Genomic DNA, 72,089 nt, shown 5'->3' on the forward strand with positions numbered 1-72,089 from the left:
ATTGAGAGTGACGGACTGCCATGTGAGACGTCTGAGCATGGACATGATAGTGGGGCATGCAGATCGCTTTTTATTAATGATAGCCACCACTGCTTCGTTATCGCAAAACATGGTGATACGTTTACGCCGCCATGCTTGGCCCCACAGAACGCTAGCTGCCACAATAGGGTAGAGCTTGAACAACGCAGACGACTCTGACCCGAGGGCGAATGTGCGGAATTCGACCGGCCATCTCCCAGCGAACCATTGCCCTTGGAAGAAACCCCCAAACCCGACCGAGGGGGCCGCATCGGTGAATAGTTCGAGAGAATCAGATGATTCAGGCGTGTCGTTATAGAAGAAGGAAATTCCGTTCCAGTTAGCGATGAGGAACGACCAGAATTTGAGATCGGACCTGCAGCCTTCGTTGAGGTGTATCACGTCGTTCAGTTTTGGGGTCGAATGTGCCAGATCTAGGAGGCGAGAGATGAACGAGCGCCCTTGTGGTATAATACGCATAGCGAAATTGAGGTGGCCTAGGAGTGAGAGCATTTCACGTTTAGTGACTCCAGCAGACGTTATAAACGCATCGAGAAACGATCTGATCCTCTGTAGTTTCTCGTCCGGGAGGGATGCTTGCATCCTATCCGAGTCTAAGCGAATCCCTAGAAATTCGATTGCGGTAACTGGCCCCTCTGTTTTCTCTTCAGTTAAGGGAACTCCGATCTCGCTGAACACTCTCTTTAGAGTATCCAGGACGCTGGTTTGGTTGGATGGAAAGTCAATAAGCAAAAAATCGTCCAGCAGATGTAGAACGAATGGCAACCTACATATGTTTAGCATAATCCAGCATAGAGCCTCAGATACTAAATTGAAGAGGTGGGGGCTGCTCCTACACCCGAATGTTAGTCTAACTGCGAAATAGAATTTAGACTGCCATTTCACACCGAACAACGGCCAATCGGACCGATGAATGGGCATTATTTTAAAAGCATCTGTAATGTCGGCTTTAGCGAGCCAGGCTCCCTGGCCTGCGATTTTTATCAACGCGATGGCGTGGTCGATAGTGGCATAGTACAACGAGAATGGTTCTGGTGGGATACATTCGTTAACGCTAGCGATAGAGTCAGAGTGAGGAGAAGACATGTCAAAAATAAGACGTTTTTTCCCTGAATATCTCCGGGTAGCGACGCCGAGAGAATTTATTCTAAAGAAAGAAAAGGGGGGAGAACTAAATGGGCCGATAACATAATTTTTGAGAAGCTCTTTAGCCAGAAGAGCAGACACTATTTCTGGTTCTGCCAGAGCTGACTGGAGATTTTGCCACATATTTAGTGGACAATGGAGAAAGGACTCCCACCCGGAACCCTTGTGAAAGGCCCGTGATGAGATGGTCTACGAAACCGGAGTCGGGGTGCGATGAGAGGAATGATGAAAGAGAAGCAATGTTAATTTGGGTAGATGGGTGAGATTTTAAAATCTCTTGGAGGGATGGCCCCTCCCTTGAATTGCCGGCCTTTGGCGGCGGGGGCAGGTGGATTTCGGGTGCGGGTCCCTGCAAAAGCTGCAGATGTGGGAGAATTTACATTGATGGTAAGAACAGGCAGATTCATTAAAATTATTACAGATGGGCCTCCCATTGAAAGAAACGATAGCCCGTCCGAGACGATCGCACGGTTGTCTTACGTTAATGTCACTATGGACGAGTGGCGTTTTAGAGGCATAGACGGGGGCAGTAGTAGCGGTCTTGGGACATAGCACCGTTGTGTGCCCGTGGGAACTGCAGATTGCACAGGAAATTGACTGATGGCCACCGAAGTGGTGGAGCAGAAGCTCGGTGTCCGTAGTGGACCAATCAATCCTCACGTTAAGCATGGCGATCCATTGGGCCGACTTGGCAGAAAATGCTTTATGATATTCATAGAATAACGTTCCGCCGTAGCGTTGGTTGAGGTCGGCGATAATAGCGAGGTAAGCGTCAAGTTCTGCCCTCCTATCCGGATAAACTTGGCACATAATGTCTCTGTAAATCCCGAATGTAATGACGAACTCACCAAAAGAGAGATTGCGCGTAATTCTAGGATCTGACGTTTTCAAAAGAACGGACAAGTCACCGCAATCAACCCATTGACGCTCTATGGCGGGGGAGGGTAACAGTAAGGCCGAGAGATTAACGTCTCTGCCCTGGAGTATATTATTTTTTGTGGTCTGAGAGACCGTAGCCGCGGCGGGCGTAATAAAGCTCCTACCCTGGAGCTGGACTGGTAGAGCAGTAGCGAGAGAATACGCGAAAGGGGCTACCGTGGGGGCTGCAGTAGCCGTGGTACCCGAGCACGTGCCAGGTGCATAGCCTGTGGAGGTGGAGGGAGCCGAGCCGGATGGTTGCTGGAAAGAAAAAGGCGCTGTGGCGATGAACGACGGCGGGTTGTGGGCCTGGACCCGTCCGGGAATGCGGCCTGGTGTTTCGACAGCATCCATCCTGGCGCCGAGGCTTTGCACCGACTCGGCGAGGGTGTGTAGAACCTGGCGAAGGTCCGCGTCGGGGACTTGTTGGGGGTGGTGATGAGGATCCCGTGGACCGAAATTACCGGCTTTCCGCGCTCGCTTGCCCGGGCCGGAGGTAGTAGGCCAACCAGCGCGCTTTTTGCCGGGTTTTGTAGTCGTCGCAGCAGCGGAGCCAGCGGCGGCGGCATCCGGAGTGAACGTTGGAGAGAGTGGAGCGTGGAGATATTCCCCCAGCGCTGTGTCGGCAAGCTGCAGGGCATCCGCCCGAGACAAGCCGACTTCCACTGGGACGCCTTCTTGGGTCAGGAGTTCCAGCAGTTTTTTGGTTGGCCAAGACGCCCAAGAAGCCGATCTTAATTGGATTCACGAACTCCTACGCGATACGGCAGGAGATGGAGGAAAAGCGTCCCCATCGGAATCCGACATTACGGCCTCTGGGTATATATTAAACTACATGGTACTGGGCGACGAGATTTAGCGAAGCGAAAATCGAAAGCACAGTAAAGCAGCTCATGCGTTGAACGAAGACCTGAGCTGCAAAGACATATGTTCAGGGACGCAGGAAGTGGGGTGCTCTGGGTGCTGCCGCACCCCCTCTAGTGGACAACAGACGCAACTACAACACTTGAACTCAGGCAATGCCGCGTTTTTTTTTTTTTTCGTCATCCGATTACATACAGCACCCCCCACTTCATATGACTTCCTGCGTCCCTGCATATGTTAGACTACTCTTTATAGAGCAGGTGTAGGCAGGTGATTGGTAGCTGGTGATTGGCGGCCAGCCGCGCGTGATTTGAATCCTCATGGTAGAACTACCAGCAAGCTTAACATTTGGGAAAGGGCTCTGTCTCTTGCAGCCTTTGTCATCTTCGGCTTCTTAAACAAAGGGCAGAAAAAATAAAATGTTAAACTGCAAAGGCAAGAGAGGGGAAAGTATCCATCTTTGTAGATGTTTGTAGAATCTATCACCTACTGTACAGTTTATTAAGGTATTGTCAGACCATATTTCACCAGAGGAACAGTACTCACTACTCACAATTTTATCTTTTCATATCATACTATTTTTCACGTGTTGTAGTAGTTTTTGTACTTACTAAACAGTCAGTATTTGAAAAACTAAAACAGCTGGAGTGCCACCATCCACTTCTGCAACTGCACTGCTGTCAAACCTACAGCCACTTATAATGAAAAATATGTCTTATCATCCCACAATATTCCCTTATTCCCGTAAATACTTACATTTGTTTGAAGAACTTGTGATGGGTCAATCTGTGTTTCATCTTCATCTGAAGTGAGACTGGAAGTTGCAGTAATTCTTTTTTTCTGTACCGAAAGGAAAGAATGTATTACATGACAACAAAATATGAACCAACCATAGATGCTTTCTGGTGAAGAGATTTTTTTAGAAAAACATTTCAACTAAAAAACATCATAGTATTACAGTGTCATCAATTCATTAACGATTTCATGTGTTACAATTAAAAATTATTCAGTGGGTGACATTCACTTCATATAATTTTTCATAAACAAGATGAGAACAAGATATTAAAAGCATAACCAACCTACAAATAGGGAATCAAGACTTTGGTAAGTATGACACGAAATGGAGCAGCATTTTGAACCTACAGGTGTTCTAATTTGATGTGAAATGCAAAGAGAGGAGGGAGGGCAAAAGGAAAAAACAATCGCTGCGGTAAGTGCTAGTGCAGCAACAGGTCATTAATAAACATGTAGTGACAAGTGATGAAGCTGCAAACTGTCTTGTCACTGCAACCACTGCTTTGTACATTTAAACACAGCAGTTAGCTTCATTACTGCTCAGTATATCAAAATCTATGTGCGTTAGCAACATATTGTGACTTTTACTAAATAATTGATATATTATATTTTCATGTTATCAGGATGATGAGGATGTTTTTGCAGTAGTATCGACCAGTGTTGCCAACTTAGTGACTTTGTCGCTAGATTTAGCTACTTTTCAGAACCCTTCAGCGATTTTTTTTTTAAAGCGACTCGCGTCATATCTAGCGACTTTTTGGACAGAACTTTTCTTGAAGGGAGTCGCCAGTATTTCTCAGTGAATGAGTGTTAATGTAGCTCTCTGGGTGGACTGTTCAGTGGGTGGGACAGAGCAGCAGCAACACATTCAGTGGACCAATCAGCAGCCACACAGACGTGGATGAACTGTGAATGTGCATGCCTAAAGACAAATCACTGATCCCCATCGTTTTTATTCTAAATGATTGAACTTTACTATTTGAGTTTGATTTTGTTTTGTCAAAATAGACAGAGTTAACAATAGTGAATTTATCCCAGTGCATGATCATCTCTCTGTTCATGATACTTCAGTTACAGTCGATGCAACAGCCTGTATAAACAGTTTTTTAATATTAGAGGCAGAATTGGATGCACATTGAGGAGCCTCTTGAAATAAACGCTGGTCAGTCAGTTTAGTTTAACTTAATTTAAAATATGTTTTTTATTTTGTATATATGTAATAAAGTCATGCCATCATATACATGCAAATTAGCACGTGACGTTATCTATTGAGATCCAGGACTTTTCCTGCAGGATTTAGCTACTTCCCACTGAAAATAGTTGGCAACATTGCTATCGGCTTTGTTATAGACAAATTTGAATGCCGTCAGAACTATCTATAAAATTAGTGGTATTGCAGCATTAATTAAAGTGTGTTTTCTAAAGAAACTACCAACACAAGCAACAAAAATAACCTTTGGTTTGCTTCCATCCTGTGTTGTGGTACAAGGTGTGGTCCTTCTCCTTGCAACTGCCATGTGCCAGATGTCCTCATCCTTGAGGAAGGCTTCTTTTTTCCCCATCAACTCCTTGTAGTTGTCTGTAACCACAACCATACATCAAACAAACTATCAAAACCATGTTTTTACCCTCTTTTGCTCAATATTTTAGATATTTTGTACGTCTCGTGAAATGCACCACAGTCAATCTAATATTGTACACAACAAGTTACTCTGTCTTTTTATAAACATAGTTACACAAAAATTAAATTACACAAGGTCAACATTAACAATCATTAGCATGAGCCACTGGCAAATTCTTTATCAAATCATCACTAACCGTGGTGGCTGGGGGAGCGTGTCTATGTTCCCCGGGTGCTATGTTCCCAGAGTCCTATGTTCCCCGGGTCCTATGTTCCCCTCTTTGTATGAGACTGGGGAACATAGGACCCTTTTTTAAAAAAGGGTCCTATGTTCCCCGCTTTTCCCAAAAAGGGTCCTATGCTCCCCGGCATGTATGGCTACAGGGGAACATAGGACCCTTTTTGGGAAAAACGGGGAACATAGGACTTTTTTTTTTTTTTTTTAAAGGGTTATATGTTCCCCGAGCGGGGAACATAGAACCCGGGGAACTTAGGACCCGGGGAACATAGGGATATCCCCGTGGCCGGCAAGTGCTAACATAAGAAATGTGTAAATTTTTTTGCTTGTTATTTTCTTTACAGTGGGCAATTGTGCTAAACATTCTCCACACAGCACGCTCACAAATGTTCACACAAAATCTCATCTGAAGTTGCACTAAATTAGCACCATTTACACTAGCATTAGCTGCCGCCTGCCGCTAACAGCTAGCTAGCTAGTTAGCTAATGCAGCTTGTGAATGATAAGTTTGCCTATTATCTTAGTCATTAGTAGAAATGGAATATCTATTCAAAAGATATTTCACACCATGCACGAGCAATACAAACCTCTGAGTAAGAGCAGTTTTGCGGCCACATTGTTTGTAGGTGCTTTCCTGGTGCCCCAGCACACTCGTATCCATCAGTCTTCACTGTAGAGGTCCAGCCGTTTTAATACCTGAACGAGCTTCTGTCTGTACTGAGGTGCCACAATGTCAGTACTTTCGACGTGAATTGTGTTGTCCTTAAAATAAAACATCCCGAACTTGAACTGCGCCATTGTAACTCAACTGCGACAACGGTTCCCTCACATCTACATTCAAGCAGGTTGCATTCGGGGGTAACCAATCAGCGGCAGCATAGCGCCACGAATACGTGCGCACGCATGCGCACGTATCAATAATAAGGTAAAGTGCGGCAAAGTGCAGAGGGCGCGCGCAGTGTCCTGGATAAAACGTCATCGCCATGGATGTATTTTACCGGGCTTAGAGAAAAACTGTAAAACCACCCGCAGACATGGCACCCAAAAGACATTACAAAGAATATCTGCTGAATGAGTCGAGCCAACCTTCAAAGGCAACCAAATACAGACGGCTAGCAAACGAGAAAGAGGTATTTGACCTTTCACATTTACTTTATTATCAACAACAGCAGTGATTATAGAATAAGTCTTAATTTTAAACGCAAGGACCTTCTTGTTCATTGCAGAATACTTTAAACTGCAGAGGGAATTACAAGAAATAAGAAACTCAAACTTACAAGAAACTCAGGGCATCCTGTACAACTAACAATAGAGAGGTCGTGAAAGAGGTAGACCATTTTTTTCGTTCGCAATAATATGAATTGCAGATAGTGTTACATGCAAGTTGACATTGCAACTGCACTCCCCAGATTCCACTTTCAAATAACGGTGAACGAACATATTCTCTTGAGGAATATCCAGGAGACAATCCCACAACTAACAAACAGGTAAAATTACTATGTATGATGATTACTATGTTTTATGCTTCCATTCTGAAATAAAATTAAGGGGTTCACAAAATACATATTACTTTCCTCTAAAGCATTTATTTATCCATAATTGTATTTGTAATGTTTATCATACCCTAAATGTTTACAGTATGATAGTTAAAGGTTGAGGTTGTTGGCAGAGAGCCTCCACTCTTCCTCAAACAAGCTAAAAGTAATTTATTATGCTGTTAATGAAGGTAAAAATGAAATATCCTGCATAGTTCTCCTCCTCTGCTGTCCTCTGATCAGAACGGAGTGCCTAGAAACGACCCGTTTTGCCTAGCAAAGGTCTGGCATTCTGTGGTTGTTCTGGTAATTCTACATTGTAAACCTTTAAATAAATCTATGTGCTTTCTCATGATCAGAATGTTCCCGATGAGGGCCTTGTTGCAGAAGGACCAAGCGGTCAGTCATCTTAAGAATGTTTGAGAGGAAAGCATCTTGTCAGTCCAATAAGAGAGCACCTGCTTCAGGACAGACCCAACAGAGATTCATCAGAGGTATTAAAATACCAGCAATTGAAATTGCTGAAATTAATTGCTATGTTATACTATATATAGTTTCTGTATAATTGTCATTTAAATTAAATTAAACGTGATGAAAATAATGATTGTAGTAGACCCTACACCTACAGGGTATTTCCTTAAAATGAGACACAAACATGTATTATTGTCATTAATACTTCACTTGAGAATTTCCATGTATTATATCTTCATTATATGCAGCCTGCCGGAGAGGGAGTCTCCAGAAAGACCCACCCAGTGCTAGAATTGCCACCCTCCACCTACTCACACTGCACTTTTCAATTTTGTGGGGATCAACAAGATATGTAAATCGGACCAGAAGCACAGGTACTATAGATACAAGTTACTAGTTTCATTTTTATGCTAAAAACAACCCCTCTAATCAATACAGAAAATGTGAATAGAGTAGTTTTTATTTTTTAAACCGACGTCTTAAAGGTGTACAGAAAAGAAAATTGAATTTGACCCCACTCTGGGTCATGAAATTATATGAATAACTCATCTTTCAGACGATGTAGGCCAAACTTTGTGCAAAATTATATTTTTATTATAGGCTACCGATAATAAACATGTATTGAAAGTGAACACCAGCAAGGTCTCATTTGGTCACAGAATTATAACTACATATAACTATTTCAATGTATGATTGCATTATTCATTCATGTTAATGTTAATTTACATTGTAATTCAAGCAAATTAGTAGTTCCACATGAGGCTAACAAAGTTTCTAACAGGTGGCTGACTTATAGCCTACATTGGCACTTGATGGCTGTGACATATACCTTCCCTTAATTAATACAGTTCTTCAGTATGTGAAGCTGTAGTCACCATTTTCCTGGATATTATCCATCTGTTCGATCTTCACTGCACATATAATGCAAATGTGGCTTAATTTGCTTAATCAGACATGCAAACGGCGCGCTTTTTTATCATACATTTTGGGGACCTGTGTGGTTCGTGCAGATCCGAAGAAATTTTTTTTGGGGGGGGGGGGGGGGTGCGTCGATCAGTGCGCGCGTGCAGGTGTCAATATTCCGTAATCTGACTGACTGAGACCTGCCTTCGAAGTAAAGAAAAGTGATTCCGGAAATGATTTTGTTAGGGGACCAATCACAGCCCTTGCCGTCGCGTCGAAATATTGGATGCGCATGCACACGGTAGAGCTTAGATCGGGCTCAGAAAATCAAGCCCGACCCCGAGCCCGTGCACGTTCTGTCCGAGCCCGGCCCGGCCCGACCCGACACATTAACTGTAATTATGAGCCCTAGCCCGATTTCAACCCGACATTTATTTTAACACATATGTAACTTTGTACACATTTGTTACTAGGCCTACTCAGCTAAATGTATATGTAAGGGATAATGTATGGAACGCCGGTCATTATCGGGAAAATAAGCCCCGACAGGGCGAACAGTACACCGACGCGCAGCGAAGGCGTCTTGCTTCGCCCTGACGGGTCTTATTTTCGAAAATGACTGGCGACGTTCTATACATGATCCCGCTTATAACACGGCTACTTGCCAAAACTAAAAAAATAACTTTACATGGTGCGCCTTTTTACAATTTATTCGTTGCCAGCATTCATTCATCATTTGGGTGCCTTGAAAGGCGCCTCTAAATTAAATGTATTATTATTATTATTCCTAGTGTTGATCAGCAGAGCAATAATAAATTGTCCGCAAAGACGGTGTCGTCGCTTAGCAACAGAAGACACTGGGGTTAACAAGTCACCGGACTAGCTACCAAAGTGAACGGAGCGTTCCACGGCATTGAGAAGACCTGTGTAATAAAGGCCTATAATATTTCTGTTTATGGCATAGATTTCTCCTCAGATTAGGCCAATAAACCAATGATAAAAATAAAAATAAAAACGCTCGATCAAGGGCCCGGCCTGACCCGGCCCGAGGATAGTGGTGGGAAATATCGGAGAAGGATGCACTTATTGTGCAGCAGGACGCAGGGTGCAAGTGCAGTTGGAAGTGGTCATGGCTAAAATTAGAAGCCACAACTGAGGTGAATACAGTGAAGCATAACTTTCCACTGTCTGACTTTTTCAAAAAAATTGAGAAAAAAGGATGTGCTAAATCCACACACTGCATTAAAGAAATGAATTATGCCAGCAGGGGTGTACATGCCCTGTATGCACACTGTAAGGCAGACATTCATCGTAGGAAAGTGACAACAACAATAACTACACAAAGTGTTGCACAGCTTCTCCGAAACCCCCTAAGCAGCAGATAAGATCAGGGACAGTGCCAGGCCTATACTGCCAGTACCTGTACCTGTGATCGCATATCCAATGCAGAGGTGTGTGTGTGTGAAAATAAATTAGAATTAATAACTTAGTTTAAAAAGGCACTTTAACTGAGTAACTAATATATTTTTTATCTTTCTAGGCATATAGCATATAGCATAGGCCTTCTCATGATAATAGGATATCATGCCGTCATATTTTTTCCGACTTCGGGTAGCTCTCTTTTTTTGCCATACATGTGTTTGCATCCCTGTTAATGTGACTTAAATCTGATGTTTTATTCCGCCAATACAACAATTTTGTTTTTTATTAAGCATTATTATGCAGTTTTGGCTTAATGTTTGAACTCATTGTCTTGATAGAAACAGATGCCCTGTCTTACATCCACCCAAGGATTAGTGCTTTTCAGTATTCTTGTTTCTGATTTGTTAATAGAGTTCATTTGTTTTCTAGGTTTGGGCAAGGAGCTACACATTTTGTATATTGACTGAATATAGGCACTACATTCATCCTTTCCCCTGAAATCACATCAGTTTTATATGAAGCTAGTGTGTATTCCATTTGCATAACTCTCTGCTAACAACCCCAGAAGGCAACTTGGTAAATTTTCTGAATGTAAAAACTACCAGATGACTTGTAGTAGTTACCACTTATCTTTTGGAGCACTAGTATTGTTTTATATGTCAAAACTATAAAATAAATTAAAATGAAAATATTTATGCTTCCATTTATATTTTGCCAGGACATGTTAGAGAGGCAACCAGGATGCAATGTGCCTGCTACTCCACCTGATCAGCAAGAGACACCAAACCAACAGGTTATTAACATGTATTATACAGTATGTTTTCTCTGTAAATCTGTAAGCAATCTCTTTTAATGCAGATGAGTGTAACAGTTTTCTATCTTTTCTTTTTTTATGTCTTCACAGGCAGAGACATTTTTGTTGGATGGAGATGATCCAGCGTATCCTGGAGCTCCACTGACAAAGGGACAAAGTTTAATCTTACTGATGTCTTATGTACTAAGGCACAATGTGACAGGTGTGGCACATCTACTGAAGATTATCAATGAACATTTCCCTGGAATGGTACCAGTAACCACATACCTTTTTCACAAAGCTTATGGACAATATGGAAATTATGTCCCCCATTTTTACTGTCCAGCATGTGAAAACTACTTAGGGGTAAATAATACCAGTGAACTAATGTGTGGTGCTTGTAATGCAGTAACTGATTCAGAGAGCTGTCTCAAAAGTGGGTGTTTCTTTCTAGTGCTTAGTTTGGCTTCACAAATCAAAACATTGCTTGAACAAAACCAAGGTTTAAAAAAAGACTGGCAATGTGCAGATGTCATTTCAGATATACAGTGTGGAGAAGAGTACCAGAAACTCAAAGAATCAGGTGAATTAGGTGAGGATGACATAACCTTAATTTGGAACTGTGATGGAATTCCAGTTTTCAGGAGTTCAAAGTATCAAATCAGTGCCAGGTTATAGAACTCGAACCTAAAGAACGCAAGGCAAATATCTGTCTTCCTTGTCTCTGGTTTGGCGAGAAGAAGCCAAACTTCTTAACATTTTTGAAGCCATTTGTTAATGAACTGCAAATTTTAGAACAAAATGGCATTAAATGGAAGGACTCAGCAAATGTACAACATGTCTCCAAAGTGTATGCTCTGATATGCAGTTCAGATTCAGTTGCTCGCCCACTTCTAAGAAACACCAAACAGTTTAATGGCTTTTATGGATGTGATTTTTGTTACCATGTTGGTGGTGGTCCTTACACAAACAAAGGCCCAAAACCACATCTTAGAACTGAAGCTAAGCATTTTGATCACGCAATGGCTGCAACACCAGACAGTCCTGTAATGGGAGTAAAAGGACCTTCACCATTAATGAAACTTTCAAAGTTTCAAATGATAAATGGATTTGTTCCAGAGTATCAGCATTGTGTCTGCCTTGGTGTGACAAGACAATTAGCAAAACTGTGGTTTGACTCAAGAAATCATAAAAAAGAGTGGAGGAGCAAAATCAGACCGCATTGACAAAGAGCTCATTCCAATTCAACCCCCTGTTGAGATAACAAGAGTACCACGATCTGTGGCAGACAGAAAATATTGGAAAGCGTCAGAGTGGAGGTCATTCCTGTTATTCTATGCCCTGCCTTTACTGAATGAGGTCTTACTAAAGAAGTTCTGGAACCACCTTTTTCTGTTTGTGTTCGCAATGCACATTCTTTTGGGAGAAAAGGTGAAACGCTGTGATATTGAAGTAGCTGAAAGAGCTCTCAAGAAGTTCTCACTGCAGTTTGAGAAGTTATATGGTGCCTCAAATATGACATTTAATGTCCATCTTCTGACACACCTTGAGGCAAGTGTTAGGAACTGGGGCCCTTTGTGGGCCACATCAACCTTTTCCTTTGAATCATTTAATGGCACTTTGTTACAGTACTTCAATGGGACAACACATGTTCCAGAGCAAATAGTTAAAAGATTTCTTTGCTGGAGGAGTCTAACACAAAAAGCCGAAAAGTACATGGTAGATGCTAATGAAGGGGTGAAATGCATTTTTTCACATCTCCTAAACAGCAATGTATCAAGTTCTAATTCATCTAGCCTGGATGAAAATGTCAGAGTTTTTGGTAATCCCTGTCATCACAAACTGTCAGCATTAGAAAAACGTGCTATCAAAGACTTGCTAAGTGTTACAGTCGAACACTGTGTTTGTTATCACCGTTTCATTATAAAAGGCATACTGTATCATTCCAGCAGTAACAGAATTCTAAAAAAAAGGATCAACTCAACAGTGGAGTTACAGGATCGAAGATTATGTAGAATTCTTTGCATGTCAGTATTCAGAGCAGGCGATTTGTCATTGCACTGTATATTGGTAAAGGAGCTTGTGAAGACTGATGGACAGCTCTGCAAGGATAGTCAACTGAACATTGCTTCCAGTTTTATGTCTGAGGTGTCAGAATCTAGGAATGTTTATGCGGTGCCCACTGACCTGTTCCACAGGAAATGTGTTTTGATCCAATCAAGAGACAAACAATATGTTATTCCTCTACCAAATAATGTAGATAGAGATTAAATAGTTACTGGGGAAGTTTGAGAAAAAATGCTGAAACCACTGCCAAATTGTAAGAAATAGGGATTACATATGTATTCTTGGTGTGCCTTAAAACTAGTGGACAATGTCCAAAAATGGCAACTTCAGAGTATTACATCTGTAAAAATTATAAGGCACATGGGCAAGCACACACAAAGACTGTGCTGTTAAACAGTTATACTATAACAGTTGTGGTATAACAAAATACAAACAAAATTGTGGCCTCAAAATGTTGAACTTTAACAGACTGTTTTCATGCAAAATCAAAGACTTTCAAAAGATTAATTTTTCTGTCAAGCAGCAAAGCAAATTTCCTGTTATTTGCACATCTTAATATGTTCATAAGTCTAATATGTTTTCTGATTGCTGTCAAATGTAAGTGAAACAATCCACGCTTTGGAATAAGTACTTTCCATGTGATGATAAGAAATACACAAGGTTGTACTGTTTTTTTGTTAGACTACTGCATTAAATAAAAGCACATGTTTAATTGAAAGGTGCTCTGTTGTTGATGTTCATGCTTATTCAAAATTCACCATTAAATTTGGAGAATGGATGAATTTTTAAATATTGCATAAAAACAACGGTGGTGTTGAAGTAATCTAAATACTTTATAACACTAATTGCTAACAATTTAAAATTGAAATAGGTATAGAAAATTAAGGATATTTTTTCAATTAGAAAAGGTATTGTTACATAACAGCATTGTTGCATTTTGCTGGTAAAATACATTATTTTAAAAGGTTGAAGAGAAAAGATCAGTTAAAGAAATTAAATGTTATTGTACATTCTTTTAAACTGATCTTAGCACACTAAAATAAATGGCTACATACTGATGAATTTGTTCTGGTTTATAGTGTACTTATGAAGAATACACTAATTTACCACTGAAGTAGTATTAAATTATTAATATACTTATTTTAAGTGCACTTTAACACTGCTGTGCTAACAATGATATGAAAAAAGTGTTATAAAAGTAAACTTATTGATAGTGTGCTAAAAGTGCACTTGATAAAAGTAGATGCAAATACACTGACATTAAACTTATATTTAACACATTCGAAGTACATTATAAATAATTATACAACGGGGGACCTAAATCCAGCGATCTGATTGGTTCCCAACTGTTGTATAATGAGCGTATACATAACTGCTATGACGCCTGATCATTTTGTGAAAGTTTGCATATTACTCCGCGCCTGGAAGTAGAAACAGTTACAAAGTAAAACATATGTTGGATGATGGAGAGAGGGTGTAAATGTTGTTACTCCGGGAGTGAGCAAGGCGATGGAGAGACTAACGAAAGCTTAGCCAGGAGGGACTACTTTTTTGTATTCTTTAATAAAACGACTACTTTGACTTTCTTGGTTTCTTTTTAAATGTAGTGTGTCTATGACTTTCGTTTCGCCATAACAGTAACCGTTGTATAAAAGCAATAGATCACTTCAGTCAGTGGCATGTGCTCATTATACCACTGTGAAGGGGGTCGCCGGCCCTCCGCTGCGCGTCGGGGCCGGACAACGCCCCTTAACAGTGGTATAATTTGCACATACCACAGCCTGGCGTGATCTATTGCTTAAATATACTAATCAAACACTTATATATATTTCAGTGTTAGTATATTTTATATGAATATACTTAATATGAATTAATAAATAGTGTACTTTATCTAAGTAAACTGAAGTACTACTGAGGAAATAATATATTTGTAATTAATACATTTATAATATATTTTTGTTTTACTTTATTTTAACACATAAAGTGAAAATGTGCTAGAAATGTACTTTCAAAAAATGAAGTACATTTTTAGTACATTAAAGTATATTTATTTTTTACCTGGGATGTACACAGACACATGCACACACACACAGACATGCAGACACACACACAAACAGACATGCAGACACACAGACATACATACACAGACACATACATGTGGCGTGTGTGTGTGTGCAAGTGAGTGTACTGCTCTGCAATTAGCATGTTTTGGCTTGTTGTTTTTTGTGTGTGAAATCGGACGAAAGATTTTAAAAAATAAAATTGGCTTCATGACCCTCTAGTTCTCATTCTCGTTCTCTCTTCTCCGCGGTTCCATTTGTCGCTATTTAGCGCATATGGAAGCAATCTAAAAAAAATGGAGGATAGCCCTTAAAAACAGTACTTAGCATGGTGTAGCATCTTACCCTAGCCATCTGTGTTGTATACGGGGAATGGGTTAACCTAGTGATGGTTAGTAGGTGCACTTGGTTCTATGAACATCCTTAATGTACCCACAGAGAAATATTGTTGTTTCTCTTTCTCCTGACTAATGGACTTATTGTAAGTCTCTCTGGATAAAAGTGTTTGATAACCGAGGTGAATGGAGACTCCACTGTTGTGTTGTGACGAGTTGGAGGAAATGTCTCCAGAGGACTGAGCTCATGGTCCTCCAGGCCACCATTGAGAGGAACGGACTGAAGACTGGGTCCACGTCAGGGGGCAGGACCCATTAGGGACCATGGACTGAAGACTGGGTCCAGGTCAGGGGACAGGACCCCTTAGGACCTGGGAATGAAGACTGGGTCCAGGTCAGGGGGCAGGACCCCTTAGGACCTGGGACTGAAGACTGGGTCCAGGTCAGGGGACAGGACCCCTTAGGACCTGGGACTGGAGACTGGGTCCAGGTCAGGGGTCAGGACCCCTCAGAGAGCTGCTGGGACCCAAGGGGCTGGAGGGACATTCCAGGTGTGCTGCTAGGATAACCATCAGAAAGCTCTGGAGAAACATCTGCTCAGCTTGAAGGAGTTAAACTGTAGAAAGGGGAAGAATCATCGGCTGAACACACGAGAACCTTCAGTTGGATCCACTGAGTTGTTCATTACAATTATGCTTCATTAACAAATACAACAGAAAAATAGTCCCTTACATGTACACAATAAATACAAGGACTAAAATCGTAGAAGAAGCAGGCATTACAAATCCTCAACAGGTGTGCAAATATCTTTAATAACTGAACATGTTCTGCGGCCGTTTGCTTCCCAAGAGAACACAAGGAATCAAGATTCAGTTTAAAGTAATTTACAGAATGCAACATTATCCCACAGACCTGTTGGTTATTATGAATAAAACATAAAATCTGCTTTAAATCAGGTTGTAAATCAGGATTATGACAAAAAAGATGAGCCCCTAAGACCAAACATTCACCATCAGTATTTTATATACATTTCAAATAATAAATGTGCTTATCTAACTATGGAAGATCTTAAAAGTTTTCTGGTTTATCATGCTATACTTTACAAAAAAAGAGAGGGAAAGAAAAAGAGAGTGACACAGAGACATGTGACATGTTTATACATGTGTTTATTTGTGTGTGTGTGTGTGTGTTTATAAGTGTGTGTGTGTGTGTGTGTGTTTATACGTGTGTGTTTATATGTGTGTGTGTGTGTGTGTGTGTGTGTGTGTGTGTGTATTTATACGTGTGTGTTTATACGTCTGTGTGTGTGTGTATTCCGTATTCATGTGTATTGTATATCATGTTCAGACCGAGGATATGAGAGACAGAGAGACAGGGAGACAGAGACAGAGACAGAGACAGAGACAGAGAGAGAGAGAGAGAGAGAGAGAGAGAGAGAGAGAGAGAATAACTGACAAAGAGACAATGAGCCACCAGGCCATAACCCCCCTCACCCTCACCCCCCCTCAGCCCCGCCGGCCCCCCTTCAGCCCTACCCCTGAACCCCCCCCACGCTCCCCCTCACGCACCCTTCATGTGCGTGCGTGCGTGTGTGTGTGCGTCTATAACTGACACAGAGACACTGATGACCAGGGGGCCCCCACCCCCGGGAGGAGGTCCTCCTGGGTGAAGGAGGACCAGAAGGTGTGGAGGTGTGTCAGTGTGTCTGAGGACCCTCCTCCACCTGGGGACACTCTGTAGAAGGACAGAGAGCCAGCAGGCCGGTCCAGATACACTCCTACTCTGGTGGAGCCAGCGGCGTGGAGACGGAGGGCTGTCTCTATACCGTTGTACCGGGCATAGTAACCACCATCATCATCACAATAAAGACTCCAGGACTTGTTGTTCTCTCCAAGCCTGCTGTCGCCACCCCCTCCTCTCCTTGTGATTCCTCTGTATGTCACTCCTACATCAACATATCCTTCCCACTCTACCTCCCAGTAACAGCGGCCAGTCAGAGCCTCTCTACCCAACACCTGGTCCCAGTAGTCAAATCTCTCTGGGTGATCCGGATACGACTGCTCAACTCTAACCCACGTCACCTTCCTGTTGTCCTCAGACAGAGAGAGGTCTCTGTGGGCCGTGTTGGGGTCCAGTGTGAGTTCACAGGCATCTGAGGGAGAACCAGACATGATGAGCAGCTGAAACATTCTTCATCATCATCATCATCATCATCATCATCACTTGTACTGTTCTCCTGAGCATGACATGTGGGGGGGGGGGGGACCCGGACCCGGACCAGGACCATCAGTGGATCATCATCATCATCATCATCATCATCAGCTTTAGAAATATTTGTGAACATTGTTTATAAGATCATTCAAGTGAAACATAAATGTAAATCCCATGTTTGTGTGAGTGGCTATCCCATTCAAACATTGAAGCCTAGAAAAATGTATAAACTAAATCTACTAACGTAATATTTACACGACATACACATATTATACATCAAATCGTTCAGCATGATGAGGTCTTTGCCCCTATGGAATATTTAAGCTATAGTCAACATACTTTTCAAGATATTAGACTTTGAAAGGTTCCGATACACATGCATTGAAATCCACCTGTGTAAACAACAGACTGAACCAGCTGAGCTCACATACAGGCTGGAAACTAACTGTTGATACCATAGAACTGGTTCATACATACTATATATAGACATGTTCACATACGTACACACACCTATAACAAATATACTAGACATAAACACAGGGAAACATAGCTAAACAAACGTATACACAAGTCCACATGTGAATGACCGGACGTCACCTCCTGCTGTGTGGATGGACTTTCCATCTCAATAGTGAGTGTGTTTTGTGATGAATCAAACAGACACTTACACTTCTTTAGAGCTGGTTTCAGCCTCCGCACTCCACCGTGCTCCACACTGGGGGGGAAAACAAAGTGAGAGCAGCATATTGAAACATTCACCTTCATCATCAACTGTCTCATCACGTTCTACACAACATGAGTTACAGCTGCCGCTTCAAACCACTTCATCTAGTAGCGGCTTGAATCCTTGTAGGAGACTTTGTCCCTGAGCGGTGAGCTGTCCTCTCCATACAGGGATGGACTGGGACAAAAATTTGGCCCGGGACTTTGGGATGGAGAGGCCTTTTATGAGACCGCGGGAATAGCGTGCGTAGAATTTTGCCAGGGTGTAAAATAATAAAAACTAGTCCTTATCCGTGGATATGTGCATTGCAACTGCATGTCAATGTTGGGATGTGCATGTGTTTAGAATATTGTGAAGATCACTGGGAAATATTTTATAAGCAATCTTGTCCATGTACAAAATATTAGAAATTGCATGTGCCTAGAAAGGTAAATCAAGGCTGAAAATGATCTAAATAGTGCAAGATACAATTATTTTATTGGAAAAAAATGGTCAAACACATACACATTGTCTGCTGGTTACTGCTTCACATAAATCACTAATCAAGCTTTTTTTTAACCAACGTTTGCATTGACAAATTAGAAAAATGGCTCTGTCAGTCTCTGGCCAGGTATATATTGATATTAACTTATATAGTTGGATTTTTATAGTTAGGGAAAACAAACAGCTTGTCATCAAAATAATCTGGATGTAGAGCTCGCTCTGCTTCCTCTCTGCTGGACCCTGAATCTGCCGGTGTAGAGCTACATCTGCATGAAAATGACAAGTAACAAATAATTCTAATTTAGCAGGCCAATACATTAAAGGCAATAGTGGAAAGTGGTTTGGGAGATGGGGCGGGCCGGGGTTTGTTGTGCGTTGCTGTGGTAACCGGTGTTGAAGCGTTCCAATGGTTTATTAGCGGTGGTATCTAATAAATCGCTCTCTAATCATTACTTCATGCCTCATCATTACAATATTATGAATAGTTATCCGACGTCTCTGGTACTTCCATAATTAGTTTAAGTCATTATTATATTGCCAAATATGCTCGCTAGTGCACCTGTCATAGCTATGCTGCTGTGTCCTGTTCCCGCCTCACCATTGGTCTCGCTGACAGGGGCGTCGCCGTCAACATTGGCTTTTCCACGGAAAAGGTTGGTTAATTTAGCACATTTGGCTGCGTCTTGCTCTAACATTTTTTTCCTTTTCAACCTCAACTTCTGAGCGCCACCCAATTCTTTTTCCTCTCCACCACCTTTTTTCCTTTTTGACAATTTCGTATTTCTCTGTAACTTCAGTGAGATCAACGAGAAGTAAGTGCCCCGGCCGTGTGTCAGGCTGAGCTAATCAGAAATGACAGACCGCGGAGCAGTCCAAGTTGGGAGGGGCCGTTCGGCCGCTCGCTTTGGCCGCTCGCTTTTGCCCCCATACACTGTGGGGGTGCTCCCCCCTCTAATATGACAGTAATACATCAGCCCCGTTTCACCGTCAGGTAAGAGCTCAGTTTCGCGCTGTAAGCAAATATCCGGCAGCAGGCCACCCGAAATCACGGCTTACTTAACTTTTTAATTTATTTTTACATCTTTTACAACAAAAAACAATACATAAATATATAATAAAAATAAATAACAATAATAATAATAAAAAAAAAATCTAAAATAATTACAGCCGGCCGGCTCGGCCTGAAATCTTCCGGCCGTTCGGGAAATCTCCCGAACCTCCCGATGGCCAGTCCGCCCCTGTCTCCATACCTGAGAGTGTCCAGTCTCCAGCGTGGATCCTCCAGTCCAGCAGAGAGCAGTGTAGCTCCAGAGTCTCCTGGTTGATTGTAGCTCAGGTCCAGCTCTCTCAGATGGGAGGGGTTGGAGCTCAGAGCTGAGGCCAGAGAAGCACAGCCTTCCTGTGTGACCAGGCAGCCAGACAACCTGCATGCACACACGCACGCACGCACACACACACGCACACGCACACGCACACACACACACACAAATACACACCATTTATTGTATCTGGTTGAGAGTCGTTTGTACTAAAGTAACCACATTTATAAAGCGTATTCATTCCATTTGGAGGACAAGAAAAAGCTTTATTGATACTTTATTGAGACAAAGCTGTGTCACCCTGAGATTCTGAGAACAGGAAGAGGAAGTGGGGAGATTACATTATCACAGACAGCAGAAGTTCCTTCACATGGATGTGAAACAGGATCTTAAACAAATGCTCCTTTTTCAATAGCTACAACTCAATCAGATATTGTTCAGTTAGAGTCATGAGAAGTCTACTGTGTTTGGTACGCTAAGACCGTTTTTTCACAGGTTATAACATTGTGTAGAACCAGGGAGTGTTTTGTCAGCAGGGAAAAGAGCAACAGAAATGCATCAGGCAGGAGCAGCACTTACTGGAAGCTAGAATAACCAGTTTGAAGAAGAGGCTGACAACTGACCTGAGAGTTTCCAGTGTACAGTGTGGACTCCCCAGTCCAGCAGAGAGCAGCTTCACTCCTGAATCCTGCAGATCATTGGTACTCAGGTCCAGCTTTCTCAGACTAGAGGAGTTGGAGCTGAGAACTGAGGCCAGAGCTTCACAGCATCTCTCTGACAGATGACAGTTATTCAGCCTTCAAACAAAATTAACAAAACATGTGTTTAAAATACATGAATAGCAAGAAACAGTGTTTAAGTAACTCATTTACTTTTGAAATTATTGAAAGAATTGTATTTAAATATTTTATTAGAGATATTTTCAAATTCAAATTTTTATTGGTCATATGTTTGCAAAAATAACGTTTTACATGCAGTGAAATTAAAAAGCGGTCACCACTCTGTAATTTATTGTGCAAATTACCGTAACCTGAATGAATTATCGATAATAGTAATTTAAAAACAGACATCCCTTAATGAGGTGATGCTATAAAAACAGTCATTAAAAAAAAGGAAAACATAAAAAAATTATATAAATATAAAACTGCATAGAAAGTGGTGCAGTAAGTGCAAGAGTGCCAGTTATAGCCCGGAGTTAAGCAGTCTAACTGCCTGCAGAAAGAAGCTCCTCCTCAGTCTCTCAGTCCGAGCTTTAAGGCAGCGTAGGCGTCTGCCTGACTGCAGCAGGGTGAAGAGGCCAGCATCTGGGTGAGAGGCGTCTTGCCTGATTTTCCTGGCTCTTGCCCTCACCCTCTTGCTGTATGTATATTCCAGGCTGGTGAGTTTTAACCTAATGGTTCGCTCTGCTGAGCGCAGCGCCCTCTGCAGGGCAGCCCGGTCTCGTGCAGTGCAGCTTCCATACCAGGCTGATATGCAGCCTGTGAGGATGCTCTCCACAGCTGCTGAGTAGGAGGTGGAGACCTTGAACTTCCTCAGCCGCCGGAGGAAGTACAGCCGCTGCCTTGACTTGGAAACCAGGTGTTGTGTGTGGAGAGACCATGAGAGATCCTGAGTGAGGTGCACCCCAAGGTTCTTGAAACTGGGGACCCTCCACAGGTTCCCCACTGATGATGGGACTGATGGGAAGTAGGAAAACTGCCCTGCTTCCTCCGGAAATCCAGCACCATTTCCTTAGTTTTGTTGATATTTAGGGCCGGGTTGTCGGTGTGACACCACAGTGCCAGGTCTGCCACTTGGTTCAGGTAACCCTGCTCGTTGTTGCCAGTGATGAGACCCAGCACCACGGTGTCATCGGCAAACTGGATGATGGAGGTTGAGCTGCTGGAGGCTATGCAGTCATGCGTGTAGATGTTGTAGAGCAGTGGACTCAGAACACACCCCTGGGGGTACCCGTGTTGAGGATCAGGGGTCCTGACATTACACCTCCCCCTACTCTGACCACCTTGGGGCGATCAGTGAGGAAGCTGAGCACCCAGTTACATATTTCGGTGTTGATTCCCAGCGACCTCATCTTCTGGATCAGTCGAGAGGGAATTATGGTATTGAATGCCGAGCTGTAATCTATAAACAGCAGTCTCACATAATTCCCTCTCCCCTCATCAAGGTGCGTCAGAGAGGTGTGTAAGAGATTGCAAATGGAATCATCCCGGCTCCTTTTTTCACGTACGCAAACTGGAGGGTGTCAAATGAGCTGGGGAGGGAGGAACTGATGCAATTCTTTATCAGTTTCTTAAAACATTTCACCACTGCTGATGTCAGGGCAACAGGACGCTAATCCTTCATGCATGATGGGGTATTTTTCTTTGGCAGACTGTTTGAAGCAAGATTGAACGTCAGCTTGGGCCAGGGATGTGTTAGAGATTTTTGTATACACTGGGGCTAGTTGGTTTGCACAGGATTTTAGGACCCTCCCAGGAATCTGGTCCGGCCCGCAGCCTTTTTCCCATCCACGCCCTTGAAGACCCTCCTCACATCACTCTCAGTGACAATGAATGGGGTCTCCCTGTCCTTTGCCATTTCCTCGGCCATATCTGCAAGTTGTTTTTTCCCCAGTCTGTCTCAAACCGTGTATAAAAAGTATTTAATTCATCAGCAAGACGAGAGGGGCGAGCATGCTGGACCTTGTTTACACCAACGTAATTGGTGCGTACCGGGCTGAGCCCCGCCCCCACCTCGGATACTCGGATCACATCTCCGTCAAGCTGATCCCAGCATACAGACCGCTCGTCAGACGCTCCAGACCAGCCAAGAAACAGGTGAAAACCTGGCCAGCAGGAGCCATCTCTGCCCTCCAGGACTGTTTTGAGTGCACCGACTGGCATATGTTTAGGGAAGCAGCAACCACCGACGGCTTCATTGACCTGGAGGAGTACACAGCATCAGTGACTGGTTACATCAGTAAGTGCACTGATGACGTCACTATCACCAAGTCCATCACCACACGCTCCAACCAGAAGCCATGGATGACTGCAGAGGTACGTGCACTGCTGAGAGCCCGAGACATAGCCTTCAGAGCAGGTGATAAGGAGGCTCTGAGCATAGCGAGGGCAATACTGGCCCGGGCTATCAGGGACGCTAAGCGTGCACATGCTCAGAAAATCCACGGCCACTTCAGAGACAGTGGAGACACACGGCAGCTATGGCAGGGCATCCAAGCCATCACCAACTACAGGACATCTACACCAGCCTGTGACAGCGATGCCTCATTGCCTGATGCGCTGAACGTGTTCTACGCCCGGTTTGAAGCAAAAAATGATGTGGTGGCGGAGAAGAACATTCCCTCTCCCGACGAACAAGTGCTACGTCTGACCACGGCTGAGGTGAAAAAGTCACTGCGCAGAGTGAATCCGCGTAAGGCTGCTGGCCCAGACAACATTCCCGGGAGTGTGCTCAAAGGATGTGCAGACCAGCTGGCAGATGTTCTCACGGACATCTTCAACATCTCCCTGAGCAGTGCCAACATCCCATCGTGCTTCAAAACTACCACCATTGTCCCTGTGCCAAAAAAGTCACCTGTGTCCTGCCTCAACGACTACCGCCCCATAGCACTCACTTCTACCATCATGAAGTGCTTTGAGAGGCTGATCCTGAGGCACATAAAGAGCCTCCTGCCTCCCACCCTAGACCCCCTGCAGTTTGCGTATCGAGCAAACCGCTCTACCGATGACGCCATCTCAACCACCCTCCACCTAGCACTCACCCACCTGGAAAAAAAGGACACATATGTTAGAATGCTGTTCATAGACTTCAGTTCAGCATTCAACACAATCGTCCCCCAGCACCTGATCACGAAGCTGGGCTTGCTGGGCCTGAACATCTCCCTCTGCAACTGGATCTTGGACTTTCTGACGGGGAGACCCCAGACAGTCCGGATCGGGAAAAACACCTCCAACACCACCACTCTGAGTACAGGGGCCCCTCAAGGCTGTGTGCTCAGTCCACTGCTGTTCACACTACTGACGCACGACTGCACGGCGCTACACGGCTCGAATCACATCATCAAGTTCGCCGACGATACGACCGTGGTGGGTCTGATAGAAAAGAACGACGAGTCAGCTTACAGAGAGGAGGTGAAACAACTGCTAACCTGGTGCAAAGTCAACAACCTGTCCCTGAACGTAGACAAAACCAAAGAGATTGTTGTTGACTTCAGGAGAGCACAGAGGGACCACGAGCCGCTGGACGTTGATGGCTCCCCGGTGGAGATCGTGAAGAACACCAAATTCCTTGGTGTCCACCTGGCCGAGAGCTTAACCTGGTCCCTCAACACCGGCTCCACGGTTAAGAAAGCCCAGCAGCGCCTCCACTTCCTGAGAAGGCTGAAGAAAGCCCACCTCCCACCCCCCATTCTCACCACTTTTTACAGAGGGACCATAGAGAGCATCCTGGGTAGCTGCATCACTGCCTGGTTCGGAAACTGCACCAAACTTGACCGCAAGAACCTGCAGCGAGTAGTGAGGACAGCTGAGAAGATCATCGGCGTCTCTCTCCCCTCCATCTCAGACATTTACACCACTCGCTGCATCCGCAAGGCAACCAGCATTGTGGATGACCCCTCCCACCCCTCACACAAATTCTTCTCCCCCCTTCCGTCTGGCAGAAGGTACCGGAGCATCCGGTCCGCCACAACCAGACTACAGTACAGCTTCTTCCCCCAGGCCATCCGACTCCTCAACTCTAAGGGACAGATCTGATCATCTCTGTTACCCGTGGTTTATGCACCATTGCACTATTGCTTTATATTCATATTTATTATATTCATATTTATATTCCCGCACTACTCAGACACAGTCATATGTATATTTATATTCCCGCACTACAAATTCCACACAGTCACTTTACTGGTTTGCAGTTATATGTAGCATGTTGTTGTTGTTGTTGTTGTTGATTTTTTGTTATTATTGTCGCTCTATGTTGCACCTTATGTTCTTGGGAAACGCTATTTCATTTCACTGTATACTGTGTATATGGCTGAAATGACAATAAATTATCTTGAATCTTGAATCTTGAAGAGAGGGGGCAGAGCTACTCAACGAGCAGGGCTTGTTCTTAAAGTCAATCATACTTCCACACTTCTGCAGGGTCACCCATTTTGAAATCAGCGACCACTGTGAAAGATGCGACCGCATCTTTCACAGTCCTTCTCAGGCCATAGGCTGCAACTTTATATTCAGTCATGTCACCTGAAATGATCCCGGCATTATAGGTGGAAGTCTGCGCTGTTAATGTTGCCTTGACAGTTTCATCTGCCCATGGTTTTTGATTTGGGAAGACTTTTATTTTGACAGCCTGTATGGTCTCGCAGTATAGCAGATTGATGTAACTCCCAACCACTTCCGCCATTTCCCGAAAGCAGGTAAAGAGACAGCTCTGTAACTGTCCTTAAACATAGTATAGCAGTGATCTAATATGTTTTCTCCGCGCGTCAGAAAGTTAATATGTTGTTTAAATTCTGGCAGACCCTTTGAAAGCTTTGCTTTATTAAAGTCCCAGAGGATGATAAAGGCAGCTGACGGATGGCGAGACTGTTGCATCTTTATCACCTCCTGCAACTCAGATATGGCAATATCTGTAAAAGCATGAGGGGGAATGTAGACCGCCATGGTGATGATTGCCGTGAACTCACGGGGCAGGTAGTGTGGACGATACAAGATGGTCAGGTGTTCCTGGTGGGAAGAACAGCCAGTGGAGAAGACGGTGGTATTCCTAGGGTCACACCATTGACCATTGACACCAAACTCCGCCGCCTTTGGATTTTTTTTGTGTTTTATTAATTAAACCAAAATATATTAGTCAATACATTAGATCCTTATGTTATTGTATATTGGGTGTAAAATGTATGGTATTTACTAGGGGTGAAACGGATCAGTGTGTCCACGGTTCGGTTCAGATAACCGTTTTGGGCCTCGGTTTCGGATACGGTTCGGATTAGGATCATGTCCGTGGTAGTAAAAAGGCAGACTTTTTTTTGACGGAGGGTTTGGGGGAGAAACACAAAAATGAATGAGACCCACAGGCTATTTGCAATGTGTTAATTGACTGCAATCAGACAACTTGCAAGGCTTTTTTGTGCAATAAATGTTCCCCTAAATGCATTTGAAAACATGGTGCACTGACACATGTAAGGGATAACGGCCGACGAGGCTTAGAACTCTGGCGACGAGCGCAGCATGAAGCCAGAGTTGCCTCTACCTGTCCATTATTTCCATCGAACCGGTTGACCTCGAAGGCCGTTATCCCGCTTATCACCCGTTTGTATTTATCTCCCGTATATTTAGAATATAATTGTATCAATTACTTTCTTTAAATTTAGGAATCGTGCGCTTGAACTTCAGAAAACAACCTACTACAGCTACCTCATTGGCTCGGGCAGTACTGGAGAGAATGCATTCCGCTGGGTCCTAAACACCCTTTGTATCGGACGTAGGCTACAGTAGGCAAAATACGCTACATAAGGCAATGCCTTCATGAAACCGAAATCCGCGGATCTCCAGAATGCTCCGAACTGTGGTAAACGAACCGAACGGATTCGGATACAATTCGAATCCGCTGCAGGCCTAGTATTTACTAGTTTTTTTTTGTAGGGTTTGTGACGCAAATCAGCATATAAACTGTATTATCCGCACATAGCCACAAGGGAGCAGGACCAAACATATAAGCTGTAATAACCGCACATAGCCACAAGATGGCAGCACCATCACACATACGAGAAGGCCAAATACGTCATAGAGGCCACGCCTGCCCCGTATCTAAGGAGAGCTACCCAGAACAGATCAGACGCTTTAGAGGCAGATCATATATTACAGGTATCTCCAAACGGCCGGTCCGGACCAAGTGACGGTCCTATCTGGACCCATGACCAATATAAAATAATAAGAATGATTTCACTATACAGAGCATGATTGTGTTAGTAAAATAATTCTCACTGAAATACAAATTGAAAGGCAGAATAGTCTGTAGTACAGCATACAAACAGCCAAAAGCAATGATCATCACAGAGCGAAGATCATGCACTCACCGAACTCCCCCCCTCCCTCCGTCTGTCACGGCATGTGCGTAATAGCGTCACTCAAAAAATAGTGAATCAAATTTTTTGTTTGCCGGAAGAGCGATTTGGAATGAGAAAATGGCTTGCTTGAAAATAAGGAAAGTTGACCCCGAAAACAGACATTTTAAAGATGAATGGACTGACCAATACTTGTTCATTCTCCCGCAAGGCAGTACAAAACCTTTGTTGTGTCTTTATGTGTCGAAACCGTGGCGCTGATAAATGGATTGCATGGATTTTGGGGCAACATAAAATAACTTTCAGTGACACGACTGTTGTGAAGGAGTGCTTCAACGCCGCTGCCGAGACGTTACTTGAAGGTAAACAATGGGATGAATTGTGTGAAAAAATAAAGCAATGTGAGCTGCAACGACGAAAATCCGAAATGTTATCAGATGACGCACTGTCACAGCTTCATGCGGCTGTTCAGAGTGCCCCATCCTTAGCCAATGATGAGTCTTCGGATAATGCCCAGCTTTTAGTTTATGTGCGATTGTTTCACCAAGACAAGAAAGAGATCTGTGAGGACCTGTTGGGTCTAACACCACTTGAGACACTGTTTTGCTTACTTGAAATGAAGGCCTAATGCTCTTTTTGTGTTTATTTGAAATGTAGGTCTGGGCCCTGTACCACGAAGCTCGCTTAGAGGGTTAGCGAGGTATGTTGAGCTCCAAGCCTGGGTTAGTTGTACCACGAAAGTCGATCTCTTTTAGCGTTGCTGTATCACCATGGTGACTTATGCTCGCAACCAAACCTGGTCGGGAGCAGTTTTTTGGCTTAGTCTAGCCGGAGATCGGCTACTTAAATCGGCGTGCGCAGCTTCCTAGCCCCTCCTCTGACAATGGCGTCACCATTTGTGGGTGTTCCCGTGGACCCCGGCGCACTTCTCGTACAGGCGTCTCTCCGGAGACAGGGTTTTACGGGACAGAACCGATCCCTTGGCATTGTCTGACGATATTCAGATTTCAGACTTTATTGTCATTGTGCAAACAACGAAATTGGGGTTCTTCATGAGAGATACAGATTCTCATCAGAGGGTGTTCGTTATTTGATCGTCCTTTTGGACCTTATTTAGACAATGATTACTGTTGCGCATTGTGTCTCCGTGACAGTGTGCTAGTGGAGGTAGCGAGTCAGTCTTGAATTTCTGCGCGGGGGGTTTGACTCCCAAGTGATGCAAATTTATGCGAAGCTTAAAAAGTCCTAATTCTCATGCATATGGAATACTTATTCGGTAAAGCTTATGGAATTATATTTTTGTGCTTATTTCGAACTTGAACCCATATTTTCAAGGCCGTGCTGGCACCACATCTACGGGGGTAAAATGCATGATGATAGACCGGCGAAATTGAACCCCGGTCGCTGGCGTTCGGGTCTTATACCAATCCATTACGCTAGAGCCGCTACCTCTCAGCGGTCGAAAACATGCCATACATTTCTTAAATAGGGTGTATTTAAAGTGAATTCCCTAAATGATAGAATAAGGCAGGATGGACGTTGCTTATGCATTTTTAAATCATCATCATTCTATTTGGATTAATGGCTAACAATTCTGCATTTGGCATAGTTATTTTACAGACAATATGCAGAATATTTTCACTTATACGCATATAGACTGCTAGATCTATCGTAAAGGTGAGAAAAATGACGCAAAAAACGCCCCTTTCATGCGAACGCGCACTGAACCTAAAGCGGAAAACCTGGTTCAACTAATTGAATCTAAAGTGAGCTTCGTGGTACCATTTAACTGATTGCGAGTTGTGGCTCTGTCGAGCCAGGTTTTCCCAAGAAAGCCTGGGTATGTTCAGCGAGCTTCGTGGTATAGGGCACTGGTGTACCTGTTTTGCTTACTTGAAATGTAGGCCTAATGCACTTTGTGTTCATTTGAAGTGTAGGCCTAGTGTTCCTGTTCTGCTTACTTCACATGTAGGCCTTATGCACTTTTTATGTTTACTTGAATTGCAGGCCTAATGAACCTGTTTTGTTTACTTTAAATGTTAATATGCGTTACTTTGTCTTACTAGTTTTTCATGGTTAAAAGTAAGCTATTTGGAAATTGAAAATAAATACATCTGAAATTATAAAGTAATATGCCGTGTTGATTGTAGCAAAAGAAGGCTATTAGGACGTGGTAGGTTCGGACCTTTCTTGGAAGGAATTTTTAGCAACTGGACCTTTTTCAATTTTAATTGAAGACCCCTGATCTATTAGATGACCAGCTAAACGTATCTCCAAGCGTGCATATACAATACCCCTCCTTTAGCTCCATAGATACCATACCGAACCTTTAGCAAATAAAGTGAGATAAAAGCCATCCTGATTCGATGACCTTTTCTAAAAGAAAACGACAGGTTTGTAAAGCAATTTTTATATTAATGTTACATTTATTGTAGTATATTGTGTATTGTATTGTAATACATGTTATCAGTGCATTTAGATGTTTTGTATGAGAAGTTTTATTCCAATATTATGTACATTGTGTTGAGAGAAGAAAAATATCAGAGCAAGCAGGAAAACACAAAGAGAGCAAAGACAGCATTTGTGGGTGTAGGGGTGTCAGTTTTGTGCTGCTTCACTTTACGTGCATGCTCAATGAATCGTTCCTGCCTCACAGGCTTTATTGTTGCTCTCGCGATCAAAGAACTGCTGACCGCAAGTGCAGTTAAAGTGTTTACAATAATGATTTGTGCGCACGGACGTCTAAGTTGTTCGCCGGGGAAGTCATGTTTGCTTGCGCCTTTTGTCAGTGATATGCTGTCATAAACGGTGCAGGCCTGTCTGGGCTCAGTGTTGCAACACAATAGACTCTTCGCTCTTAAGGCGTGCAAGAAAAAGTCCTGGTACCATTATAGGGAGTGGAGAAGACTAAGGTTTCCATCCAAAACATCGCGACACAAACAGAAACACAAATAAAACCATCCCCAAATACTCTCTCTCCCGTACTCCTTTAACCGTCAAACAACTAAGAAGTAAATGTTTAAACATCATTTTGCTGGGCGATCTCTACAGAGAATAAAGTACTCTCCTCCTTTTTCTCTTCCCTCTCTCTCCTTTTCCCACTCACTCGTGACCTCTCACCCTTCCCAGATGACTCTGAAGTCTCTATATCAACCCATCCTATTGGTTAAACCCAAATATTATCAATATAACCAAATGTACTGAAAATGGTTACAAATGTTTTAAAATAGTGAGTTATCTCTTCAGCCTGGTTTAGCAATATGACAATGTTATTCTGGAACCAATTCATATCTGTGAATAAACGTTTTGTAATTTCAATAATGAATACTGGACATATTAAGCTTTTAAAATTCATTTTGTTTGACGATTGCAATTTTCAAATATTTATTTTGATAGACCCTCCACAATGTTGCTGTTGAGGCTTTGAGGGGGTGTCCAACTAGAGGTCTCAGACCCTCCCAAGACCCCCTGTATTTCACCCTGCTCTCAACTATCACCGTCCCGTACACGGGAGACACTATCGTTATATTTTTGTTTTCATGTTTGTTTTTATAATTAAAAATTTGCAAGCATATGGATCTATAACTATATCCACCTAGACAACAAGATGTAGCATTTCTATGACACCAAAGTCATTAATGTGGTCACCACAGGTACTGAGTTATCAGCTGAGCAATATAACTGTTCTCTGATATGGATTGTGGTGTATCTGCACATTGATTAAAACTGACCTGAGAGTGTCCAGTGTACAGTGTGGACTCCCCAGTCCAGCAGAGAGCAGCTTCACTCCTGAATCCTGCAGATCGTTGGTACTCAGGTCCAGCTCTCTCAGACTAGAGGAGTTGGAGCTGAGAACTGAGGCCAGAGCTTCACAGCATCTCTCTGACAGATGACAGCGATTGAGCCTTCACACAAAATAAACACAAGCTGTTAGGAACTGTAATTAAATTATAGGAGAATTATAACCAGTTTTTTTAAATTCATGAAATGATAAATAATATGAATAACCTTGATCTTAAAATATCAAGACAAAGATTTCACACAGATCTTAAATTATCAAGCGTTGTTATTAAACTTTATTAAACAACTCTAAACCGCACTTTACTGTCTGACTACATGATAATCAGAATAATAATCTTATACTACATACACATTATACCATCATTAACAAACTAATAATATAATGTGTACCTAAACTGTCATGCCAACAAAAATATAAATATGTTGAGTTATTCTTATGAAAACAATGTATTTATGACCTAACCTTTCTGAATGTAAATCTGTTAAAGGTCTTCTGATATTGAACCTTTTGGTGTTATTGTTTGACCTTTGAGTAAAACTGACCTGAGAGATTCCAGTGTACAGCGTGGACTCCCCAGTCCAGCAGAGAGCAGCTTCACTCCTGAATCCTGCAGATCATTGGTATTCAGGTCCAGCTCTCTCAGACTAGAGGAGTTGGAGCTGAGAACTGAGGCCAGAGCTTCACAGCATCTCTCTGACAGATGACAGCCATTGAGCCTTCACACAAAATAGACACAACCTTTTAGGAACTGTAATTCAATTATAGGAGAATTATAACCAGTTTTTTTTAAATATATGAAATAATAAATAATATGAATAACCTGGATCTTAAAATATCAAGAGAAAGATTTCACACAGATAGTAAATTATCAAGCAAAAATTATCATTATATTTCACTTAAACATACAGTTTTATTAATAGGTTGTTATTAAACTTTAATAAACAACTCTAAACCACACTTTACTTTCTGACTACATGATAATCAGAATAATAATGTTATACAACATACACATTATACCATCATTAACAAACTAAGAATATAATGTGTACCTAAACTGTCATGCCAACAAAAATATAAATATGTTGAGTTATTCTGATGAAAACAATGTATTTATGACCTAACCTTTCTGGATGTAAATCTGTTAAATGTCTTCTGATATTGAACCTTTTCGTGTTATTGTTTGACCAGTAAACCTGACCTGAGAGATTCCAGTGTACAGCGTGGACTCCCCAGTCCAGCAGAGAGCAGCTTCACTCCTGAATCCTGCAGATCGTTGGTACTCAGGTCCAGCTTCCTCAGACTAGAGGAGTTGGAGCTGAGAACTGAGGCCAGAGCTTCACAGCATCTCTCTGACAGATGACAGTCCTTCAACCTTCACACAAAATAAACATATTAGGAACTGTAAAATAACATAAACCTTTAAGTTATTCAATAATGAAGGAATGTAATTAGTTAAAAAAAAATACTCAATAATTAGGTATATAAATGTTCATTATATATTCAATGTAAAATGTTAAATAGTTCTTTAGTTGAGATTGAAAATGTTTTTAAATGAAAACTACTTATATGTTCTATTGTTCTGAATATTATCTTATGTGTACTGTAAAACATAAAACATCAATAGGTCACCTATAGAGATGTTTTGTATATTATTATATAACTTAACTTTATTCTGTTATGAGTAGATGTATATTGTGTAGTGTGTATTTTAATTCCTGTTACGAGTGAACCTACAGAGATGTTTTAGAGGCTTTGACCACTGGCAGCAGCCTCAGAAGACCCTCCTCTGAAGCAGAGTATTTCTTCAGGTCAAACACGTCCAGCTCCTCTTCTGATGTCAGCAGGATGAAGGCCAGAGCTGACAGTTGAGCAGGAGAGAGAGTTTTTTTGGGGACCCTTACTGATGTCAGGTACTGTTCGATCCCCTTCACTAGAGAACGGTCGTTCAGCTCATTCAGACAGTGGAACAGATTGATGCTTCTCTCTGAAGATAGATCTCTTTTCATCTTCTCCTTGATGTAAGACACTGTTTCTGTATTTGTCAGTGAGCTGGTTCCAGTCTGTCCCAGCAGACCTCGTAGGACAATCTGATTGGTCTCCAGAGAGAGGCCCAGGAGGAAGCGGAGGAACAAGTCCAGTTGTCCGTTGTCACTCTGTAAGGCCTTGTCCACAGCACTCTGGTAGAGGAGGAGGATTTGATCTTTCCCAGAGGTGGGTGGTTCTTCTGAGAGCAGATTGATACCAGTGTCGTTGAAGAACAGAAAGACATAAAGGGCAGCCAGAAACTCCTGGATGCTCAGATGGACAAAGCAGAACACCTTGTCCTGGTACAACCAACCCTCCTCTTTAAAGATCTGGGTGAACACTCCTGAGTACACTGAGGATGCTTTGATGTCGATGCCACAGTCTGCCAGGTCTGCCTCGTAGAAGATCAGGTTGCCTTTCTCCAGCTGGTTAAAAGCCAGTTTTCCCAAAGAAAGGATGATCTCCCTGCTCTCTGAATCCCAGTGTGGATCTGTTTCAGATCTCCCATGGTACTTCCCATCCCCCTGTATGGACTGAACCCTCAGGAAGTGGATGTACATCTGAGTCACGGTCTTGGGCATCTCTTCTCCTCTCTTGGATGTTTTGAAGATGTCCTCCAGAACTGTAGCAGTGATCCAACAGAAGACTGGGATGTGACACATGATGTGGAGGCTTCGTGATTTCTTGAGGTGGGAGATGATTGTGTTGGCCATTGCCTCGTCTCTGAATCTCTTCCTGAAGAACTCCTCCTTCTGTGAGTCGGTGAACCCCCTCACCTCTGTTACCCTGTCAACACACTCAGCAGGGATCTGATTGGCTGCCGCAGGGCGTGTGGTTATCCAGATGCGAGCGGAGGGAAGCAGGTTTCCCCTGATGATGTTTGTCAGCAGCACGTCCACTGAGGTGGACTCTGTGACATCAGTCCAGATCCGGTTTTTCTGGAAGTCCAGAGGAAGTCGACACTCATCCAGACCATCCAAGATGAAGACAACTTGGTACCGGTGGAATCTGCAAATTCCTGCTTCTTTGGTCTCATTAAAGAAGTGATGAACAAGTCCCACCAAGCTAAACTCTTTATTTTTCAGTAAATTCAGCTCTCTGAAAGTGAGGAGAAATGTGAAGTTTATGTCACGGTTGGCTTTATCTTCCGCCCAGTCCAGAGTGAACTTTTGTGTCAAGACGGTTTTACCAATGCCGGCCACTCCAGTTGTCATTATTGTCCTGATTGGTTTATCTGGTTTATCTTGTCCAGGTAAGGGTTTAAAGATGTCTCCACATTTGATTGGTGTTTCTTCCTTGGCTGGTTTCCTGGAAGCTATTTCAATCAGTCTGACCTCATGTTCCTGGATGACCTCTCCACTGCCTCCCTCTGTGATGAAGAGCTCTGTGTAGATCTCATTCAGAGGTCTTTGCTCTCCTTGTGTGATTCCCTCATCCAAACTCCACAACTTCTTCTTCAAACGAGACTTGAATTTAGGTTGGCACTCGACAGCAGCAGATGCTAAATGAGGAAAAAAACAGAAGACATCATTTAGTGGATGGTGACATCAGTGGAACCAGGTCAATATTTCCTGTTAAATGAGCAACTTTATGATATTTAGTTGCTCCATTACTTGTGGTCGGAGAAGCTGGTCGTGACAAGGACTGCAAGGTACAGATTAGGGTTGGGCGATTGTCTACAAGCTTTCATCGTCCGATTGCGTCCCCTAGAGATCGTTGATAGTCGATCTGATCATCGTCAATATCACCATTTCATGTAACGCTGAATGCATCTACTCCCTTCTACTACTTTCAGTTGGTTTCATTGAAGCCGTCTGGTAAACCTGTAACTAATTCAATTTTCAACCGTTTACCTTCAGTCAAACCATTGAACAAATCTATGCAATTGTATCTTCAATAATATCAAAACGAAATTTCGATAGCTTTTATACTTTTTCAGAATCACAGTTTTAGTTTCTTAACGGCATAGTTTTCAGTTGCTCTCATTGATTTCCATTGACGCCAGAGCGTGAGGACGTTCAGGCACACACACACACATGCAATAGCTCTGCCACATTGCTGCGTTAACATGGACACTTCTGATCGATTAGAAGTGGAAGAAGAGCTCAATCTGTATAATTTTTTTTCATATATACGCCTCAACTGGAATACAATTCTCTGATCGGAATAGAATTCCATGCGGAATAGAAGAGGTGGTGTAGTCTGCTATAATCGACATGTATACACTTATTCTGATTGGTTTGGGGTGGGTGCGGCTACTTTATAACTTAGAGAGATGGCATCAGCAGCTGTAGTAGTTAGCAATTTGTCCGTCTGTATTATTATGCACACCGAACTAGACCGCTGTCAAGGAAAGTGGATTTTTTGCCTGATTCACGTTTTTCTTATCACTCTGCAAATAGTCCAGTAACTTATCAAGCGTGTCTAGTTGCTATGCAACGTCAACATCTTTGGCGGACTATTTCTCTGCTGATCAACACTACGAATGGTAATCGTAAAAAGACACACCGTGTGAAGATATTGTTTCGTTTTGGTAAGGAGCCGTGTAATAGGCAGGATAATGTAGAATATAATGTATCCCTTGCATACATCACATAAGTCCCGACCAACATAAAGGTTGTGCGCGAGAGACATAAGCAAGTACGCTTACCACTTTAGTAAATGCCATATATACAGTACATTCAGATTGCATGATAAGAATAGATCTATTCCGATTAGAAATTGAATTGGATCAGAAGTGTCCATGTAAACGCGCCTTAGACACAAACGCAATGGCTCCGCCATTGCCTTAAGACACACACACACAAAGTTTTTCAAAGTGACATGCAGCGGAGGGTGATGTAATTTCGCCGTGCGAGCAGATCGGTAGGTTTCGAGCCCCTCCCCCCCCAAAATAACCCTACATATCTGGACTAAACCATTTAACCTGATACCCCCACAATAACCCTTCATATCTGGACCAAACCATTTAACCTGATACCCCCACAATAACCCTTCATATCTGGACCAAACCATTTAGCCTGATACCCCCAAAATAAACCTTCATATCTGGACCAACCCATTTAACCTGATACCCCCACAATAACCCATAACTGGATCAAACCATTTAACCTGATCCCCCCCACAATAACCCTACATATCTGGATCAAACCATTTAACCTTATACCCCCACAATAACCCTATATATCTGGATCAAACCATTTAACCTGATAACACCACAATAACCCTACATACTGTATCTGGATTAAACCATTTAACCCTCAAGAGAAAAGATATCTCCACATTGAAGTTAAAAGTAAATTAGTCTGAAAATAATATGAGTGTCATATTGTTTTTCTAAAATTAGAATTTCTCTTGTTGTTAGGGCCAATTTATTCTTAGTTTTATTTTATTGAAAATTACCTCCCTCTGCTGGCACTTTTATGTTGGTTTGAGGTGCCTCCTTGAACTCAATATAGGTAGACAGGATGTGAGGCCAGTAAGGGGACCGCATTAAGAAAACGCCAGCCACAGTCGGAAGAAATGTAATTTTTTGACCACAAATACAATACGAACACGAATACAAACACGAATACGAAAACGAATACGAACACGAATAAGAAATGCCTATGCGAATTGTGTACAAAGATACACATTGGAATATAACCTCTTCGTTTGCATTTATACTGAAACCCGCATACAACTTATAATGATATAATTAATGATATAATGATATAATTTTTGTTATAATTAGAAGGACAAGAGATCATATTCTCGTTGTAATTAGATTTTGTTTGATTGACCTTGAACGTGCGTCTGAAATACCCCCTCGCCTGGGCTCGCACGGCATCTTGAAAGAAGGTAGGACAAGCTGCCGAAACACCTGTCTTCAAAGTAAGAGTCTCTTCTGCTCTTCAAAATAATCGTCTCCTCTGTCTTCAAAGTAAGAGTCTCTTACCGCCCCACAGTGTGTCGGCCAGTTCCTTCTTGTTCATCTCCAGCTCTGTTTGATGCTGCTGTACAAACTGAGCGCTGGTAACCTTTGGCCTCTCCTGGTGTCTGTGGAGAACACACACACAGACATATTTTCCTGACTTGTAAACATCAGTATCAGTAGGGTCTGATAACAACCAACTTGTCTCTTTTATCGTCTGTTTGAAACTCCTACCTCTCCTCTCTGGAGGGCCATCCATCTTTAAGGTCAGGAGGTAGGTACATAGACTGGTCACTCTTCATGGAGACACAGCTGGGTCCAGGGGAGTCTGCTCTCTCCTGCCTCCTTCTGAAAACCAAACACCATCTGGAAGTTAGGATTTGTGGATATCGTTTCATGATAATTTATTGCAGGACTACCCAACTACTATCTCATGACTTTCCATTTCAATAATCTTTCTATGATTTTTGAAATATGAATATAAAGGGGAGCTGAAAAATGAAGTTATTATGGCATTCAAGCACTAACATGTTGACATAAAAACACACAAAGTATCCTTCATACTGTTCATAGTGTTTATTCACAATGCATTTAGCTAACATAAAAAATAGAGCAGTCAATTTCTAAGTTTCTACCCAGACCAGTGTTAATCTTCATGGATTATTTGTTACAAGAAATCACTTCACCTCCAAAGACAAATTCAAACTGGTTCAATAAATGGGGCCGTTTGAAAGCCATTGAACCTTTATACATTAAACCTGTAAAGTCTGCTACAAGTCGTCTTAACATTAATTTCATTCATACGATTGCTGGGTCCAGGGGAGTTTGCCCTCTGCTGCTGCTCTGGGCTTCCACACACACACTTTTTTTTAGAAAAAGTTGTATTAGTTTTGAGCCACTCCAGTCTGTTTGAAACTCCTACCTCTCCTCTCCGGTGGGCCGTCCATCTTTAAAGACAGGAGGTAGGTACATAGACGAGTCACTCTTCATGGAGACACAGCTGGGTCCAGGGGAATCTGCTCTCTGCTGCTGCTCTGGGCTTCAACACACACACACACACACACACACACACACACACACACACACACACACACACACAGTTGTTACTCAGAGTAATGATGGAGTCATGATGTATCACTGCTGAGCTCTGAGATGGACAACAGTCACAGACAGAGAGCTCCTCTTCTTACCTCTTAGCTTTGCTCCGGCGGCCATGTTCCCCAGACAGAGTGGTCTTAGAGGTAGGACCCCCCTCCTCTATCTCCTCATCCATAGTAGACTGGAGACCTGGACACAAACACAACTCATCCATCACTTAATTTGCCTTCTGAACTTTTGCTGTTTATTGAGAGAGATCATTGTAACTGCGTCACACTAAAGCCTTATGGACGTCAGAGACCGTCAATATGAACCCCACAACATAACCATACTGCCCTCACTACAGTACAGATGTGTAGAGCAGATGAGAACTGAGAGATGAGAATTAAGCACCTTGGAGACTGTAACTGTGCTTAAACTACAACACAAAAAAGATATACAAAAGACTTAAAAAATGCATTGGGGTAAAATTTAAAGTAAAGAACGTTTGAATAATTTCTCTACTGGAACAAAGTCTGAATTCTGTCATTTAACTGAACCACAGATCCCATAAAAATCAACTGGTTAAGCTCAACACATCGATAGGGTATCCTCTTATGACCAACGAGTCTCTTTCTCTCCCTCTATGGCCTCAGCTGTAGTCTAGACCCACAGGAACCCCCCTGTGAAAGTGGTACAGTCCAGCAACAGTCTGGACTGTCGCTATGCACACATATCTAGGGATGGCCCGAATGCCATTTTTCAGGCTTCGAATACTCGTTGGTTTTTCCGAGCGAGTATTCGAATACTCATTCCAGAATAACACACCATCAAAAACAACATTAATAATCCCTAATTATATACTCCCTGGAACCGAGTTTGACAGTATCTGCATATTTTGTTGAAGATTTAATGGCTTTTGAACGTTAATTAGTAGGCCTAAGTAAATTGGAGTTCCATACTTTTTCCCTGTGGAAGCGAACAGCTGTTGTTCCGTTCCAAATCAGCTGTCCTCTGCCATCTCAGCCCTTACGGGAGCTTTTCAATTAATCTTGGAACGTGCATCTTTTCAGGGAATTTGTATAATAAATCCATAACAAATACGAATATTGATTGTCTTATGTGTCCATATTATATCCATTGTATTGACCGGGTATTCCCAAGACGCTCACGCTCTGCAGCAAGCCAGTCACAGTTGATGGGCCCGGCGCTGTACAGCGAACGTAAACAAACAGCTAAGCTATTGTTAGCATTTCGCTAAGCATTGCTTTTCCTCCCGAGATCCCACTAATGTTGTGTTATAAAGTTAAGGGAAACAAGATATCTATTCTTCCTCCACCTCTCTCGCTTCTCTGCTTGGTGTCGCTTATAATTTGCCTCCCTCGCTCTGGTAACGTCACGTAGCATACAGCTACGTCGATCATTGGCCAATTCAAAATGTTCCCAAACTGAAGATTTTTGGGCCATTTTGAACCAGCTCGTTCAATGTCTATGTTGAAGTGAGTGCGCTCACTTCGGAGGTGAGGTGATGGATGCGCTGTGACCAGTGTGTGAAATGCCCTTCAATATTCAGGTGGTCCCCATCCCCCGATTGTTGCGCAATACCGATCTAAATTATCTCTATATGCAGTAGGCCTAATACATTGCAATATTTCATGGATGCAAGCAATCAGTCTATAGCCTATATGACAACACACACCCGCACACAACAATTGTTGATAATCCGATATGCTTTAGTAGCCTATCGATAGTTACGTATTGTAACTCTAGATTCTATGAGTATAGGCGCAGCCTTTTAAGGGGCCGTGTCCACCAAAAGCGTTTTTAAAAGGCGGAGCGCCTGTCTGCAATGCATTCTCTATGGCAGGACGCGCATGCAGCGCGCTTTTTAAAAAGCCGCCTGGGTCTGTTAAACGCTCAGCATGCCTCGCGCTTCTAGGCGCGCGCCCCAGTTGAAAACAGTTGAACTTTTGAAGAAAAGCGCTCCACGTCATCGGCGCTTTTTTCGAACGACCAATCAAAATCAAGGAGGAGGCAAGGCTAAAAGTATCAACAGAACACAAACTGAAACAAACTGAAACTTGTGGGACGAAAGTTTAATAACAGCTGTGAGTGAGTGTCCGGTCCTGTACGACCTCACGTTAAAGGCATATCATAAACATTTTAATGCTAAGACAATGTTGTTTTGTTTTCATTACATTAGGTAGTAGATACATAATGAATGCTCTGATGATGATGAAGGTGTTAAAGTTGTGTTTTTGTCTTCAGAAGTAATCCAGCATACAACATGAATGTTAGATTGATTTAAGAAATTTAATTATTAGTTTTGGTTTTTCGCCTTTTTTGATTTAAATATATAAAAAAAATGATCAAGTAAATTCCATCCTGCCAAGTCACTCGACCAGGCAGAGATGAGAAATAGTGGTTGAAGGTCTCCCTCACTGCGACCGCTTCCCTGGAGGCATTGTTGCTGCCGACCCTGGGGATGCTCTGCACTGCACCCTGTGATGGCACAGTTGGAGTGCGGGGGCCATCCTCTCCCTCACCATCAGAATACAGGTGGCTTTCACGGCGCTCTCTGCAACTTCTGGCGACACGCCGAGAACCCTCCTGTAGAGCCTCCACTGGTTGGCGAGGATGCCAAAGGCGCACTCCACAATCCTCCGGGCATGGGACAGCCGAAAATTGAAGATCCTCCGCTCTCCCCCCAGGTTTTGGCTAGGATAGGGCCGCAGGAAGTTCCTCGGCAGAGGAAAAGCTTCATCCCCAATGAATACATGCGGCTGGGGTCCCAGATGGTCTGCTCCAGGTAGGGGTCGATCAGGTGGAAGGTCCAGGTTCCCCAGCCGCAGAGCAGTGCCAAAGGCCGAAGACGAGAGCGTGCCTCCATCACTGCTCCAGCCGTAGGCCCCCACATCCACGACCCTAAATCTATAGCGGGCATCCACCACCGCCAGAAGGACGATGGAGAATGCCCCCTTATAATTAAAGTACTGGCTGCCAGTAGACGGTGGGGCCTGGATTACCACATGTTTGCCGTCTATGGCGCAGAGGCAGTTGGGGAAGTCCGCCAGCTTCTCGTAGTCCCCCGCTATCTTCCTCCAGTCCTCTGCCCCTGGCACAGGCATGTATGTGGAGACCATACACTGCCATATGGCCTAACACACACTCTTCACGATCCTCGCCACAGTGCAGAACCCCACCCTGTAGCTGAAGGCTATGGACCTGTATGAGTCTCCAGTTGACAGGTACCTGCAACATAAACAAAGATAGCCTACATTATCTTCAGTTATTTAGAAAACAAAAAAGAACTGCACAGTTGCTAATAAAGGTTTGCCTTCTTATTAATTAAATATGAAAATAGCCTACATTTAATTTATTGAATTAATAAGAAGGCAAACCGTTTAAATTATCTCTATGGCAAAAGACATGTGCACAATGGCAATAAAACATTGTGTGTGTATGGATCTGCAAATGTCACAATGTTGCCAAAATAAAGTGTCAGTGTTTACAGGCTTATACAATAAGAATGACTCAACTCCTGTTTATGTCTAAACAATATAGACCTAACGTTAAATACCAACTGTTGTGTTTATTTACAAAGACACATTTCAATTTATGCTACTCACCTCAGACAAATGCAAAGCCGTTGGGCGGGATTGATGCTCTCCCTATAATTTGTATTCATCTTGGCGATGGTCGGCCCAATAAATGTCAACACTCCTTCAAATTGTTGCCGGTTGAGTCGGAAATAAACCTTAAAGCGATCCTCGTCCAGGCGGAGCTCTTGACACAGCCGGTGGTATTCCCCGTATTGCCTCCTGCCATGATTAATGCTGTGGACCCACACCCTCCTCCGGGCAACCTCGACAGGCGCAGGGGGATCGTCCGCAACCTCCGCTGCCACGGCAAGAAGCGCTATTAATCTTGCATTAATTTTCTAATAAAATTGTAGGAGCAACCAGAGAGGACGTTCAGGTGTCAGATGCCAGATGATGGAGCCAACAGATAGAAGCTGTATATCTATGGATACAAGCGATGACGCATATTAATGACGCAAACGAAAAACGCTCCGTGCGCCTTTTTTGAGCGGCGCGCACAAACGCGTTGAAAGCAGTGCACGGAGCGCTCCGCCTTTTAAAAACGATTTTGGTGGACACGGCCCCTAAGGCTATCGCTATTTGGTTATCCCTAGGCGTCAGCCGTAGCACTGAAAAATGTGTAACCCCCGCCCACCAACAGTGTGGGCCTCAATCACGTCCGCGGGGCCAGATATACGCGGGCGCCGGTGGACGTTCTGCTCCCAATAAACAGCTTTTCTTCAGCTATTTAAAGGGCATTTTCTGTCCAGACCAGCCCACTACATTATCAGCACTAGGGGTGGGACGAGACGAACGGGAAGAACCCTGTATGTACTTTATTAAAACAATTTAATCAAGTACATACATCCGAATAATAGTACAGCTCTGCAAATAGCAGTTGTTGCTGTTTTTCAAGTTTGTGTCTCTTGTGCTGAAAGGTGTGAAACCTGAACAGGAAGTTAACAGACATCCTGTGGTCGCTGCATCTCCAACCCCCATATCTACATATCTACAAAACCCTTGTTAAATATCACACTTGATCCAACGCTAAATTCTCTCTTGCAGCTTTTAGTCTGTGAATGTGAAAATCTTTTTGGGTAAGCCCAGCATTAGTTAAAACCATTGTTTCCTATAGGTTTACTTGTATTTTGTGCTAAAATTCAAAGTATCTCATCTGTATTTACAATACAGCATGATTCTGCATCTCCATTTACAGCTCATTAGTCCATGTCAATGTTTACTGATGCTGTGGCAACAAGAGACTGCTGACGTTAGAAGCTGTTAGCTAGCTTAGCTAAATCATCTGAACATTAATAACCCATAATATCACAATTCGGCATATTTAAACAAAATCAACCACAACTACCAACAGCCACAGCCCTTCAACTCTGGGCTAATATGTTGTCACAAGTATGCAGTTAATTACCGTATTGGTCCGAATATAAGACAGACTTTTTTCCCCTCGAAATAGGTCTGAAAAAGTTGGGTCGTCTTATATTCGGGGTCTAGTATTCAGAGCGCAGTTTCTCTTCTTCGCCTCTCCCTTTAAATGTCAATACACATTCGCGGCCGCAGGTTGCGCCAGAAATTGGTTCCGGGAAGAAGTAGTCCAGCGTCCTTAACAACCAGACCGTTACCGGTGTTTAAAGACAGGCTGACCATTAGAGACAAGTGGCTCAAAAGTGGGTCAGGTCAATCAACAACAGCGGAGGAGCTATGATGCCAATTTTTAAATAATGGTTGTCAATAAGGCAGAGTCAAGTAACAACTGCCAAGCTGCCAAGAAGTTTGGGGTCACGGAGTGTAACGTAAGAAGATGGCGAGCACCAAAATAATGTCTCAAAGACGTCAACAGTCAGCGCAAATCCTACCGTGGTCCTCAAAGTGGCCGTTTCAGTGAGGTTGACCGGAGAGTTTTTGAATACGTCAGAGAAAACGTGCTTTGGGCGGAGCCGGTGGAAGCGGAGCAGCTGGGGAGCGATGACCAATAGTATCTGTCTGCGTCCTGCAAGAAGTAGGCGTAACTTGTAGTAGGAGGCGTAACTTGTAGTCGGAGGAGGCGTAACTTGTAGTAGGAGGCGTAACTTGTAGTCGGAGGCGTAACTTGTAGTCGGAGGCGTGTCTAGTACTCATCTAAATCGCGGAAGTGATCTGTATTGCCACGTTTCCACTGCAGGGTGCGGAACGGTTCGGTTCGCAAAGGTGCGGTAGGGAGGGGGCGGTATAGCCCAGCTCAGTTCCGAGGTCGCGTTTCCACCGCCGACAGTAGCCTTTAAGGTAGGCCGGATGTAAACATCGTAAACAACGTCTTCCTCCCCAAGAATGCAGACGAACGTCTCCACCTCCTTGTTCGCCCAAGCAAGCGTTTTACGCGGCATTTACTTGCCGACATGAATATCTGAAGATCCGACTTCAGGGAAGATCTCGTGTTAACCGTGATTTACAAGGCTCTTTTTTTTAGCGCGAAAAGAGAAGATCTCGCGTGGACCGCGATTTAGAAAAGTACAAGTTTCGCCTCCTAGTACAAGTTACGCCTCCGTCTTGCAGGACGCAGACAGACCCTACTCGCGATGACAGCGAGAGCAAACACAGCGGGGCAGAGGACGTGTGTGAGCGATAGAGAGAGATCGGAGGAGAAGTTTGGCGAATTTTTGTTAAGTTTAGTTAAATATGTGGCCTGTTTTTTCTATGTTATTTAAAAATGTTCCCAATGTTGCTTGATTATTGCTTGATATTAATTTTGAATCATACTGTACATATTTTGAAGGGGGTCGCCGGCCCTCCGCTGCGCGTCGGGGCCGAACGCCCCTTAACAGTGGTATAATGAGCACATACCACAGCCTGGCGTGATCTATTGCTTAAATATAGACTGAAGTATTGAATAAACCGCTGGAACACGCGAGACCGGTAACCATAGCAACGCCGGTAAAGAAACCCTTTTAAACCCTACGAGAGCTCCACTGATAAGGCGAGAAATATTTAATATTATTGTTATTATCACACATCACACATTATGGATGTAGTAATTAATTATTTGTCATCTTAATGATGCTTTTAGAAGTTTTATTGTGCTTATGTGTTGATCCTTAATGGCGTGATCATGTACACTCAATTATAAATTATTCTCCATTACAGGTTGTTCTGATATATTTGAGGAGTCGTTCTCCCTCTGTTCTATATGTTGACTTGTTCTCTCATTTGAGACAACTGTTAGAATTTGATAAGTTTATCATGTATTTTTGAATGTTATATAAATTCATACTTCATAATTATAATATTTAAAAAAAAGTATTAAAAGAAAAGCACATCCAAAACGTTTTCAACTCTAGGTGCAGGACAGAGGAAAACATTTTCTTTATTTTTCAGAATTAATAATGTATCCATGTCCCTCTCAGGTTGAACACTTGACATGTGAGAGCCTGAGGAGTTGTTCCCCCTCTGCCATGTTCGAGGACTTGCTCTCTCTCTGACTCCACTCTCTGCATTCACTGCACCAAAGTTTGGCTGTTGAGTCTCCTATAGTCTGGTGAGTTTATCATTTTTTATGTTTACTTAATACTTAATTTGTGATGATTAGAGACTTAATAATGTATCCATTTCCCTCTCAGGTTGAGCACTTGACATGTGAGAGCCTGAGGAGTTGTTCCCCCTCCGTCCATGTTCGAGGACTTGCTCTTGATTGATTGATTGCTATAGCTGTCAATTTTAGTCCTTGAGTTCATAGTTATGTGCTTTATTTGTTAACTGCTATCAAGGAATATGACTCTCCTTTGTAGTATACATGAGAGGATATGGTGTGAGATTTGTGGATTTATATGTAGTGTCTGCTGATAATGTAGTGGGCTGGTCTGGACAGAAAATGCCAGGGCTGAATTTTGGTCCCAGTCCACCCCTGGGTAGGCCTATGGCCTATCGGAGACTGGCACGCAATCAGTGCACTTGCGAATGAAAGCCTGCAGTATGACCGATCGTGTGACATTATTTAACAATCCATCTACAGCAAATACGATCAGACAGATACATCATTGAACACATACACAAAGCAAATTCGTCCAACCACGGCGGATGCTGACAACATTTTACACAACAAGTCAAACATCACCACAGCAGGTGTGCTCTCTCTCGTGCGCACGCTGTCTCTCTCCCTCTCGCACGCACGTAAACAATTAGGGCTGCTCCAACTTGCAAGGCTAGGCTGCTTCACTAAGACCACAACCAACCACAAAGTCTTCATAACCATGCAGTATGCCGAAGCCGGAAAGGACATGCATGCACACAGTTGCACACCCTCATCTTATGCACAGTGCACCCTATGTCCCAGTTCTATCATCACAATTCAGTCACTTCAAAGATTTAAAAGATAGCCTCTTACCTTAAGTTAGAATGGACCCAAGTGTGTGAGTGATACACTCTGGTTTAGCTTTTGCTTGCTAGCCGTTTATAGTATGACTTTTCAACACGTCTTTCTTCTGTTTGGCGAACATGGCTAATTTTCATACGTACACAGGACTGGCTGGCTCCGCTTGGCAAAAAATAACATATTTGTTAATAAATGTTTTGAATTCTGAATACTGGACATGGTGAGCTTAAAAGAGACCCAATTATACTACTTTTCTCGTCTTAATTTCTTATTAATGACTCCTTCAGCATTCTCTCTCTCATGCTCGGTTTCGTCCTTCTCCGCCCCCTCGCCCCCCTCCTGCCAACCCCACTCCGTTGTGATTGGTTACCTTCCGGAAGACCTGCGAAGCAGGTCCGCAAGCAGATTTGACCAGGCATATGGGGACGTGGCAGGGGTGCCTCTACGTCAGTCATACTCAAGTAGCGGCCCGCGGGCCTTTTGTGGCCCGCGGGGTGTCTATTAATGGCCCTCGAGCTGTTTTGAAAAGTTTTTTTAATCATTAAAAAAAATAATAATAATCGTGCTGGGCGCTCTTATTTTGAAACCGCGCGCCGCGATCTCAATACGAGGCTGGGGGTTGCAACGATAAACAGATAGCACTCCAGCCCACAGACCGCATAATAGGTCCCCTATAAGTGACCATTAGTAACTTATAGGGGACCTATAAGCCCCCCTTTAAATAGACCCTTGGGGACGAATAAAGTGATTTGAATTTAATTTAATTAGTGATGACATTCTATATTCTTATTGAATGTTTTTACATGGAGCTCATCACACTAACAATAAGCTTTGTTTTATTTTTTTGTAATCCTGATCTAAACCATCGCACAAACAATAAGCTGTTATAACTTTCTATCAATCAGCTGTTATCCTGCTCTAAACCATCACACTAACAATAAGCTGTTATAACTTTATATCAGTCAGCTGTTATCCTGCTCTAAACCATCACACTAACAATAAGCTGTTATAACTTTATATCAGTCAGCTGTTATCCTGCTCTAAACCATCACACTAACAATAAGCTGTTATAACTTTATATCAGTCAGCTGTTATCCTGCTCTAAACCATCACACTAACAGTAAGCTGTTATAACTTTATATCAGTCAGCTGTTATCCTGCTCTAAACCATCACACTAACAATAAACTGTTGTAACTTTACATCAGTCAGCTGTTATCCTGCTCTAAACCATCACACTAACAAAAAGCTGTTATAACTTTATATCAGTCAGCTGTTATCCTGCTCTAAACCATCACACTAACAGTAAGCTGTTATAGCTTTACATCAGTCAGCTGTTATCATGACCTCACATGGGCCAGCTCTACTACTAGAGACCAGAGCTGAACCTAAACTACAACCTCATTCCTCCGCGTCCCAAAATCAACGGAACGAGCTGCACTTTATATTTCTAATTTATCTTCTTATATTTCATTTAATTAATTCACATAACATTGACATTCATTGCAAAACAAAGATTTAGCTTGAAAACAATGTTATTTTATGAATTTATAAATGTCTTGTACTTGGTATAAAAAACATTGCTTCTGTATTTAATCACTCATACTGCAATAATTATAAAATGTATTTTATTTTTTTCTATTAAGTGATTCAAATGCGTTCCGCCCCAAACGGTATAAAGTTATGAAATTATAAATGCAAGTGAAGGAACGGAGATTGAAGGGTTTCTAAAACAAGTCAGTCAAAGAAAAGGTTTCAAAAGTGGAATTCGAGAAAGATCGAGTAGAGGCCAGGGTCCTTACTGCGGAGGACGATGAGGTAGCCAGTTCACTGGACGGGGATGTAGGTGTAGCCTCGAACAGTGTGGTGCAGTTCACTGGACTAGGGGTACACAACCTCATCTCTGAGAGGTACACTACCTCGCCTCTGAGATACACAACCTCTGAGAGGTACACAACCTCATCTCTGAGAAACACAACCTCGTCCCTGAGAGGTACACAACCTCGTCTCTGAGAGGTACACAACCTCGTCTCTGAGGCACACAACGTTGTCTCTGAGAGGTACACAACCTCGTCTCTTAGATACACAACCTCGTCTCTGAGGTACACAACCTCGTCTATGAGAGGTACACAACCTCGTCTCTGAGATACACAATCTCGTCTCTGAGGTACACAACGTCGTCTCTGAGAGGTTCACAACTTCGTCCCTGAGAGGTACACTACCTCGTATCTGAGAGGTACACAACTTTGTCTATGAGAGGTACACAACATCGTCTCTGAGATACACAACCTCGTCTCTAAGGTACACAACGTCGTCTCTGAGAGGTACACAAGGTTGTCTCTGAGGTACACAACCTCGTCTCTGAGGTACACAGCCTCGTCACTGAGCTACACAACCTCGTCTCTGTGGTTGTAACTGTGCTTAAACTACAAAACAAAAAAATGTATACAATAGCCTTGAAAATGAACGTTTGAATAATTTCTCTACTGGAACAAAGTCTGAATTCTGTCACCTTACTGACCCACATATAAATCAACTGGTGAAGCTCAACACGTCGATAGGGTACCCTCTTATGACAAACAAGTCTCTTCTCTCCCTCTATGGCCCCAGCTGTGGTTTTAGCCATAGGAGTCGAGTCTAGACCCAAAGGAACCCCCCTGTGAAAGTGGTGCAGTCCAGCAACATGCTACTAGGAGGATCTATAAACTACGCACAAATATTTAACTTGCGATAAATATCAGCACATTCAAAGGACTTCTGTCACTTCGTTCTTTTAATTTGGAGTAGCATCAAGACAAACTAATCACTTGAATATTGAATGCAGTGTTCAATTTACCACACGGGATAGGAAAGCAGTAAGACATGAACTAGCGTTGTATTATCTACAGTAAACTCATTATTATATACCAGTAACCTAAAGACAATATAAATGGTACTAAACTGGTTGTTCATTATTATATACCAGTAACCTAAAAACAATAAACGGTAGTAAACTGGTTGTTCATTATTATATACCAGTAACCTAAAGACCATAAACGGTAGTAAACTGGTTGTTCATTATTATATACCAGTAACCAAAAGACAATATAAACGGTAGTAAACTGTCGGCCTACCTTATCTATTCTGGGATTAAAATGTGTCCATACGGTATGAAGTAATAAAAATACAAATGTAAGGGAAGAAACGGAGGTTGAAGTGTTCCCAAAACAAGTCAATCAGGTGAAAGGGATTAGAGTGGATCTAGAGAAAGATTGGTCTTCATGGCCGCTCACTGAGGAAGAATGAAGTTCAGATGAGGAAGTTGTTTGAACGTCTCAGGGAGGAAGCGATGTAACTCATCTGGCATCACGCGATTTTATGTAAAGTGAAGGTTTGAGACCTCAGACACGCACACATGCATGTACGTAAACACACTGATGCACACATAAATGCAAACACGCGGGGACATGCACACACACAGACACACACACACAAACACACACACACACACACACACACACACACACACACACACACACACACACACACACACACACACACACACACACACACACACACACACACACACCCACACACACAAGTTGGGAGTCGAGCAGCGGCGTTCTGCACAAGCTGGGGGCTTTTCGTGGTGAGTTGATTAAACCAGAGATCAGCGCATCACGCCGGCTAGCGCTGACGATGCGTGGGAGAGCGTCTCTGCTTCCGCTGCGGTTGACTTTGGTCTGACTCGAGCAATGTCTCTCAGATGAGAGAAGGCGGTTCTGGTGATCCTTCTTACATGTTGATCATAAGAAAGCATCGGGCCCAACAGAACCTCCAGACTCTACCCAGGACCTCTGGGAGACAGTGGAGCCATCACAGTGTGACACCCCCCCCCCACAGTGTGACCTCTGGGAGACAGTGGAGCCATCACAGTGTGACCCCCCCCAGCTCCCCGCTGTCAGGGCAACCAAACTAGAAGTATGTTGAGGTACTCTGATTCAAGCTACACGTAGTTACGCCCTCCATGGAGGACCTGTTGAATGAGGGGGGGAGGGCTCAGAGACCCAGGCCGCGTTCGCTACGCCATGAAACCCAGAAGCCCAAACAGGAGTGAGATCCCGGGGTTCAGATCCCACCGTCGTCGCCAAAACAGTCGGTGAACGTTCCGCTCTGCTCCGAGCGCAGGGCTCGCTCTCCTGGTGGCGCTGGAGGGCTCGTTGGTACTCTGATGGACATCAGGACCCAGGAACACTGGCGGCGAGGTGTGTGTGGATGTGTGGAGCTCTGTGTGGGCAGCTTCGCTCTCTGGTTGAGGAGTGGATAGCTGGGTGGGGAACTGGACTCTCTCGGCCTGACACAGGACCTGGTCCCTCTCCCCTGGGGGGTCCACCACAAGACTTTTATTGTTTTAGCTTTTTCTTTCTCCTCGTCTCTGTTTGTTTCATACCATTCAGGTTATGATGGGACCCACCCCACACCAGGTCCCGTACTACCCCCAGACAAGCACCTGGCCCCCCCAGACAAGGACCTAGCTCTCCCGGACCAGGACCCGGCCCCAACAGACCCAGACCCGGACCCTTGTGGGCCAGGGCACAGCTCCCACAACACCTAACCCTACCCTCCCATGCATCTATCTCTCCCCAGCCATAGCAGCCTCACCTCGGGGCTCTTATGGTGAGGATTGAACATTAGATGAGCTCATATACGCTCATCTAATGTAAGGGTCTTAACATATAAACCAAGGCATTGATAGCTTTGTAAGTGTACAGATACACATATTACCATCAGTAGTTCACCCGTCGACGCCATCTTGTTTTTAGGACTCGATAAGTATATTGACAAACGCAGAGATTGTGACATCCGTCAACAACATGCAAGCTCTGTGTTCGCCAATCTACTTGGAAATTAAAATATACACAATATTGTAGTATGAACATGTTAAGATTAAACATCAATTAATAATAAAAGATATTAATAATTTGACATTAGAAATATAGTCTTTGTAAAACCTGCTTAGTTAACGTTACAGAAGATCTTCAAAGTCTCTTCTCTTTTATCATGATCAACTTTCAGACGTGTAGCACTTGGATTATAGTTGAGTACATGACAGTACAATTTAAATCAGTAAAACACAATGTGTGTGTGTTGATATATACATGTTTGTGTAGTCTCTGTGTGTGTGTGCGGTGTGCGTGTGCGTGTGCGTGTGTGTGTGTGTGTGTGTGCGCGTGCGTTTATATTGTGGCAGACGCCAGGGAGTAGTGAGGGGAGTGGTAGGTCTGGCAACCTGCTGGCTCCACCCCAAAGCCTTATTTAACCAACTGTATTGTTAAAGGTAATATAACACAATGCAGTGGTGCATCAATTCCAGGTTATAAGGAGACTGGCTTGTATTATTTAAAGAACTCTGATAAAAGGAATAACACACAGACACAGTGAGGCACGTTTGACCTTTTATCTAACGATCAATCAGAATCAATCAAAAATTATTCACACAATAATAATAACAACACTGAACCTAAAACACTGAACTCAAAACACTGAACCCAAAAGAGGTCCCCAAGAAAAATAACAAACTAAATAAAATGGGTACCCAGCAAGTCTTTAGCCGTTTCTCAATTCCTAGCACGCGTTCTACGGACTCGATGACTTGCAAGCACGTACTTGGCAAGTCCGTACATCAAGCACAGACTTGCGAGCACGCGAGTACGTACCTGCAATTGGAACAGCGGCGGACTCGATGACGTCACCACCTCTGCTCGTCCGTTAACTGTGCTACGGCCTCATTTAGGCATATACTACTGAACAATATGAACAAATGATATAAAACAAAATCCCAGCCTCTTTCATTTTCAAATAGTATGTAAATATTCTGAATGAATAAAAATTGAAAAGATATGCGTGTCCTGTCATGTGTATGAGCTATACACACACGACTTTATATATATATATTTATATATTATCTTATATTATTATTATTATTATTATTATTATTATATAATAATATATTATATAAATATATATATAAGTTAAGACTAACTTAAGCTACAGTTGTGCGTCTTCTCCATATTGTCCGCCATCGTACTGCTGCGAGTGCGAAATGCATCCTGGGATTTATAGCGGTTGCAAGTACACGTGCATGCTCGGTGAAACGGCGAGATCGAGCACGCATCAAGAACACTTCCGGGTTTTACGACAGTACTGGCTTGATGCGTGCTTCGAATTGGAACAGTGCTCGGGCAACGACTGATGACGTTTCACGAGTCCACGAGCACACGAGCACGCACAAGTACGCGAATTGAGAAACGGCCTTTGAGTGCACTCAATTCAATGAAAGGGGGCGTTCTGTTCCTACCACTACCGCTACGGCCGAACGTTCTTGAGCAGGGGCCAGTCGATGACAGGCTGCTTCAGCGTGGATCCGGTCTCTCTCAGAACGGGGTGTACAACAACCAGTCAGGACTCTTACTCTCTCATGCACGTAGTGAGTGGTCTTCTTTCCAGTGTTCACTCTTCAAGTCTATGTTCGCTCTTCAAATCTATAGCCGTTTCTCAATTTGCGTTTCTGTGCGTGCTCGTGGACTTGTGAAACGTCATCAGTCGTTGCCCGAGCACTGTTCCAATTCGAAGTACGCATCAAGCGAGTACTGTCGTAAAACCCGGAAGTGTTCTTGATGCGTGCTCGATCTCGTCGTTTCACCGAGCATGCATCGGAGGTGGCTCGTGTGTACTTGCAACCGCTATAAATCCCAGGATGCATTTCGCACTCGCAGCAGTACGATGGCGGACAATATGGAGAAGACGCACAACTGTAGCTTAAGTTACTCTTAACTTATATATATATTTTTATAATATATAATATAATAATAATAATGATACAAGATAATATATAAATATATATAAAGTCGTGTGTGTATAGCTTATACACATGACAGGACACGCATATCTTTTCAATTTTTATTTATTCAGAATATTTACATACTATTTGAAAATGAAAGAGGTTGGGATTTTGTTTTATATCATTTGTTTATATTGTTCAGTAGTATATGCCTAAATGAGGCCGTTGCACAGTTAACGGACGAGCAGAGGTGGTGACGTCATCGAGTCCGCTGCTGTTCCAATTGCAGGTACGTACTCGCATGCTCGCAAGTCTCTGCTTGAAGTACGGACTTGCCAAGTACGTACTTGCAAGTCATCGAGTCCGTAGTACGCGTGCTAGGAATTGTGAGTAGGGTCTATCTGCAGCCGGAGCCACTTGCCAAACACGCCCATTGCTCTGCCAGACACGCCCATTGCTCTGCCAGACACGCCCATTGCTCTGCCAAACACGCCCATTGCTCTGCCAGACACGCCCATTGCCAAACACGGCCATTGCTCGTTCTATGGTGACCTAGTAACGGGGACGCTGGCGAGTCTAACGCCGCTCTGTATGGCTTGTTTCTATTCAGTATTTTCAATATTTCTCATGATTGCATTGAGCATTTTGTTGTTTTTTTGGTTTTTAGTAGTTTAGCTAAGTTTACTAGTTATATGTAGTCACTTTTCGCTATTGTAAGTGCGCCAGTTTTCTTCTTTTTTTTACGTGTTGTATACGTGGAGTCGTACAGTTGGTGGACGCTGTTGCCTTTTGAACGCTGCTGCTGCTGCTCACCGGAACGTCATTCTGAACATTGTTTTTTCGCGATTTTCTTTTTCTTACTAGTCTTTTAACTTTTTATCAGTTTTCTTTTGCTTACTTTCAACACCTTCTGTCTGAAACCCTTCTGGACCTCGGTAAGTAAGTGCGTCAGTTTTCTTTATTTATTTATTTATTCCTGAACGTTAAACGTCTGCGTGTTTTGTTTTGTGTTTTGTGCGTGCAGTCGTGCAGCTGTTGGTGGATGACACCTGCTGGCCGGCTAGATTGCTGCTAACCCCCGGCGCCGTCCAACTGGCTTCCCCGTCTCCAGCGTAGCTACAACCGGCTTGCTCCACTCCTCTGCCTCCGCTGTGCTGGCTCAGTGGCTTCACCTTAATTGAGCCAGCACGAGTAACGGGGACGTTGGCGAGTCTAACGCCGCTCTATCGGACTACAATTTTCCCCTTCTACCCCTGGAAACTGGTCCCTAGCTAGCCAGCTGGTGGCCAGCTGGATGCTACCTGTCCGTGCCACTGCTGTCAGCTGTCCGGGACCTGCCTGCAGCGCTGGGCCATTGATTAGCTGGCTGCCGGGTGAGCCATTGCAGGGTGACTACATGCTAGCTGGCTGCTACAACCCTGCCCTCCGTCACTGTCCCCTGCTTAAACACTGGTATTCCATCTCCGAGCTCCTCCAATTACGCTCTTCACCATGCACTCCCCCCGGACACATTATATCCAGCACAATCAAAGAACTCTGACTCCTTCGTCGGCCACGATGTGTCCACAGAGGCAGCCGGAGGACGTTTGTTTACTCCGGCACAGAAAATTCCATTTCCTCACTGTGGGCCAATCGGCACCCGCCAAAGACGCGACGTCATCAACATTACAACCGCACCGTGCGCACTGTTTATCTCACTCTGCTACCCAGAGCTCCTCAACCTGTCACCAACAAAAACTCATCTCTTCTGACATTTGCACTTCTAAACACCCGTTCACTTAATAAGAAAGGACTTCTCCTCAGTGAATTTATTTCTGATTCAGCACTGGATTTTCTCTGTCTCACTGAAACCTGGCAAAAACCCATGGACTATTTTTCACTCAATCAAGCCACGCCCCCTGGATACTCTTACATTGACAAACCTCGTCTGGATGGTCATTCTGGTGGTGGAATTGCCATCATCCATCGCCATGACATTAAAACCAGTGCAACATCCATCCCAACCCCTTCCTCATTTGAATCCCTTTCTTTTAAACTGTCTGGTCCCAAGCCCCCGGTCATTGCAGTCATTTACCGTCCCCCTAAGCCCGACCCTGCCTTTCCCTCTGATCTTTCGGCATTCCTTACCCAGCTCTGTGCTATATCTCCATCCGTTCTCCTCCTGGGCGATTTCAACATTCATGTGGACTCCTCTGTCTGCAAACCCGCAATCGAACTTCTGGAAATCTTTTCATTCTTCAACATCACCCAACACATCGATTTTACAACTCATACCAAAGGCCACACCCTGGATCTGGTCTGTTCCGCTGGCATCACAATCAGTCACCTGGCCAGTAACAACCTCCACATCTCCGACCATCTGGCCATTACTTTTCAAACTCACACTCCCTCCCCCCATGAGAAGCAAAAACGCACCATCACTTTCCGCAACCTCAAATCCATTAACCCATCCTCTCTTTCCACATGTCTCTTTGAGTCCATCGCTAAACTCACCATCACCCACAACAACTCCCCCGACTACCTGGTTAACTGCTGTAACTCATCCCTCTCATCCTGCCTTGAACAGCTTGCACCTGTTCAGTCTAAATTGGTCTCATTCTCCCACTCTGCCCCATGGTACACTGACGAACTTCGCCATCTCAAATCCAAACGACGCCAACTGGAACGGCTTTCCCACAAAACAGGTCTTACCGTCCACCAGGAAATGCACAAACAACACCTCCAGCTATATAACGACACCCTGAACTCAGCCCGCTCCTCCTACTACTCAGGAATCATCCAGTCTGGCAGCAGCATTCCAAGGACCCTCTTCAACACCATTAACTCACTCCTCAAGCCATTGGACACCATCTCTCACTCCTTCTCAGTTGAAAAATGCAATAACTTCCTATCCTTCTTCAATGATAAAATCAGCACAATCCACAGCCAGTTGACCATCGACCCCGCCCTACGTCCCAAACCGGATCCCCCCCTAACCACCGCTCAATCCTTCTCCTCATTTGCTACCATCACCTCCTCTGATCTTTCCTCCATAGTCTCAACCATGAAATCAACAACCTGCAACCTGGACCCGCTCCCCACCACACTTCTAAAGGCCTGTCTCCCCATTCTCTCCACCCTCATCACTAACACTGTAAACTCCTCTCTATCCTCCGGCCATGTCCCCTCCTCCCTAAAGCTTGCATCAGTCACCCCCGTACTAAAGAAACCCGGCCTGGATCCTGATTCCCCTAACAACTACCGCCCCATCTCCAATCTACCTTTTCTGTCTAAAATCCTGGAACGTGTTGTTGCCAAACCACTCATCACCTACCTTGACACCAACGACCTCTTTGAACTCTTCCAATCCGGTTTCCGCTCCAAACACAGTACAGAAACTGCCCTCCTCAAAGTGACCAATGACCTTCTGCTATCCTCTGACACTGGCTTCCTAAATATCCTCATCCTCCTTGACCTCAGTGCTGCCTTTGACACGATCAATCACTCCATTCTCCTCTCCCGTCTCCAATCCACCCTTGGCATCACTGGCACCGCCCTCTCCTGGCTTGGATCCTATCTCTCCGACAGACATCAATTCATCGCCATCAACAACTGTCAATCAGCCACTACTCCTCTCATCCACGGTGTCCCCCAGGGTTCTGTGCTTGGTCCACTCCTCTTCATTCTGTACATGCTTCCTCTTGGTCAGATCCTTCGTCACCATGGAATCCGGTTTCATTGTTACGCCGATGACACACAGCTTCATCTCCCCTCCAAAACCATCAGTCCTTCCACCCTCTCAACCCTCTCCAACTGTTTGACTGACATCAAGACCTGGATGCAAAACAGCTTTCTCAAACTCATCTCCAACAAATCCGAAATCCTCATCATTGGTCCTGACACCCTCACTCACTCCACTCTGAACTTCACCCTTAACATTGATGGCTCCACCATCACCCCCTCCACCAAAATCCGTAACCTTGGAGTTATCCTGGACCCCACTCTCTCCTTCCACCCCCATGTTAACCATATTACCAAAACTGCCTTTTTCCACCTCCGAAACATCGCCCGCCTCCGCCCCAACCTGTCAACTACCGCTGCTGCGACACTCACCCATGCTTTCATTTCATCCAGGCTTGACTACTGCAATGGTCTTCTCTACGGCACCACCAACAAAGTCCTCAAAAAACTTCAATATGTCCAGAACTCAGCTGCACACCTCCTCACTGGTACCCGCTCCAGAGAACACATCACACCTGTCCTCCGTGAACTTCATTGGCTTCCAATTAAACACAGAATCAACTACAAAATCTTACTCATCACCTACAAGGCCCTCAACAGCCTAGCCCCCCCCTACCTTGCCGACCTCCTCCATCCGCACACCCCCTCCCGATTCCTCAGGTCCAATTCTGCCAACCTGCTACAAGTTCCACGGACTGAGCGACGGACTTGGGGTGATCGGGCCTTCTCAGTTGCTGCCCCCACCCTTTGGAATTCACTCCCCTCCCACATCAAAGTCTCTCCAACCCTCTCTTCTTTCAAATCTGCCCTCAAAACATACCTTTTCACACTAGCCTTCCCCACCTAACTCCCACCTTATTCTTCATGTTTAACCTCTGTTTTTATTCCTAGTCTGTCTTACATAGTTTTGATAGGCCAATATGTAAAGCGTCTTAGAGTACCATATTAAGCGCTATATAAATTTCATTTATTATTATTATTATGGTGGCCATTAAGGATGAGTCGGTCGCGAATCTCGCGACGATTAGTTCAGAACGAACGAATCCCGAAGGTGAACGACAAGAACTGGTTCCCCAAAACAAGAGAACTGGTTCTTTGAATCTTTTTTTTTAACATAAAACAAAAATATGGTCACGTAAATAAAATATACAAACGAACAGAGCTTCGTCTCCCCACGACCTTATATTGATTGAGTCTACAACGTTCTCAAAGATTCAGCCAATGAAAGGTAGCAATGGTGTTGCTATGGCACCTGGGTAAACAAATGACAAGGTGGTACTATCCGCCACACACGTTAACTAATGATCGCTGTAGGCTTCAATATCATGCAAGCACTTCATACGTTTTCTTTTTATTTTGTTCTACAATACAATTGCATGCTTTAATAAAGTATTGTTTTATCTAACATTACGAGTCTTGTTTGGTCTAATATTAATAAGCAGTGCTTAGAGCTACTTGGAAGACGTCATTTAATTCTTACTGCACCGCTTTATGTATTAAGGATATTTATGAAAAAATAGGCACGTATGTGCTTTATATATGCTTAATATTTACAGTTAAATTGGGTAATTTCGCCAGAACATTAGAGAGTCAAAGTAGTAGGCTACATGCATGCATGTTGAACATTTATTCAATAATTTCATTGACCAGCAATATCCCGTCACACTTGGTATGGGCCAAGTTGTTCGGCGCCAAACTTAAAGGAGAAAGAGGGGGGGGGGGGGGTCTTGAAGTCTATAACCCAAGCATCCATGTAAATCCTTACACTGTCAAACATATTTTGCTCGAATTTGCGCGCTTTCTCTGTCTGACGTATCTTGGGTCATGCCATTCGACGTGGGGCCACTCATATATCCCCCTACATTTCCGAAAATAGACTTGACCTGTTTGGCAGAGCAACGGGCGTTTCTGGCAGAGCAATGGGCGTGTTTAGCAAAGTAATGGGCGTGTCTGGCAGAGCAATGGGCGTGTTTGGCAAGTGGCTCCGGCTGCAGATAGACCTACTTGGGAATTGTTCGCTCTTCAAGTCTATGGTCGCTCTCACTTACGCGTCAAGCAGAGAACCACATTTCCCGCGCCCACCGATTCTGTCGCGCTGGGATGACGCTACTGCCTGTCGCATGTTTTGCCCTTTTAGGGAGCGTCAACAAAACACAGTCTCCAGTGAACCGTTTCAGTTAGGGGCCATCAGGAATATATACTGGGAAATATATAGATTTTATAGATATACCCCATACACACTACATTATATATATATTATTATAATATATACATTCATATATATTGACATATACATATATTAGCAGATATCGTGAAATAGCATGGGCTACATACTCCCCCCATAGAACGCATTAGTCCCTTCATGCGCCTGCCACCTGGCAGGACCCTGGAGGAGGCCTTCCAGACTCTTACAGAAGGCCAGGATCAAGGGTGTCATAGTGCAGTCTATCAGGCTGTTGTCTTGGTCTGCTTGATCTCCTGATTTGAGCTTGTGTTCCTATGTTTTCTGACTGTTCAGCTTGAAGCAGAGGATTGATGGCCGCTGCTACTTCTTCCTCCACAGCCGTGAGATCTGATCTGTTATCCCATTAATGTCGTTGATCTGTTTCCACAGGCTCAAGGTTATCATGAAGAGGCTCCACTGCATGTTCCTGAAGCTCTCCCTGGAGTGAGTGGTCCAGGGCATGGCGAATATTTCCAATGGCAGCTTCTAAGCTCTCAGCAGTAGGGACTTGATGAAGGGTCCCATTTCAGTCACTTTGGGCCTGTGCACCACCACAAGCTCCTCCTCATCACTACTGCTGCAGACGTCAACATCCTCTTCATGGCTCAGCATGTTGTCCCTTGCATCCATCGTTGGCCGCTCTCCGGATCTCAACTTCATCACCTTAGAGGGGCCTTTTTGCTCAGCTTCCTTCCCATCGGTGACAGGTAGGAACCCACATGGCAAGAGGAGGTCCCTGTGGAGGGTGCGTAGAGGGCCGCCACCCTTTTCCGGCTTGACGACATGAACCGGTCCATCTCCCATCCTCTTTTCGACTGTATAGGTCCCTCTCTCCCATCTGTCCGCAAGCTTGCGTTTCCCTCTGATGTTGACATTTCGCACCAAGACTCTGTCACCTGCGATCAGTTCTGCTGCTCTGACCTTGGCATTGAACCTTGTCTTGTTCTTCTCTCCCATCTTCCGTGCACTCTCTGCAGCTAGAGCATAGCTTTCCCGCAGCCGTTCTCGAAGGCTCTTTACATACTCAGAGTGAGTCCTGGCATTATTCCCCTGTGGCTGGAATCCCAGAACGAGGTCGATGGGAAGGGTCGGTTGTCTGCCAAACATCAGCTCATAAGGCAAGTAGCCGGTGGTGTTGTTCCTTGTGCAATTATATGCGTGCACAAGTGGCTTCACAAAGTCTCTCCAGTGGTACTTGTCTTTGTCCTCCAGCGTTCCAAGCATGCTGAGCAGGGTTCTGTTGAATCTTTCGACTGGGTTCCCGCGAGGATGATAGGGGGTAGTCCTCACCTTTTCCGCTCCTATCAGGGAACACAGCTCTTTGATGGTGTGACTTTCAAAATCCCTTCCCTGATCGCTATGAAGGCGGGCCGGGAACCCGTAGTGAACGATGAAGTTCTCCCAGATTGCTTTAGCTACAGTTCTTGCTCTTTGGTCTTTTGTGGGAATTGCCAGAGCAAACTTAGTCAAATGGTCTGTAATCACCAATACATTTCTTGTATCTTTGTTGTCTGGTTCGATAGACAAATAGTCCATGCAGACTAATTCAAGGGGGTAACTTGTACTGATGTTCATCATTGGGGCAGCCCTCTCAGGGTTTGTGTTTCTTCTGAAACACTTCTTACATGTGTGACACTTCACATCGACTGCTTGAGCCATCTTTGGCCAGTAGAATCGGGCGCGGGCCAGGTGAAGGGCGCGCTCAAATCTGAGGTGCCCCACTTCATCATGAACACCTTCTAGTGCTTTGGCTCTGTATTTCTCGGGCAAGACTAACTGATAGCCTTCTGTTCCTCTGTCAACATACCTCCTGAACAGCACTCTGTCTTTGAGTTCAAGTCGATTCCCCTCTCTGAGGAAGAGCCTCACCTCCGGTAGCTCTAACTTAGTCTCTCCGAACGAGGGCTTAGTGTCTCTCTCAATGAGTTGGATGACCCGCCTTATGGACAGGTCTGCCCTCTGTGAATTGTGCCAATCCTCTTGAGTCATCCCTGAACCAGTTTCTTGTGCAAGGCAGGTGTAACTCAGGGGAATGGCGGAGGGGTCCACCGCTAGGGACTCTGCTAAGGCGGGGGGTTCCGGGGGGTATTCACAGGGCTCCAGTCTCACTGAGTGTCTTTGGCAGAGGGCAGTGAAGGTGTCCTCTGAGAGTACTTTGTGATTCCCGTCCAGCACACGTTGACGAAGCTCCTCGATCCTCTCTTTTTCCTGGAGGAAAGCATCGTCTTCTTGTGAGGGTTCCTGGGGGCACCTTGACAGCCCATCTGCATCTTGATTTGTATTACCAGGCCGATACTTTACTTCAAAACGGTACGTTGACAGAGCTGCTAACCAGCGGTGACCTGCTGCATCGAGTTTTGCAGAGGGCAACACATAGGTGAGAGGATTGTTGTCAGTAAGGACTGTGAATTCTGTACCATACAGATAATCATGGAACTTCTCACACACAGCCCACTTCAGTGCTAGGTATTCAATCTGGTGCGTCGTGTAGTTGCGTTCACTTTTCGATAGCCCTCGGCTAGCATATGCTATGGCCCTAAGTGTCCCTTCAGGCTCTTGGTAAATGGCTGCACCAAGGCCTTCTCCACAGGCGTCTGTGTGGAGAACGTAAGGGAGGTTAGGATTGGCGAAATCCTAACTTCAGATGCCTGTGAACTCACACTGGACCCCAACACGGCCCAGAGAGACCTCTCTCTGTCTGAGGACAACAGGAAGGTGACGGTGGTTGGAGCGGACCAGCCGTATCCGGATCACCCAGAGAGATTTGACTCCCAGCCCCAGGTGTTGGGTAGAGAGGCTCTGACTGGCCGCGGTTACTGGGAGGTAGAGAGGGAAGGATGGGTTATTATAGGAGTGACACACAGAGGAATCACAAGGAGAGGAGGGGTTCTTGTCAGCAGGCTTGGAGAAAACAACAAGTCCTGGGGTCTTCATTGTAATGATGCAGGTTACTCTGCCTGGTACGACGGTAGAGCATTAGCCCCCCCTCTCCCCCCCGCTGGCTCCACCAGAGTAGGAGTGTATCTGGACCGGCCTGCTGGCTCTCTGTCCTTCTACAGAGTGTCCCCAGGTGGAGGAGGGTCCTCAGACACACTGACACACCTCCACACCTTCTGGTCCTGGTCCTCCTTCACCCAGGAGGACCTCCTCCCTGGGGTGGGGGTATGGGGCCAGGCTCAGCGTCAGTGTCTCTGTGTAAGTTATAGACACACACAGGACCTCCTCCCGGGTGTCTGGGGATGGGTCCTCTCTGCGGTGGGGGTCCTACTGCCCCCCAGGTCATCAGGTCCCTCAGTGGGTCCTGGGGGGGCCCTGGCTCAGAGTCGCTGCTGGTGGTCGGCTCCTCAGCGTCTCTGTGTAAGTTATAGTCTCTCTCTCTCTCTCTCTCTCTCTCTCTCTCTCTCTCTCTCTCTCTCTCTCTCTCTCTCTCTCTCTCTCTCTCTCTCTCTCTCTCTCTCTCTCTCTCTCTCTCTCTCTCTCTCTCTCTCTCTCTCTCTCTCCCTCCCTTTCCCTCCCTCCCTCTCTCTCGACAAACTTGAATACATGCACGCATATATTAACACAAAAAAAACACGTACATATGAACACAAACACGCGTGCACACACAAACGCATATGGAAACACACACATGTATATATGAATGAACACACACACCCGTATATATGAACACACACACACACACACACACATGTACATATGAACACACACGCATGCGCGCACACACACGCATATATATACACTCAAATATACACACACATGCAAACACACACGTGCATATATAAACGCGCGCACAACTGCAGGCCCACACCACACACACATTTATAATCAGACATACAAGTACGCACACAAAGCCACACACATATATGAACACACACACACGCAGATATGAACACACACGCAGATATTAACACACAAACACGCACGCAGATATGAACACAAACACACAGAAATGCATATATAAACACACACGCAGGGACTAAACACACATGTATATATTGTAGCGGGCCTGTGGGTGTGGGGTTTCCACGCTACCAAGTTGAACAGACAAAATGACACGACAGAGCAGTCCCAGTGCAGAGTGGTTTATTCACCTCGCAAACCAAACCAGGGTGGGAAAAGGGTCGTCCACCTCTTTTATGATACAGTCCAACACTTTCCACCTATCGCTTTCCTTTAGGCCGTTCCGTGCTTCCAGGCGATCACACAGATCCTGCCTGTCCTGTCCTGTCCTGTCCTGTCCTGTCCTGTCCTGTGCTAGCCCTAGCGCCAGCTCTAGCTCTAGCTCCAGTTCCAACTCCCCCCCCACATGTCTGTTTGCTAGCCCTCTTAAGCCCAAGCACCGCTGGTTAACGATTCTCTGGCTTGCCTCGTTAACGAGAGGAAGTCCATGTAAGTGTAGCCCATGCTATTTCACGATATCTGCTAATATATGTATATGTCAATATATATGAATGTATATATTATAATAATATATATAATGTAGTGTGTATGGTGTATATCTATAATATCTATATATTTCCCAGTATATATTCCTGACGGCCCCTAACTGAAACGGTTCACTGGAGACCGTGTTTTGTTGACGCTCCCTAAAAGGGCAAAACATGCGACAGGCAGTAGCGTTATCGCAGCGCGACAGAATCGGCGGGCGCGGGAAAAGTGGTTCTCTGCTTAACGCGTAAGTGAAAGCGAACATAGACCTGAAGAGCATTGGCGGAGCCACGTGGTGGCCAGGGGTGGCCGTGGCCACCATTGGTCAAACTTCGGCCACCCCGCTGGCCACCCCTACGACCGCGGCAAAAAAATAATAATAATCTGAACGCTATTTTCGCATAGTTGTCGTTCCCTTAAGGACGCATTTTACTGCAACACAAAACAGGAGCTTCCAATGCGTGTGCGGGATCCCACATGGATGGATGCAACTCTAGAGGCTATCTAACACGTGTGGAGGAGGTTTCGGGCCACAGAATGTGAGGTAAGTACGTTTTTTATGTGTAGGCTCATTATTTTGAAAACGACAGTGTTGAAAGATTTTGCTTAAATAAGCAATGTAATTAAGCTCACTAGCGCTAGCATGCTAAGCGAAAACTATTAGTTTCAAAATCGCCATGTTGTGTGTCTAGATAAGGCTCTGAGAATAATACCCATGTAGTGATTCATTATAACTGTTGCCTCACAATTGTATCATAGAATGAAGATTTCTGTTTGTTTGTTTATTTGTTACAAAATGTATAATTGAGTGGCAAGCAGCAGTAGCATCAGTGTTTTGTTCCAAGATGAAATTATGTATGTTATCTTGCAAGCTGCCTGTGGGCATGATCTAAACCCCTATTCAATAATGTGGTTGATATATATCTGCTCTCTTCACCTGTCCGGCAGAATGAAAAGAAAAATTTCCTCATACTTTAGCAAAAAGCCCAGTAAGGAAACAAGGGACAGTGATGTGGTAAAACAGGACGAGAGTAAGAGGTTGAGAGTGAGGGAGAGAGAGACACTGAGAGGGAGGTGCAGCCTGAGAGTGTGACCGAGTCAGACTACTTCATCTCTCAAGGAAACAAACTTACAGGTACAACTCACTCGGGGCCCTCCCAAAACTGTAAGCCCTCCATGTGTTCAGAATTCTGTCTTCCACAGACAATATGTGTTATATGATATATTATTGTGCTTGATGTACTTAAAATACCTGTATAAAAACACTAAGATTTGCCATGATGACCGTTGATTTACCATGACAACTGTATGTTTCAGAGATTTAAAAGTGATGCTGCAACACAGCCCATGCCTAGCACTTCACAAGGTAAATAGTATGCCCATATTGTTACCCATTGTAAATAACATTTCACACTGCTTATAACCCTATCCTGGTGATGCCCGATGATAATTGGGCATCATCAACGCCTTGGGGGGGCGTTGTGAGCATCAAGTCTATTCCGGCCCTTAGAAAGCAACTTCAGTGTATTTTCATTGTGATAACCATTTTTCAACAGCTTTCATTGTAGGTGAAACTACTGAGACCGTCATCATGTAGCCACCTAACCAATTATGTCTGTGCACCAAAATAAGTTTATGGAGTCCTAGTCTGTTTGACCCCCACATTGCTGCTCGCAGCTATATTTTTATCTTGTGGTTACACTGACAGGTGTCATCAGACACCTGTCAGTGGGAGTTAGGAGTTGTGGGGTGCAGGCAGGCAGGTAGGACCCAGATGCAGAGTTGGAGGATTTGTTGGTGACGATAATCCAAGCTATGGATGGCTGGGAGAACATTCCCAGCAGGGAGGAGCAGGAGGCTGTGTTGGGGCGTACTTGCAGGGCTGTTGCGTCAAGGCCAGAGTTGGAGGACGCCTTACCCGAGTGGGCAGTCGAGCTGCTCAACCTTTTGGCCGGAGAGCTACATGCCACTGCCACCGGACTTTGGTGACCGGCCTAAGCCTCCACGCTCCTGCTCTCAGCCTCTGCCTCCGGTCCCCAGCTACCAGCCTCTGCCCCCGGTCCCCCGCTACCAGCCTCTGCCCCCGGTTCCCAGCTACCAGCCACTGCCCCCAGTCCCCAGCTACCAGCCTCTGCCCCCGGTCCCCAGCTACCAGCCTCCTCCCTTACGGGCAATCAGAGTGGGGGTGGTGAGTTTGGGGTACCACCCGGTTCCTCCTGGCACTCCAGCTCCCACACTGACTCCGGCCCCCGAGCCCTGTCCGGTTCCTGAGCCCACTCCTCGACTTCCAGAGGAGGATCGGCCTCTTCGCCTGTCTGAGGAGGTCCGCCCTCCGCTCCTGCCCGAGGGGGCCCGCCCCCCGCTCCTTCCAGAGGGGACCAGCCCTCTACCTTGCCTTCCTGAGGGGTCCCGCCTTCCAGAGGGGGTCCGCCCTCTACCTGGCCTTCCTCCAGAGGGGACCCGCCCTCTACCTGGCCTTCCTCCAGAGGGGACCCGCCCTCTACCTGGCCTTCCTCCAGAGGGGACCCGCCCTCTACCTGGCCTTCCTCCTGAGGGTACCCGCCCTCTACCTGGCCTTCCTCCTGAGGGGACCCGCCCTCTACCTGGCCTTCTTCCAGAGGGGGTCCGCCCTCTACCTGGCCTTCTTCCAGAGGGGACACGCCCACGTCGTCCCTTAAGGGGGGGGTACTGTCATGGTGTGTCATGTTTCGGTGTGTTTCCCTGTGTTTCCCTCCTGTGTTGATTACTGCTCCCTCCCCTAATGTGTATCAGCTGTTCCTCGTTGCGTTTGTTACTTAAGCCCTTGTCTTTCCTTTGTTCCTCGTGCTGTCATTTCGGTTTGTTGGTCCTGCGTCTTCTCAGTAGCCACCTGTATTCCCTTGCTCCTTGCTCCTTGCCTTAGCCTTTTGGCAGAAATAAAGTGCAGTTTTTCCCTAAACCGTCTGCATCTGTGTCCTACCTGCCTGCCTGCACCCCACAACTCCTAACAAGAAAATGTCCATTAAAAGAGCCAGTTCTAAGAAGAAAAAGTTTTTTGACTTTACTCTAAAGTCCACCTTACTGTCCGACTACATGATTATGAATAGAATAGGAATATAATAAAACAAACACCTTATACCATCATTAACAAACTGAATCCAAGGTACACCTTTTACTGTCATGGCAACACAAATAGAGTGAGATTGAGGTCTAGGGTTTGATAAAATGAGTTGTAATGTCGCTGTGATGCACGCAGACTGCCAAGGTTTAGTTCAGTGCTGAGTTAAATCAAGGCTGTATTGCAGCGCCTGTGTGACCGCTCTATTGGGAAACACGACCCACTTAAGTTCCCCTGTAGACACTCTGCTTTGATCAGAAAACTTAAACACTGGTTTGTACTTTGTGCAAAGTTTCATTTAAATGTCACCGCAGCACTAGTGCTATTCAAGAGCATGTAAAGAAATGCACTATTCAGGATGACCCAGAGAAGAAGATTAATCCTAATTGGAGTATATTATCCCATCAGCAGCCGGTTGTTATTAGTAGGTATTTCATTGAGGAGGAGGAGGAGGAAGAGTTGGTTGGTGAGGAAAGAGATGTTGTGAAGCTGGTGGTAAAAACAGAAACAGACCCCCCCATCAGTGCTTACGTTAATTTGTAAAGTGGGACGTCCCGGAGCGCAGAGGGGGGGTGGATCCGGTGACTCAAAACGGGAGTTGATAACGGAATAGACTGCCTACGCAGCTTCTTTGACTAAAACAACCTAAACAACGCTGTGTGTACATCAGGGCAATGTTTATTTTAATTACAGAACATTTAACACTATACTGCATGGGTTGGAAATGTGAAAATAAAGAATACACAGCAACAATCGTTTTCACAAGCAGCAATTATCCATCAGACTACTAAATGAACCAGGATCAATGGATTGCTGCGTGTGCGCCGCGGTGCACCTGCTACGACATGCACACTGCCGTGCACGGACAGTAATGTGCATGCTGCGGTGTACGGACCCGGACTGCAAGGTGCGCGCCTCAGCTTGTGTTTTGCGTTAAACTGCGTTGTTTTGACAGTGTGGATTAGAAAATAATCCAGTATTTTACCGTTAATATCAATCTAAATTAATCCACTGTCAAATATGGACCTTGTTAAAACACAAACTTGAGATTTTACTTGCGCACAGCAGATCAATACTGGTCCTCTGATGTGGAAATTGTGGTGGAACTGTTTGACCATTGAGTGAAACTGACCTGAGAGTTTCCAGTGTACAGTGTGGACTCCCCAGTCCAGCAGAGAGCAGCTTCACTCCTGAATCCTGCAGATCATTGATACTCAGGTCTAGCTCTCTCAGACTAGAGGAGTTGGAGCTGAGAACTGAGGCCAGAGCTTCACAGCATCCCTCTGACAGACAACAGCCATTGAGCCTTCACACACAATAAACAGAACACGTTAAAGTAACTTAGATCTTTTACTTTTAACATAAGGACTTGTGCTGAAAATCTTTAATTAGAGATGCTTTATTAATTTAACAAATATATACATTAGATCCTTATGTTTATTCAATATTGGAGTTTTTTGTAGTGTTTGAGACTCGTATAGTATAGTAATTAGACTTTTTATTGAAGTATCATGTATTTTTTGTATTGTAATACATGCTATAGTTCATCTACAGAGATGTTTTGTTTATTAGGGTTAGAACCAGCGGCGGTTACAAGGGGAGGGGGCTAGCGGGGGCTTAAGCTCCCCCTGAAAAAGGCTAAGCCCCCTCCAAGCCGCCCCTCCCAAAACCCCAAATAATTTTGTTAGGACAAATATTTAATTTTATTTAAAAATGTTTTTTATAATAATGTGGCGAGAAGCACAAGAAGGACCAGACAGGAACCCATGTTATAAGAGTCTGCAACTCTCGTGTCCCATTATCCACACCACCCTGAGAAAGACTTTATGTAAACACACACACACACACACACCTGAAACACACATCCTATCGCCCACAACCACGACTGCCTCGGGGCCGCCGACCCCCGCAATCATAATTATTTGGTGCTGCTACTGGTTACAACTAATAAGTAAATGTTTAAACATCATTTAGCTGGGCGATCTCTCTACAAAGGATTAAGTACTCTCCTCCTTTGTCTCATCCCTCTCTCTCCTTTTACCTGCTCACTCGTGACCTCTCACCCTTCCCCCAGATGACCCGGACGTCTCTGTATCAACGCATCCTAATGGTTAAACCAAAACAGTGTCCATATAGCCAAACGTAGTGAACAAGGTTAAAATGTTTTAAAATAATGGGTTACCTTTTATTAATAATAAACGTATATTTATGAATCTATGCGTATCAATAATTACTTATTTATACATATAGCTACTGTGGAGGGGTTGAGAGAGAGAGAAGGAAGACGCTCTCTGCGAGCCAGAGAGAGCGTCGATAGACCACGAGACGGACTGAACGAACATTCAACCTTGTCCATTTGTTCCCGTGACATTGTGTTTATTTGCCACAACTGGAAATAAACAGGAGTTTCATTCATTTTGTGGAAAGAACTGTGTCCTGACTCCTCTGAACCCGTTACAGCTACATATTTAAATACAGCTGTATTTAACTATTATTAAAAAATATTATATTTCTATATTTATATTTATATTTTTGAGTTTGACTTTTCAACCTTGTTACACAATATAACTTTGTGTATATTGTAGGGGTGAAACGGATCAGTGTGTCCACGGTTCGGTTCAGATAACCGTTTTGGGCCTCGGTTTCGGATACGGTTCGGATTAGGATCATGTCCGTGGTAGTAAAAAGGCGGACTTTTTTTTTGACGGAGGGTTTGGGGGAGAAACACAAAAATGAATGAGACCCACAGGCTATTTGCAATGTGTTAATTGACTGCAATCAGACAACTTGCAAGGCTTTTTTGTGCAATAAATGTTCCCCTAAATGCATTTGAAAACATGGTGCACTGACACATGTAAGGGATAACGGCCGACGAGGCTTAGAACTCTGGCGACGAGCGCAGCATGAAGCCAGAGTTGCCTCTACCTGTCCATTATTTCCATCGAACCGGTTGACCTCGAAGGCCGTTATCCCGCTTATCACCCGTTTGTATTTATCTCCCGTATATTTAGAATATAATTTTATCAATTACTTTCTTTAAATTTAGGAATCGTGCGCATGAACTTCAGAAAACAACCTACTACAGCTACCTCATTGGCTCGGGCAGTACTGGAGAGAATGCATTCCGCTGGGTCCTAAACACCCTTTTGTATCGGACGTAGGCTACAGTAGGCAAAATACGCTACATAAGGCAATGCCTTCATGAAACCGAAATCCGCGGATCTCCAGAATGCTCCGAACTGTGGTAAACGAACCGAACGGATTCGGATACAATTCGAATCCGCTGCAGGCCTAGTATATTGAGATACATGTTATATAAGATAACATTGAAAGATGTTTTCTATGTTATCATAACTTTTATATTCTACTATAAGGTATATTGTGTGTGAATTGTGATACATGTTATCAGTGAACCTACAGAGACGTTTGGGAGGCTTTGAACACTGGCTCAGAAGACCCTCCTCTGAAGCAGAGTATTTCTTCATGTCAAACACGTCCAGCTCCTCTTCTGATGTCAGTAGGATGAAGGCCAGAGCTGACAGTTGAGCAGGAGAGAGAGATTTTCCGGAGAGTCTTCCTGATGTCGGGTACTGTTGGATCTCCTTCACTAGAGAACGGTCATTCAGCTCATTCAGACAGTGGAACAGATTGATTATTTTCTCTGTAGAGAGATCTCCACCTATCTTCTCCTTGATGTAAGAGCCCATTTCCTCACTGGTCTTTGAGCTACTTACTGTCTTTCCCAGCAGACATTTTAGGACAATCTGATTGGTCTCCAGAGAGAGGCCCAGGAGGAAGCGGAGGAACAAGTTCAGGTGTCCGTTCTCACTCTTTAAGGCCTTGTCCACAGCATTCTGGTAGAGATTAACATTTCCTTTGTTTCTAAGAAAGATGTACCACAGGGATTGTGGTTGTCCTGAGAGCAGATTGACCCCAGTGTCAATGAATGACATAAAGACATAAAGGGCAGCCAGAAACTCCTGGAAGCTCAGGTGGACAAAGCAGAACACATTGTCCTGGTACAGCCCACACTCCTCTTTAAAGATCTGGGTGAACACTCCTGAGTACAGTGAGGCTGCTCTGATATCGATGTCACACTCTGCCAGGTCTGCCTCATAGAAGATCAGGTGGCCTTTCTCCAGCTTGTTAAAAGCCAGTTTTCCCAGAGAAACAATGATCTTCCTGCTCTGTGAACTCCAGTGTGGATCTGTTTCAGCTATTGAACGATACTGCCTGTCCCCCTGTATGGACTGAACCCTCAGGAAGTGGCTGTACATCTGAGTCATGGTCTTGGGCATCTCTTCTCCTAGCTGGGATGTTTTGAAGAAGTCTTCCAGAACTGTAGCAATGATCCAACAGAAGACTGGGATATGACACATGATGTGGAGGCTTCGTGATTTCTTGATGTGGGAGATGATTGCGTTGGCCATTGTCTCCTCTGTGAATCTCTTCCTGAAGTACTCCTCCTTCTGTGGGTCGGTGAACCCTCTCACCTCGGTCACCATATCAACACACTCAGCAGGGATCCGATTGGCTGCCGCAGGGCGTGTGGTTATCCAGATGCGAGCGGAGGGAAGCAGGTTGCCCCTGATGAGGTTTATCAGCAGCACGTCCACCGTGGTGGACTTTGTGACATCAGTCCAGATCGGGTTGTTCTGGAAGTCCAATGGAAGTCGACACTCATCCAGTCCATCAAAGATGAAGACAACTTGGAACGGGTCATATCGGTAGATTTCTGCTTCTTTGGTCTCAATAAAGAAATGATGAAGAAGTCCCACCAAGCTAAATTCTTCCCCTTTTAGTAAATTCAGGTCTCTGAAAGTGAAGAGAAACGTGAGGTATATGTCTTGGTTGGCTTTGTCTTCAGCCCAGTCCAGATTGAACTTGTGTGTTAAGATGGATTTACCAATGCCAGCCACTCCAGTTGTCATTATTGTCCTGATTGGTTTATAATTTCGAGGTAAGGGTTTGAAGACGTCTCCACATTTTATTGGTGTTTCCTCTTTGACTGGTTTCCTTGAAGCGGTTTCAATCAGTCTGACCTCATGTTCCTTGTTGACCTCTCCACTGCCTCTCTTTGTGATTAAGATCTCTGTGTAAACCTCATTCAGAGGTGTTGATTGTCCTGCGTTAGCGATTCTTCCCTCAAACACACACCGGAACTTCAAATGAGACTTGATTTTACGTCGGCACTTGACAGCAGCAGATTCTGAATGAAAAGAACAACAGAAGACATCAGTTAGTGTATGGTGACAGTTTGAACATGTTAATATTTCCTCTTAAATTATCAACTTCATAATATTTAGTGGCTTCATAACTTGTGGTCAGAGAAGCTGGTTGTGATAAATGTTCACGACAATTTCGTTTTTCCTCAGCAATATGATTGGCTGTGACATGCGTAGGAGGGGGTAAGATCAGCAGTGAGGAGACCCAGGTAGGAGGGGGTAAGAACAGCAGCACAACGGGGATACGAGGGGAACCCATGGTCGGGGGTCATTGCAGCGAGCAGGCCAGTGGGCACATGTGTTTTGAGGAGATTTGAATCTTGTCTCTTTCAGTTCAGTTCAGAGCCCTAGTACCCACGGTGCGGAGAGCCCTAGTACCCACGGTGCGGAGAGCCCTAGTACCCACGATGCTGACAGCCCTAGCACCCACGGTGCTGACAGCCCTAGCACCCACAGTGCTGACAGCCCTAGCACCAATGCTGTTCATTGTAACGAGCCATTGTAACGAGGTGATACCCCCACTATAACCCTACATATCTGGATAAGATAAATTAACCTGACACCCCCACAATAACCCTACATATCTGGATCAAACCATTTAACCTGATACACGGAAATAACCCTACATATCTGGATTAAACCGTTTAACCTGATACACGGAAATAACCCTACATATCTGGATCAAACCGTTTAACCTGATACCCCCACTTAAACCCTACATATCTGGATCAAACCATTAAACCTAATACCCCAACTACAACCCTAAATATCTGGATCAAACCATTTAACCCCAAAGTGGAAAGATTGTC

General features: G+C 44.3%; 2 protein-coding genes across 2 annotated transcripts; both read right to left on the reverse strand.

Annotated features, from left to right (window-relative positions):
• Positions 1 to 16,808: 16,808 nt before the first annotated feature.
• LOC130385821 (NLR family CARD domain-containing protein 3-like) lies at positions 16,809 to 49,174 on the reverse strand. Its single transcript, XM_056594533.1, has 13 exons — positions 48,880 to 49,174; positions 37,941 to 38,037; positions 37,673 to 37,789; positions 36,985 to 37,098; positions 36,775 to 36,875; positions 32,547 to 34,338; positions 32,011 to 32,184; positions 31,355 to 31,528; positions 30,742 to 30,915; positions 20,568 to 20,741; positions 19,876 to 20,049; positions 18,087 to 18,133; positions 16,809 to 17,359 (listed from the first exon to the last, which is right to left on the reverse strand). The coding sequence occupies exons 2-13, from the start codon at positions 38,021 to 38,023 to the stop codon at positions 16,809 to 16,811; spliced, it is 3,675 nt and encodes a 1,224-aa protein (XP_056450508.1). The 5' UTR covers positions 38,024 to 38,037; positions 48,880 to 49,174.
• LOC130385485 (uncharacterized) lies at positions 40,266 to 41,473 on the reverse strand. The gene is made up of 2 exons (XM_056593993.1): positions 41,457 to 41,473; positions 40,266 to 41,079 (listed from the first exon to the last, which is right to left on the reverse strand). Exon 2 carries the CDS (start codon positions 40,968 to 40,970, stop codon positions 40,266 to 40,268), a length of 705 nt encoding a protein of 234 aa, XP_056449968.1. The 5' UTR covers positions 40,971 to 41,079; positions 41,457 to 41,473.
• Positions 49,175 to 72,089: the final 22,915 nt, after the last annotated feature.

This window comes from Gadus chalcogrammus, chromosome 7 (assembly GCF_026213295.1).
Source record: "Gadus chalcogrammus isolate NIFS_2021 chromosome 7, NIFS_Gcha_1.0, whole genome shotgun sequence".
In the NCBI taxonomy this organism is placed as follows: domain Eukaryota; kingdom Metazoa; phylum Chordata; class Actinopteri; order Gadiformes; family Gadidae; genus Gadus; species Gadus chalcogrammus.

Coding starts and splice junctions, on each gene's coding strand:
- LOC130385485 (XM_056593993.1), bottom strand. CDS start 40,970: ATGGTCTCCACATACATGCCTGTGCCAGGGGCAGAGGACTGGAGGAAG.
- LOC130385821 (XM_056594533.1), bottom strand. CDS start 38,023: ATGGATGAGGAGATAGAGGAGGGGGGTCCTACCTCTAAGACCACTCTG. Junction 37,099..37,672: donor CGGCCCACCGGAGAGGAGAG/GTAGGAGTTTCA, acceptor TTTGGTTTTCAG/AAGGAGGCAGGAGAGAGCAG. Junction 17,360..18,086: donor GAAACCAGCTCTAAAGAAGT/GTAAGTGTCTGT, acceptor GTTCTCCCTCAG/ATGCCTGTGAACTCACACTG.